Source organism: Electrophorus electricus, chromosome 25 (assembly GCF_013358815.1).
Source record: "Electrophorus electricus isolate fEleEle1 chromosome 25, fEleEle1.pri, whole genome shotgun sequence".
Lineage (NCBI taxonomy): Eukaryota > Metazoa > Chordata > Actinopteri > Gymnotiformes > Gymnotidae > Electrophorus > Electrophorus electricus.
The window spans coordinates 1,941,282-2,011,034 of NC_049559.1; the positions used below are offsets into that span (position 1 = coordinate 1,941,282).

Genomic DNA, 69,753 nt, shown 5'->3' on the forward strand with positions numbered 1-69,753 from the left:
GGAATAGGTGGCTTTGCCTCCAGGGATCAGTAACGTTCATGTTATCGTATGAATGATGCTGTGTGATGTGGAGCACGTGAGTTCATTCAGCGTACCGTAATCAGCTTGAAGCCAAACTCCACACAGCCTCCCAATTCAGACCAGAGTCACTGTGGCCAAATCCAACCAACCAAGCCAAGCGTAATGAGCTCTTTTGCCTGTGGCTGATTGCCTGTTTGAACCAGTTAAAAGCTTTGAAGTGTGTGTATGTGTGTGTGTGTGTGTATGTGTGTGTGTCTGTGTGTGTGTGTCTGTGTCTGTGTGTGTGTCCTTAAGTCATTCTATGGGCGTTCTATTTTCATCCCAAATTCACAAACGGTCTTGAATGTGCTCTGGCAGTCTGCACGCACATGAAGGAACCCATCCAAAGAAGCTGAAGACCATCTGGGGCATGTTTGTCTACCGTAGGGGCTCATGTGGTCTAATATACAGCACAGCTCTGAAGTAGTGTTGCAGGACTCGCTGCTACGTACCTAAGTTTATATAATAACCAGTTATCGACAGGTAGCCCATGTTAATCAACCATTGGTAAGCTTTTTTTGTGATGGCCAGAATATAGAGTTGAATTTAATCTTGCACGTGTGGAAGTTGAGTCAATAACATTAAATAATATAAAGAGCATTTAGGTGTGGACTAGTGACGAATGAGGAGATTAAATGAGTTTTGTACAGATGTGTAGGTTTCTCGGCGGAGCTGAGAGAAGCAGATGTGATCGCACACGGTGAACCCTGTAAACCTGAAGACTCTCCTGCTCGCTTTGACCACTAACATAATGATTGAGCCTCCAAACAGTCCTGTATTAGCAGATTAGCGGAACAGTCTCCGTAGTGCAGAGACAGTCACTACTGATGGCAATTCCCGTTAGAATTTCAGTATCACTCAAAGAATCTTCTCACATTTCACTTTGTAATCTCTGCGTACACTTTTTTTCTTGCCCAGTGATATTTTGATTTCATTACGTGCCTGTCAGGGAATTTGTACCTTGGAGTGCTGTCTTTCCCCTGAGAACGTGACGGGACATGTCTGAAATCGCACATGTCCATACCGCACGTTGTCACTTTAGTACGGTTGAGCAAGTCGTATGACCACACTGCAAAAATGCCATAAACCAGTTTACCCCAAAGGTCTCAGATTACAGAATATAGTCTCAGAAAAATCTGTTGTGCTTTAAAGACATCAATAAAACTAACATGAATTACAACACAAAGATAGTAAATTACAAACAGAAACAAGTCTTCCGATTTCCGTATTCACTACATGTGTCAGTTAAATTCAAACATTGATATTTAAAATATATCTGATACCACTGGCTAGGTCACGCTACAGATCAACTGTCTCATGAACGACTCATACTCTGTGTGTGTGTGTGTGTGTGTGTGTGTGTGTGTGTGTGTGTGTGTGTGTGTGTGTGTGTGTGTGTGTGTGGTGTAGAATTTAACTACATATTGGCGTTCCTAAATTTCATGCGCTTCAGAGATTCATGAGGAGCATGTAGTCTGAAAATTGGGGCATATGGTGGGTAAATTTTAGTTTCTGTTTGATTTTTTCTCACCTGCTGGACAATATTTCAGCGTATGCACACCACAGAATGCGACGCGTCCAGATTTACTTGGCATGAGGGGAACATGTCAACCAAAACTCCAGGCGTCCGACTCGTGCATGGTGTGTTTATTCAGACAGAATGGCACATTTCACTGAGGTCAGCATGTTTACATCGCTCATGGTTTTACCGCCCGTAGAAAAAACCAAAGAGCACTATACGACACTTACTGTTTCGAAGACCCCAGATATGAGTCATTTGCTGAAACCATAGCTGGATGACGTACACTCCTGGTCAAATATTCAAACTTGACTCCTTCAAAACTGTTGACACCAGAGGTTCATATCACAAAGGTGTTGTCACGCCAGTACGAGAGAAAGAGTCCTCGAAGATCTGAAACGAGTCAGAGCAGGATTTGACCAAATCCACACTTCTCAAAACGCTAGATAACTGCACTACACACAACACATACACATCTTCCTAGCACACACAAAGGTCCTGGGGGTTGTGTTCAACAGAAACACAATTTACATTTTCACACACAAACCAAAGACTTTTGGGTTGGGGCGGGGCCTGTATAAAGGGAGGACACGTGGACCTCCGGACGACGCCGTCACTGGGCATGCTCGGAGCAGGGGAGGGCCGAGGCTCAGCGGGCTGCCGCTATTGGATGGACGGGAGGGGGTGTGTTCACCCGTGAGCAGGACAGGAGAGCTGGGGCAGAATATCTGCCCCCTCCGAGGGCGGCGTGGCACAGCCAGGCTCCTGCGGGCAGGCAGAGGGGCGCAGCGCGCCGGGCGAGGCGTCAGCGTCGGGGTGGCGGTCAAGATGGATGAAGGTGCTTTTGGAGGGCGCGGACGAGAGGCTGTTGGCCGCAGAGCTCAGCTCACAGCGGAACAAGATCAGGAAACATTTGTAGAACTGGAGGGGGGGAGAGAGAGAGAGAGAGGTTGACAAGTTCACTGAGGATTAAAGTAGTGCAAATGAAGGTGGGGTTAAGCAGAGAAGTTTGCAGCAAATTTTAAATGTGATCACAACAGTGGGAGACGATACACACGGTGGTTTGCGTTCAGTTCTCACACAAATCCAGCACTTCAGTCATTAGGCATAAATTCACAAGCATTGTTTTTCTATTACGAGAACAAGCATGAGCAGTAAATCAGTGGACTTCTGACTTCATTCTGCTGCATGGCTTCCGCGGGTCAGCGTTTAAATGCAACTTCACTGCGTTTCACCGAGACGTACATTTCAGAAGTGGCGTAGATTACTTTTCAGTATAGACTGCATTCAATTCTGACACATTCATCCTGTCAGTTTTTTTAAATGATAAAGCCCCTTGTGTTTTCCAGGAAGGAGGTTGAATATGGGGAAGGCAGTGAAAGTGAGATTTTGCATCTGATTCTGTCATGTTCCGCGTGCTGTTGGTGACGAGTAATACCGTGAATTGCATTTAATGTGTTCCAGTGTCAGGACCTGCATTTCAGTTTGGCATCAATTTATCTCCATATCTCTTCCGACCAAGGACCAGCTCAAAGCCACCCTGTTTATCGGCAGAGCACTGGGCCGGATATATATGTATAATTCCCCTCTGTTTCTCTGCTTCTGTTACAGACCAGATGCACGACATGTATTACACATGTGTAATCGTTGGTGGTGGTGATTGTATTTAATGAATGTTGGCTTTATGAATGAGCATTCCCACTCCTTTATGAAGCGCTATCGTAATAGCGCACGCTGTCCGTAAGTGTGTCGGGAAGTCCTGCGCGTGTGTGCGACCCCATCGTCACCTGCGCGTGAGACGTCCCGTACACGTGACCGGCTGGCTAAGCATTTGCCTGTGTGTTCCAGGGATCGTGCTGATGATGTCGCTATGCGAGGAAGTCCACGTGTACGAGTACATCCCGTCGCTCCGGCAGACAGAGCTGTGCCACTACCACGAGCGCTACTACGACGCTGCCTGCACCCTCGGTGCCTACCACCCGCTGCTCTACGAGAAGATGCTCATCCAGCGCATCAACTCCGGCTCTGAGGGTGACCTGAAGCACAAGGGTAAGGTCACGCTCCCGGGTTTCGGCACCATCCACTGTGATCCCTGAACTCTAACCCCATCCTCCCCCCCCACCCCTCACCCCGGAGACAAGGGTGCAATAATCGTGACCTGTGGACATCTGGACGCTGGGCTTGTCCTCAGCACCACAGAGGAAACCGAGGACAGTGGACCAGACAGGCAGAAGCTCTTGATGACAGTCTTAAAAGTTGCTTTCTCTGAGCCTTGTGTGATTTTAGAGGTCATTAGGTAGCAATACGGTTGTAACAAGAAACGGCTTTTTTAAAATTTAGGTACCTGTTGATTATGCTGTGGCCAGCCATCACGTGACAACATGGAGGATGTTTGTGGCTTTGTGATGGACTAGTTTTTGGGGTGTTTTTTTATTAAAAAGGGGCATGAGGGCAAAAACAGAGGTTGTTAAACGTTGAACACTCGAAGTCATCTACACTGAATACCACCAGGCTGTTTTGGACATACACGGTATGTAACAATTAAGGTGATTTTTAACATTTTGTTGTATTACGTATTCCTTTTTTTTTATAAATGGTTGTACATTTTATCATCGATCATATTTGTCTTGAATAATTTATCAGCTCTGTGGGGGTGTAGGTTTTTTTCTTTGCTGTATTACAATTTTCATAGCTGTGCACGAACACCTTTGGAAACAGTGTTCTTCCGAGACTGCCGTCTGACCTGTGACTCTTTCTTCAGGACACTCAAGCCCGTACGATTTAAAGTACCAGTGGCCGTGTCAGACTTTTGGCTGTTGAACAACAAGCAGACTGAACAGGCGTGAAGGTCCCCGTGGATACAGCCATGGGGGGTGGTGGGCCACTCACGGCGTTTCAAAATAACATTTTCTCAAACTTTTGCAAGGATGTTTTAATGGTGGCAGTAGCGGTGTTGTGGTGTTTTTTTGCGTTGGTTTTCTAATGTTTAACGCAGCGTGGCCTGGCTGTCCCGCGCGGTCCCAGGAGCCGACGGACCCTCTCGTGCTCCCTATGCTGGCGTACTTAAAAGCGAATGATGACGACACTTTCTCTAGCACTGGATATAAAAGCTTTTTATTTCAACTGACGATGATTTTTACCTTCACCTTGCATTTTATCTAACGTGTAAAAAAAACAAAAAACTTTGTTTTTTTTTTCTTTTTTACTGATGGAAGTATTTTTGTGTATATACCCTATTTCAGTATTTGACATTTTATTCGTAAGTGAAAAGACTTGTATGCTAATATTTGTTTGTGCCGGAGGATGTGATCTAAGATCTGTGAAGACGTTTGATACCAGTTATTACAGTTCACAGCAGTTTTCTACTCAGGTGTACGCTAGTCTCTGAAGTCTCTATTCAGTGAAATACCCACATCTTTTCTCTTAGTCATAGACTTGGACGTATACAAGTCTGTGTATAGACTGTGTTGCTTTGCTGTGTAACTTTCTGCAGTGTTGAAGGTTTGGTCAGATGGACGCTGATGGTATCTCACGGAAGAATACCAGTTTTCACCTGGAGTCTGGTTATATTACGAGGCTTTTAAAAGTATGGGAACTGAGCAACTTGGGCTTTGATGTGCCACTGGTGTTGAATCCTGCTGTTCTGTGTGTGTAGTATAACGGCACGTTCGTGTCTGGTTAGTTGGACTTGGTGGGGCAGGGAACCTCCGATTCTGTGGCGCCAACTTCAACTGTCCCATCACCCCACTGTATGATCTGACGTACCTCCTCAAAAAGATTGAGCTTCTCTCTTTACGTATGTAACCCGTCCTGTTGGCTCGTGAGTACCGGGCTTTCTCAGTGTTTAGAAGAATGTGCTTCTGTTCACTGGGTGGCGCTCTCTCTGGCCACATCCTCACGTCTACAGTAATGTAATGTCTTTCTCCTGTGAGATAATGGTTGGGGGGGCGGTGTTCAGATTTGCCAATCAAGGCTGTGCTCCTCTGGCTCACATGTCTGTCTAAAGAGTCCCAGTGTGCCAGTGAGTGGTTCGTTACTGTTGTTGATACAACCACTTCAGTTTTACTTAAATCCACTGTCTGTAATTATTAGAAACCAAACTGGTCATAGCATGCTAAGTAGTGAGGCTTCTAACAAGCTCTTTGTTTTAAACAAACTTTCTTCAGTCAGGGGTAATAAGTAAGCTAGGGAAAGTTTAACTTTTCAATGTGAAGTTATCGTTTTGGATAACGGGATTAAAGCACTACTGCTTGGATGGCGTATTTGAGCTGATCAGTGCAGTGATTTGAGTACGAACAGTAAAGATGAAATGAATATTCAGTGTTGTGTCTTTGCACAGACAGTAAGGGTGTGTCCTCTCTCCCTCCCTCTCTCTCTCCCTCCCTCTCTCTCTCTCTCTCTCTCTCTCTCTCTCTCTCTCTCTCTCTCTCTCTCCATCAACAGTCCAGTCTAGATGTAGTTATAAAATTGGGAAGCATTGTAGTTTGTTTTTCGCTCTACACTCCAAATATGAAGGATCTGTTCTTTCCCTCTCTCTCTCACACACTCACTCTCGTCACCACATGGCCTTTTTAATAATTGTGGTGAAGATAGTGTTTGGAGCCTAATCTGATGACTGCAGATATCTGCATTTTTAGGCCAGTCCACTTTCAAGAGCCATCGGATGCTATGGACGGCACATTTCTTTCTTCATTGTTAATGCAGATTTCATGACAAAACTTGAATCTGGTTTTAAATTACCTTGCGTATTGTTAATCATTTTATAACATGTAAATAAAAATAATAGTGATGCTTTTACTGGGACACAAATAAAATACCACTGAAAGCCATGCATCCGTGTGTATTTGTATCTTACTCGATTTCCTTAGAAACATAACCTTAAACCCTGAATCTAGGTTGGGTGTGGCCTAGAATTTATAAGGTGTGATTTATCAGCCGATACGCTTACCTGTTTGTTCAAAAGGATGTATATAACCGGATTGATGACTGTGCTGCTTTTAGCAAGGAGAGAAGGTACCACGCTCGCCAGCGGGGATACGGCTCCGCGCCGGCCAAACGTAACGATTAAGGCCACGATGCCGTACGGTGTCCAGCACAGCAGGTAACACGTCACCATGACGATCACCATGGACAACAGGCGGAACTCCCTCTTCCGAGATGCTGACCTCCGCACCTTTCCAACCTGGGTGGGGGAAAAACACGGAAGGGGAAGAAGGTTGAATGGGCGTTCCCGGTACAGCGGCTTAAGAGAGCAGATATTACTTTGATGCAGGAATAATGGTATTCCAAAGTCTCCCGTCTTTCCATCGGTGACAACGGTGAAGTAGCACACTGATACAGCTGAACAAATCGTTTGTAAGATTTTGTCTGGAGTCCAAGTCTACGAGGGAGAGAGAGAGAGAAAATAAATGTAGCTACTTGGACAATCATGGTGGAAACCTTCCACATCTTTCTAGCTGTTCTTCTAGTCCCTGGTATTAAACTGCTCCTATTCATTTCTTCTGTGTAATATAAAATTATATATATACAATTTTGAGTATATATATATATATATATATATATATATATATATAAATCATCTATATAAAAGCAATATAAGATAGCAGAAATGTGTGTGTAAGGGCTTGTGCTATTTTAGGAGGTGGATCGTCATAACGTTCATTCCATGGGGTTTTAAAATCTTGTGTTGTACACTGCATTCTTAATATCTACATCTTTCCTCCATTGCTCTGTGGTCCATTTCTGGGGCTCACATGACCTTTGTTAGGTCAGCACAGACAGCCTGACCAGTCTGGGACTACGCAGCGCACTGCGAAGTGTTGCGCGTGCAGATGCTATTAGCAGTTCTTCCGCAAATTTGAGCAGCTCTTCTGTGGGAACAAACAGGCTAGGCTTCATCTCCCATGCGCATTCATTTGCATTTACATTTACGTCATTTAGCAGACGCTCTTGTCCAGAGCGTCTTACACAAGCGCTTTCTCATCTACTCATAGACCGTATCCTAGCTGGAACGGAAGGTTAGAGTCAAAGATACCGTTGGACTAGAATACTGCTAAACAAAAATTAATGCTGATTCCTAAAAGAGGTTCTATATCAAACTATGATAAGTGCAATACCAATCAATACTAAATAAGTTAGCCAACTTTTGTATATAAATCATCAGTGAGCGAGGGTGGCCTTAACCCGCATCGCTGGCACACCAGCTCTCCTTCTTTTGACCACTTCTGGGAGGTACTAACCACTGCATACAGAGATAACCCCACAGTAATCATCCCCACAAGGCGGTGGTAGCGCAGTCGTTATGGTACTCCACTAGTAATCAGGAGGTTGCCAGTTCAAGCCCCACTGTTGGGCCCCTGAGTAAGACCCTTAACCCTCAAGTTGTATACACTCATAATTGTACGTTTTTTGGGGTTTTTTTTTGATAAAAGCGTCAGCTAAATGTCATAAACGTAAGACCTGGTGTTGTGGAGATGCTCTGATACAGTGGTCTGGCCATCATACTTCGGCCTTTATCAACGTCACCCTGGTCCTTACGCTTGTCCGTTCTTCAACTTCAAGAACTGAGTGTTCCTGGCTGCCTAATATATCGCACCTCCTGATAGGTGCTATTATAATAATCAGTGTTTTTCTCTTCACCTGTCAGTGGTTTTATGTTTTGGCTGATTTGTATTTATAGTACATTACACAAGTTTTTTGTTTGTTTTTTTTTAAACTATGTTTCAGACAGAGGTCCTTCATCTGCTTTTTTAAAAAAACTGAATCCTCTCTTGGTTTATTTCATAATGCTGTAACCTCAACAGTGGTTACCCTTTTCCTTCCCTCACTAAAGAAGAAGATTTTAGGTTTTGATTTGTAAAATATTGTCTTGAACACCGCTCACACGGGCTCTGACCTGCTTGACGGCGTAGAACAGCCTCCCGTAACTGTAGACCATGACTGTCACTGGCAGGCCCAGGCAGAAGATGAACAGGCAGACGATGTAGGCGCTAGACTTGGGTGAGCGCTCCGTCCAGGACACGGAGCAGCTGGTACCAGCCCCCTCTAGACCATAGCTGCTCCAGCCCAGCAAGGGGGGCACCGTCCAGATCAAGGAGTACAACCATGAGCCCCCAACTGCCAGCAAGGGCTTGCGGTATCCCAGGCTCTTCTGGTTGTACACTGTCAAGGTGCGGTAACGCTCATACGACAGTATTACCAGGGATATTAGAGACACAATACCTGGGAATGGAACAGACGGAGAGTGGAGTAAAGGTGGGTTAATAAGCATTAAATGGTAAGGTGTGGTAAGCCAAGTTTGGACAGACATGATGGTTTGGCCTTAATTTGGGCACAAAAAGGCACACATCAACTGGACAGAAAACTTGAAGGAGTGAGAGAGTCACAGTCTGTAAGGAAGAGAGGGAGTGATTAGGTTTGGTTCGGTGCTTCTGTGTTTTTTTGTTCATTTCTGTCTTCACTGCATCGTGACACTGTGCTGCCGATGCCATATGCAGGAAAAAGGCTGTCTCGTGCATGCACAGGGACGGCAGCCTGTCAGAGGCCAGACCCCACCAGAGCTTCTGTGACCTCTTTTATCACATTTCTTTTGCTCTTCGTGGGTGTCTAGAGTGTCACGTTGTCCTTTACATTGTCATGGACTCACAGTGTCTTTAAAAGATCTGCTCTCAGTTTGTCAAGGCTGCACAACATTCCTTTTAAACAGACCTCAATTTCCTGAAACATGATCTCATTTATAATATCCTAATGTCATATTAACTGAGAGAGTTAGAAGACATACTCCTACTATACACACTCCATATATACTGTGTTTTGATGGGGTTTGTGTTATGGTTTTTGAGTGAAGACTTGCGTTCTGAAGTGGTACAACAGAAGAGGCCTTTGCCCAGTCATTGTGGATTGTCCGTTTGAGGCCTGACGACGACACAGCCATCCAGGGCTCCGATTGGGCAAAACAGGCACCTCTATTTGGGTAGGAGGGCCGGTGCCACTCTCCGTCCCCTGTCAATCACTGCAGCACTGGCCAATCGTAGACGTGTGGCTGCACGCGCTCGCTGATGAGCAGGTAGCGCATGGGCGCCAGCTTGTGGTTCATGGCTTCACATGGGAAGCAGGTGCTTGCTGCGCCCTCCATGGCTGATAGTTGCCCTACGGTTTAGCTGAATAGCTGATTTTAACTGATTTTACTGTGAAACCATTATTTGGAGTCTCTTGAATAAGCAAGACAGCACTTTTACGCGTCTCTTTTACGCTGGGTTCCCTGGTGCGTAATGGCCTAACGCACCCGCTGGAAAGCTTTTCTGAGGCATGCGACGCATTGGACAAGTCGATTATCCCTACTGAGGCAAAATAGATGCCATCCGACTGGACCTATCGGCTAAAAAGGCATATACAGTTAAACGAGCTTGCCAATGTAGGTCTATATGAATATTCGGGATGGTGCAGGCTGCACAAAAGTTAAAGATGTTGTGCGCTTAAGTCGCGAAGACAGTGGCCGTTGAATGAGCCACTACGGCACGTTGCGTCTGCCCTGTATTCGTGTAACGGTTGGACGGGAGTTCATCGACTACCCAGCACACTTGCGCAGAACAGGAGCACTTTCAGTAAACGGTCCAGTGCCCCAAAGGGTAAATGTTTTGGACCGACGTCCGTTCGTATTCACGCTGTCAATCAGTTATCACGTAACTGTCGCCTCATCACTCGATCTGCCAACAAAAGTTTTCTATCTGTAGCTAGCTATACTGCTGTAGTTATGTGCTAATGTTTGTCATCATACGTTTCTATAGGTTTTTATGTTGTTATTATTATTATTATACGTAATTAATTATAGGGCACATGACAATGTCGGTGTAAGGGCTACTTATCTGTAAGTGCGATATTCATTATTTACATATTTGAAAGTGCAATAACTTCATTCTAATCTTTGCTCGTCTAATTTTTAATTCTAATTCCTTCCTCTTTTTCAATACATCTTCCATTGTATATATTTTTAAGTTTTCACTTTACTTTTTGTCTTGCTTAACGTTTCTGTATGCTGTACTTTGGACGCTGCTTTGCTGGAACAGTTGAACTGAGATTAATAAAGTTTAAAGCATTGTTTATCTTATCTTGTGCAAAAATGCCGAGCTAAATGACTCACCAAAGCAAGAGTTGACGAAGCCGTGCCACATGCATGCCTGCTTGCCCAGGAACCAGCGCCCGCGCACGCTGCTGGCGAAACTCAGGGTGGTCCCGCACGCGCACACCAGCAAGTCGCTCAGGCTGATATTCACGAGGATCACGTTCACCGGCGTCCGAAGTGTCTTGAATTTGCAGAAGAGTGCCAGGACGACGACATTATTCAAAAAGCCCGAAGTCATTATCAGACCTAGGAAAACGGACAGGGCGACGAGTCCCGCTCGCGAGAGAGTCCCCGTTGGGGAGTCGTTCCATTGCTCGTGCAGAAAACGGACCGGGTCCTTGTCGCTCACGCTGAAGGTGTCGTTTAAGTGACTCGTTTGGAAAGACATCATCAGTAGCGGCTTATCTGTCGAATCCCGCGACTCTCCGGCCTTCTGTCGCTGCAGCTCTCACGAGCGTTTCGGCGTGAGTGCGTTTGCCTTTTTCACGCGCTGGCCGAGCGGTTTCATCTGCTGGAGCGCCAGTACGGGCGGACTCGCGCCGCCACTCCCGCAGCGAAGCGAGCGTTTGCCTCCGGGCTTCTCGGCGCGTGGGCTGCGCTTTCGCGTGGAATATAAAGCCGCTGATGACGCGCGTGCGAGAGCCTGGAAGAGCAAGACGTATAGCTGTATAAAAGCCACGTAGCAATCCATCCCATACCTACAGCTGAAACTTAGAAGAAAATGTAGTAATAAGTTAATAATAAGTCATAAAGATCAAGACTCAAGTTTAATTCCAGCCCAAGTCCTGCACTCAGATGCTAATGCACTGTCCTGAGCAACCTGCAGGACATTAGTATTAAAATAAAGGCATTGCAATAAACCACCAGCTATGAATACAGAATATAATGAGCTATAGCTATATAACACACGTCAGTGATGAGACATTGGTGAAATATTATTCAACAAATGAGCGCTCGTAACTTCAAAAAGGGACTGAACACAATAGCAGACGTTTTTGTTAAAGCAACAGACAAAGGCCGGCAAAACCGCCTTGGGTCAGCCAATCAGCAGACGGTAGTGAGGACAAAACAGTGCGAAAAAAGATAGAAACAGTAGTATAGTTTCAAAACTGCTGCTCTTTGTGGGCCCTTTTTTTTGTTTGTTTTCATAATTACGGAGGATTTTGAGTTGGAGGACCTCCTCTACGAGTCGGAGCCCCAGGCCGTGCACCAGCCGTCATGTGCGTTTAATAACGTCTCTTTGCTTTCGCATTTGCCTCCAGTTTTTATGTCCATCTACTTTCAGCCTGGAGCCGAACGTGACAAAAAAAAGCATCATTACAAATATGGCACACTCTTACAAGCTGTCTGTAGGGTAAATACATTTCAGCACTTTAGGAAGAAAGCACTGTGTGAAAATCATTCTTCATATGATTATCTTCTCCTTTTTAACCAAACATCCAGGAAGAGTATGGACAGAGAATGGCATTGCAAAGTAACTTTAACAGAGGGTAAGCGCGTTTTAAGATATTCAGGGAGGAAAATAGTCCATCTTTCATACCAGTATACACAAACATATATCTACTATATATATCTATACCAGACTGTGATGAAGCTACACTCCACCACTGTGTGTTCATATGGACTGTATTAGAGATGCACGTGTGTGTGTGTGTGTGTGTGTGTGTGTGTGTGTGTGTGTGTGTGTGTGTGTGTGTGTGTGTGCGCGCGTACATGTAAAATAACACACAGCAATTGTTTTTTATGTGATTAATATGCATGGAAAAAGTGTCGTGTAGTGAGGATCTGCAGGGGAAGATAAATTTATTGTAAGTAGGTAATATTAAATACTGTATCTTTTGTGTTTCTAGAGTTTAACTTTAATGTTTATCTGGCCAGAACAGTTTGCATATTTTAACTAAGTAGGTAAAACAAAAGTAGATTATGAGAAAAATGAACTTATCTGTGATTATTTTTTGTGGAGAGGCTTCCATGTTTTTTTGGAGTGAGAACAATTTGTAGCCCATTCTGAAGGGGACTTTGGGCAGGAAAATTCCTCATAAGAGACAGGAAGTGACATGATCTAATTTCCTGTTTTTCCCTATATAAGCTTCTGAGTGAAAGTTCAAGTGGGAATGTTTTGAAACTTATTGAGAAATTCCAAGTGCGGGATTTTTTGGTAAATACTAAATTTTCCTTTCTGAATGTTTTGGTTTGTTTTTTGATTGGATATGATTTTTCTTTTACACTGGCGCACTGGGAGCCAATAAACAGCCTTTACTCATATGTCCTTCCCACCAAGACCATTACCCAGACCTGAATATGTTGTAAAAATGTATTAGTAGAATACATAAAATCATGCTTAAATTTACCAGGAAAAAGCTCTGGATACTTGGGTGCAACTGGACACTTGTCTAGGAAGGTTGATTTGCAGTCTGAATGCGGAAGGATAAGATTAACCTTTAGTCCAAATGGATTTTTCCTGTCTTTGAAAAACACTCCCTTAAAACCAGCAACACAAGAAAGCATTTCAAAAGCATAGATTATTCTCAGGTGATTCTCAGCCAACTTGGAGCATAATTCTCAGAGGGATCACTGGTGATGGATCTTTTAGCAGAGCACATCAGAGAAGACTGGTGCCTTGAAGGCTATAAATAGAATTTCAAAAGTGTGTGCACAAGTGTGTGTGCATGCAAATATCTCTGTGTGTGCATGCATGTTTGCATGTGTATGTGTGTCTACATTTATAGGGTAATGACTGATCAATTGAATTGGTCATGCCTAATTTATAGACCTATCTAGAATGCATCATCTTATGTCCTTTTTCTGTTACTGTAGTGTTTTCTGATCTGGTCCCAGTGGAAATCCCTGAAGGTCCATGTTGTTTTTCTATGCCAGCTCCCAACACACCTTAAGGAGGCAACCAAGAGCAGTGTGCTAGATAGAAGTGTGCTAGAGGTGCAGAAACAGAACCAAGCTTGGTTAGAAACCCTGCATTACTGTAGTCAAGCTGGGTTAGAAGCCCAGTATTACTGTAGTAAAGCTGGGTTAGAAGCCCTGCATTACTATAGTCAAGCTGGGTTAGAAGCCCTGCATTACTGTAGTCAAGCTGGGTTAGAAGCCCTGCATTACTGTAGTCAAACTGGGTTAGAAACCCTGCATTACTGTAGTCAAGCTGGGTTAGAAACCCTGCATTACTGTAGACAAGCTGGGTTAGAAACCCTGCATTACTGTAATCAAACTGGGTTAGAAACCCTGCATTTCTGTAGTCTAGCTGGGTTAGAAACCCTGCATTACTGTAGTCAAGCTTGGTTAGAAACCCTGCATTACTGTAATCAAACTGGGTTAGAAACCCTGCATTACTGTAGTCAAACTGGGTTAGAAACCCTGCATTACTGTAGTCACACATGATATTTAAAAGTAAAACCTATGTGCTGCTCCTCAGGTTTTGATAATTAGTGTGACAAATTTAATCAAACACGTCCTGACAGATGCCACAAAAATCTGTTATTCAGTCAGAGAGGTGTGATGTGTTTCTATAATATTCAGAAGATGTGAAATTGGTGCCCTAATCAATTAATTAATCTAATCTGACACACAAGTAATGAAATTATGCCTTATTAGACTCCTACTTCTAACTTTAGAATGCTTAGGGCTGTCAAATCAGGTCTAATCACATCTGTACTTGCCGACTTATCACAGAAACACTGGCGGCTAATTACTTCTTTATATTAGTGACTCAATAACTCAACTGCAAAATGTATCATTGTATGACAAAATGAAAGTGGTCCAGTGCACACAAATTTTGTCATGCCGTTATCTTTGCAAACTTGGTGTTGACAGTATTGACAGACCTGTGCAAGCTGTGTGCTGTATTTATAGGTGCAGTTGTGTCACCGTCCGGGATTCCAGGCTGGAATGCTGAACGTTGTCCCATTCTGTTTACAGCTCTAATTCTCTTATGTCATCTTAGATTTCGTACTTTGGGCTGTTGTCTGGGTCTGCATTTAGTCCTTATATAACAAACTAAAACTCATCAAGAGTTAACTTCAAACTATCCATAAGGTTCTGTTCATTTTATCATCTTCTTTCACGACACCTATGAAGAAAGCCTTGTTTTTTATGACGTTTGGTTGTATGTTTCTGCATGCATGTTGCAGCGTATGCAATGGGGATATGAACGACTCATTGTAACATTGTGGAGTTACAGCAGAATGCAGGGACGAGTTTCATAAAATATAGATATACGTTTAATAAAACACACAACTCAAAAGACGTATCACACAGGCTATCAGAGACAACAATAACACATAAACGATATACTTTTATACACGCATACTAATGACACAACAAGGATCAGGTGTGGAACACAGCGAGGGCGTGGCCTCAGAGCGGCATGCCCTGGGCGGAGTCTTGGGTGGAACCTTGGGTACCAGAGGTTCGTTGCTCTGGTAGTCCGCAGACGCGGTGTCGCTGACCGAGCAAGCATCCCCATAGCGGACCTCCCCCACCTCCATGGAAGGATCCTCCCCACGTTCGAACTCGGAGTCCGACCACAGACTAACATCGCTGTTTTTCCACATTCCTTTCAGAATCCATGTAGCCCTCGTGGTAGTCCATGGAAGGGTAATAGAACCCCGCGGAGGCCGACTCCGAGTACTGCACTTTAAACCAGTCCCGGTTGTCCAGTATGGGTCCGTTGGACTTTGCAGAGTCCAGCCCGGGACCACATTCAGGCCCCCCCCCCCAAGATCTCCCAGTAGCACTCTCCTCTGCTACAAGGCGATGGAGCATACCCAAGATTATGGAGCATCTCTCCATGGGGACTGTGGAAGAGTGTTTGCCGTTGTTGGTCGGTGTGTCTGTAACGTTGTGGAGTCAGAGCAGGATGTGGGGACGAGTTTCATTAAATATAGGCATACGTTTATTAACACACAAAACACCGAAGACATCGCACGCAAGCTATCGTGGTTCAACACCGACAACAGCAACATGTAAACAACAAACTTTTATACACGAATACTAATGACACACAACAACGCCATCCTCTTCAATGTTGAATGACACACACTTTCTTTTTGGAGGCAAGACATCCACCAAAATGTCACTGCCCATGTCTTGCGTGTTATTTTTCTTTCTTTTGAGGCAACAGTAGAATATGAGCCCTGCTAGCAGAATCAAGGCCAAGGATCCTCCAACAGCACGTGGTAACACGATGTTTGAAATGTTGTGGGCTTGGGTAACTTGTAGTTTAAGAGTGCAGATATGCTTGCCTGCTGAGTTCTTCACTGTGCATGCATGTTCCCCCATTGGTTGGTTTTGCTGAGATGAAGTGCAAGGTGCCACCTCCATGGTGGGTGCTTTTTAGCAGCCTAATTTAGTTCTAGAGTCAGTTCTCATTTTGTTCTTTTCCAGGTCTCACTGCACCTGAATAAAAACAGCAATTTTCTTAAGTTCTATTAGGTAAGTGTGGATCTGGTATCATACCTGTGGGAAGGTAAGTACTTATATTGGTGGTTTCAAGGAGTTTGCATATGTGTCTATGTGTTATTTATTGTTGTCATGAAGGTGAGTTAATCGTACCTTTTTGGGCCCGGAGTGGTTTTTGATAGGGGTGAATACAGCTGTGAATTTAAAAAAGAGGTTATGGATGAATGAAATGTAAATGTGTTTAGTGTGGTTTAGTGTTGTAGGCATCCCAGTTGCATCAATTCTTGGATATTTTCAGGAGGTTCATCGATGGGCTCTGATTCTTTGGACTCTGAACTCTCGCCTACTTCGGTAATGTCTTCACCTTTCACCTCTCTGCTGGTTCTCCTGGAGACCTCTGTAACTCAGGTAAAGACCAGACTTGTGTTACTTTACAGAATCTTTCTATAGAGTTGTAGAGACTTTACCTCCCTTTACATTGAGAACTTTTATAGAATCTTTCTATGTCCTTACAGAGAATATACATAGTTTTCCTATACACTTCCATAACATTTACAGACTCTTTCTATGGTGTTTTAGGGAATGTTAAAGAAAATGCTCACCCAAAAGTTGGAAATACTTCCCTTTGGAATTTTTGTCTTAACTCTTCCAAGCTGAGCAGCTGTTGTGAAATAAAACACACATTCCTGCATTTTCAGTTTTCACAGAGCTAAATTAGCATGTGGGGCATTCCCTATTTCTCCTCGCGCACGGTCTGCTGGTGAACTCCGATTTCTTTGCCCAGTGATTTGAGCTCCATGGACAGCATGGAAAAGACTTGGTTGAGGTGGACATATCTGCATGGTGAAGGACCTGGCCACTGGGAAGTCCAAAGGATATGGTCCCATCGCCTTCATGGAACGGAATTTTGGAATTTGAGGTGATCTGTCCCCCACCTGCTTTTTTTAAGTAGTCTTGTCCCCTAAGAGGACTGTTATCTTGTTTGACTTTTTGTTGTTTGTTTTACTCCCTTTATCATTCTAAAAACATCACTTCTGTACAGCTGGGTTTGTTTTTTATTTGGAGAGGGGGGGGGCTGTTCCTTTGATGCTATTTGCTTTGTTCCAGTGATGTTTTCAGGAATGTATTCCTCTGGTATTCATTTCTTTGGCATTCGCTCATTAGACCCCGTGACACAGGCGAGAAAATGTGTATCATGTCTTTTGGAAGGTTTCTTTTAGAACAGTGCAGCCATGGCAGCAGGATAAGTGTGATGTCACAGGAATATTCTAGAAGATTTCAACTGAACAGTCTGTCATTTGTGTTGATGATGGCAACAGCAAAGCTCTGTGCCATTCAGGATCAGAGCAGTAGGGGGCAGCGCTAAGAAGCCTCAGTGATGTTAGTGGAACGTGCAGCCAGCCCTGCCTACCCCAGGGCTGCCTGCACCGGGGGGCAGCACCTCGGCTGGCTCTTCTTCTGGGCCCCTATCTCGGTCTTCAAAGGAGGATTAATGATGCTGGTCACGTGCAGGTCTGGGCACGAAGCTGCGCGCCTCCTGCCCTGATACTATTACTGCTCTGACTGTTCTTGGAGTTTGTGGTTAATAACCTCATGAAGGGCTTGAGCAGTAGTTGCCTGGACTAGCACAGGAAACACTCCATTTCATTGAAGAGTTTTGGCTTTGTATTACTGCTGTATGAAGATCGGTGGATGCAACATGCTACCCACGTCTGCTGCAGGCTCTTATAGATGATATATTGTACATACTTCATGAAACTGGTGTGTTTTAGGGCTTTCCCACCCATTCTGTGTTCAGTCCCAGGAGCTCACTGAGAATGTGGGCCATCTCTGTTATTTTTGCTCAACACCTGCCTGGAACGATCCTGGTTTGTAAACTCCCCTGCCCCCTGCATCATTTGCAACCACACATAGGTGTAGTTTTGTTTGGGTGGGGGGGTACATGCCCCCAATAATTCCTGCTCACTTTACTCATATGTTGGGTGGTGTGAGCCATGTAAAATAGTATGTTATAATGGTTTGGGTGGACGTGTTTTGCCTCTGTATGAACCTTTAAAATTCAGAACTCAGCACTTCTTCATATGCCTGACTGCATTATTACTGAACTATTGCATTAGTACTGAAATTCTGACTAAATGTGACGTGTATCTCAGTTTGACCCTTACAGTTCCACACAAGATGCTGAACTGCTGGCCGCAGAAGATGCTGAACTGCTGGCCCATGATGTGGCATTGCATCACATGACATGAGATGACTGGACAGGACATGACTGGACAGGACAGGACATGACAAGACATGACTGGACATGACTGGACTAGACTGAACTGAACATTACTGTACATGACATGACAGGACAGGACAGGACATGTCATGACATGTCATGTCCAGGTCAGTCCAGTCCAGTCCAGTCTTGTTCAGTCTTGTCCAGCCCAGTCCAGTCTAGTCCAGTTCGGTTATGTTCTGTCCAGTCAATGTCCAGTCATGTCCTGTCATGTCCAATTCATTCCGGTCATGTCCAGTCCTGTCATGTCCTGTCCAGTCCAGTCATGTCCTTTTATGTTCTGTCCTGTCCTGTCCTCTCATGTCCTCTCCAGTCATCTCATGTCATGTCACGTCATGTCAGCATGACAGCATCCGGGTCTAAGCAGGGTCTCGCAAAGTCTGCCATGAACCAATCCGGGTCTAAGCAGGGTCTCACAACGTCTGCCATGAACCAATCTGGGTCTATGCAGGGTCTTGCAAAGTCTGCCATGAACCAATCCGGGTCTAAGCAGGGTCTCGCAAAGTCTGCCATGAACCAATCCGGGTCTAAGCAGGGTCTCTGGCATGTTGGGTCTAATGTGAAATGTTGGTGAATTTCTGAGTTTAGTTTTTGGTGATGGTATAACAACATAAGAACTGTAATGTGCTGCTGTAACAGCCTCTATTGATTATATGATATGACTGCAAGTCCACTTGGGTGACCCTGTTTGCTCTGATGTTCTATATAGTATTTCATTACATTTCAGCTGTTACACTCTATCATATATATTCATACAATCCAGACTTACTAGAGGGTTTCAGGAAGTTTTTGTGAACAAATATCTGAAGTCTCTTGTAGGTTTTGTCAAAATATATTGAATTTGTACATAATTCAGCTTATCATTTAGCAACACTCTGAAGAGTTAACAAGAGTGACATAAAGGTGACATAGCTATTGTACCGAGGGGTCGCCTTACATACAGTTGGCTAGATGTTTAAATATCCACCAGCTTGTCATTTTGCCACAAAGCAGCTTTGTTCTTTTCAATTAGTGCTAAGATATTGCATTCCAGTAACTGTTAATAATAATAATACTGACACGTCAAGCACACTTCAAAGTTGTGAGTGAATTAAGTGAGTGAAAGCATATATATATATGTAAGGACTGACTATAGTTAAAGTTATGTTATAGTCTCTGTTACCACACACACTGGCAAGATGATAAATAAGTAAGAAGCCAAATGTCAGATTGATTGTGTGTTTGACAGAGAGAGATAGATAGATAACTAGACTGAGAGAGAGAGAGAGAGAGAGAGAGAGAGAGAGAGAGAGAGAGAGAGAGAGAGTGTGTGTGTTTGTGTGTGTTTATGACAGCCATAGAGGTGTGTGTGTGGGAGTGTATGTGAGAGAGAGATTTAAACACACCTTACAATAAAAAAGAAAATTTAAATGAAAGAACATCACCAAAAACCACTCCCTCATCTTTTACAGAGCACAAAACATCATAGTAACCCCAAATATTTTCAAAAGTGGTCAAATCATTCATAACAGAATAAAACTTAAAATCTAACACTATATGCCATCATGGATTGGCCTAAAATGAAATGTTGACATTGTGCTTTCTTCTTCTGTGTGTAATTATATCTACAAATAAAGAGGACTAGTGTAAAAACAACAATTAAAACAATTTAAAAATCATTACTAAGAGGCCACCAAGGGTGTCAACCTGAGACATTCCATAAAACGGTGGAAAACTGTTTCCCTTATTCCACAATACAGACACTCAGGACTCGTAGCTGGATGTGAAATTGAAACAAAAGCATTAACCACTACTACACCATGTAAAATTCTCCACTGTAAATCACCGTAAGGCCTCGTCAAAGGTGGTTTATAGAGCGCTCTCTAGGCTGGATTAAACCCTTCTCCCAGAGCCTGTTTTTTGCACCAAGGGTTATCAATCCTGCCATCTAATTTATCTTCATTTAACACTTTAACGCAGGCCCTATAAAGGGTCTTCCCTGACACCTCCTCTAGAGCCATGTTCTGAACACCAGATAGCTGCAGAAAGAGGCTCTCACAATCCCCAAGTCCAGGTAATTTTAGTCATTAGTCAGGTAATTTATTAGTCATTAATATTATTTCTGTTCCAAAACATGCATAAGGTTGATTAAATGTTAAGGTTTATTATGTTGAGCAAATAATGTGCTACTATAAGACATAAAAAAGAAAATGTTTAATCTGCAGGGCAGTAGGCCTTCAGGACTGGTGTAGGAATCCATCATTTTCAAGATGATTGGGTTAGGGCAAAGTAAACACTGCCATGTTGTGGAATCCTACAAGCGGAGTTGACGCTTGTCACGGACTGCTCCCATTCCCACTGGATCGTGGTTAGGCTCTCCGCATGTCAGTGGGAAGTTGTAATTGTTCTTGTCTGTAACCACACCTCTGTTGTCTGCTGTCTAGTGTGTAATGTGTGTGTGTATTTAAACCGATGTTGGTTAGCGCTGCTTTGTCAGTCGTTAGCTACGTAGATTTGTAGATGCCTGTGCGTTTGTCGTTTCCCATGTTAGTATTAGTGTTCACGATGCTTCGTGTTTTTTGTGTTCACCATTTATGTGAGTGCCGCTGTCTTCCGTGCACGTCAATAAACGTCGTGGTCACCGTCGAGGGAATCTGTACGTCCTGCTCCGAGCCCTGCGGCACTCGGGCCGTTGGAACCTTGGCTCTCGCTCCTCTGGCTGTGCCTGTCCTTGCCCTGAGCGTCTCCTCAGCTTCTTCAACTTCAGGCTTCATTTCCTCTCCGTTTCCTTCCCGGCTCTCCTGCAACAGGCGTTCAGTCACGGCAAAAGCTCGGTTCACGTTCAGGTGTGCGGGGAGCTGGGAGACTGGTGTGAGGTCTGGGCTCTGTTGAGCATGCACTGTGACAGGACTCTGACTGCATTAGCGCAGCGCCGTCGGGTGTGTTCACACTTATTTAACACACATTTGTTTAGTACACAGTAAATTTGGTCTAGAATTGGAGTGCCAGACAGGAGATGTAGTTTCAGAGGCCTGACTTTGTGTCTACAAGCACATCAGCCACTAGATTCGCTTTCCTGGATAAAGGCTATTTATTTGTGAGGTACAAAGAGAAGGTTAAGACAAATTTAGGACAGGTGTGCTGAAAGTAGCTTGCTACACAACAGGTGAGACTTAACTAATGTGTTTGTGATGTGGTTAAAGATTGATCTGAAATGTTTTGTCCAAAGATTACTTGCGTTGGTTAGATCCAGTGTAAGCTGTGATTTTTTTTATTTTTTTTTTAACGTTTAAACAACCAGGAATGTGTGAGACTTGCTGTAGCCTGAGATTGACGGTAAAATAAATGCAGGAGTCTGTGACATCAGTGCTGTAAAGACCACAGCTGTGATCCACAAACAGCAGAAAAGCTCTGCTGCTGGGTCACACCCTTAAGAAGCGCCACACTTGGCTGTGGTTTTGACAAACCATTTAAAATCAGACTAACTGCAATTTCTTGATAACAACCAAAACCTTAAGTGAAGGGAATTGTCTGGCACGTAGCAGCTGGTCTGAGCTCGTCTTCCTCCTCCGGCAGGTTCGAGTCCCATGAGCCACCGGCTCACGCCATCGTGTCAGTGAACGGCACGAGTATCGAGGGCCACGCAGTGAAGTGCTACTGGGGCGAAGAACTGACAACATGAGGCCACGCCTCAGGTACTAGCCCCGCCCTCCTAAAGGCACAACCTCAGCAGGACAAAACACACATGCAAGCGCAAGCTCCCATGAGTTTCTGAGCAAAACGCTCTGAAATAAACGTTAACTACATGTCCTTCCTTTCAGATGTTGAGGAAGAAATCTTCAGAGGAACCAAGACTCAGGGGGGGATCCATCCTCCTCTGTCAGACCACAGTAATAACAATATAGACAATAAGGAGCAGAGTAAATAGTGAGATAGAAAAATGAGAAAAAAGTTCTGATCTGAGTGCTGAAGTTCCAGGGTACCCTCATGCCTGTGGTTCCTTCTGGCGCTTTCCTTTTAGCTTTACACACCCTCGTACCTGGACATGCCTAATAATCTATTCTCTCTTTCTGGTGAGGTTCACCTACCCCCGATGTCATGACGTTACTGAGCCTCGAGCCGTCTCAGCTGCCCTGGCTCCTCCCACCACACCTCCACCCCACCCAACTACTCTTCGTTGCCCTTGATGGACGTTCTCGTGCTTGATGGGTTTTGGACACGCACACACCATCGGAACCAGACTTGGACTTCTAGAAAACCAGAGTAGACATTAATTGCTTTTTTTTTCATTTTATTATTTTTCTTTCACAATTTGTATTGCTCCTTATATCTATATTGTTATTATTGTTATTATTGTGGTGACCGTTGCCAGAGGAGGACGGCCCCCCCGTTTGAGTCTTGGTTCTTCTCGAGGTTTCTTCCTCATGCTCTAGGGAGTTTTTCCTCGCCACTGTTGCCCCTGGCTTGCTCACTGGGGGCTTGGACTTGGACATTTGTAAAGCTGCTTTGTGATATCTGTTGTAAAAAGCACTATATAAATAAATTTGACTTGTCGACTTAAACAGCACATAGATAAACTCTAAGCAAGCAGCACGCAGATACACTTTGTGTGTAAATTGGACATTTATAGTTTACAGTACCTTCACACTGTAAAATACATTTGCATTGTGTTATCATCTCAGTGCAATACATTACACTGAACATTCAAAAATAGGTTTCTCATATTTAATATATGTGATTGGGTTTAGTATATTCAATTAAAGTGTATTCTCTTTTGTCTGTGATATATTACAAAACTCCAAAAACTGGTTTCTTTAAGAAATTAGAAACAAAAAAAAAATATTTAAGAACTGCGAACCAGAGAAAGTAGGCTTTAAAAGAAAACCCAGAAGATTTTATTGCTTTAACTGTTCTATATACATGACCTTGGCTACAAGACAGTTACATTTGACGGGAGTTGGGTTTGAATTCAACCATTAGATCATTACTACTCTACAGTGGCCTATAGCTTCCAAACACACAAGTGATTCAAAAATAACCTCATGATTAATCTCTGGTACACTACCCATGGTTCTCCTTGGAAGGACATTCTCAATGGAAATCTCACATTAATGTCTCCTTTCATTAAGGTGCCCCTTAACTTTCTTTTTCTGAGGTAACTTTTTCATATCTTCACTTTTAACAGTAACAAAGAGTCCATTTTGAATTTCATAAAGCACAACAACAACAGGAAACCACATCAAAAGCAGGACAGATACACTTATCACATGAGCAGCCTTATGTCAAGGTCTGAAGGACCAAAAGGGCCCTATTTACATATAATAACAAAATCCTGCTGTCTGATGACCAGACCGTCACCCACACGTAAATGTTTTTACGAGATTTTTATGCAGTATTAATTTTTCATGATACATGGTCAACATGGCAACATGCTGTAGATCATAGGGTGGGTTTGTTCTGTTCAAATGAATAAACATGATTTTTAATGGTGGAAATAAGGCACTCCTGTACAATTAGCCACTTTATTTAAAAAAACAACAACAACAACAAAAAAAACTCTCTGGCCACTTTATTAAGTAGAAATAGAAACTGTACAAATACAGACTGTACCCCATTTCCTGTCACACAAATCATATAACTAGGAATATAACAAATAAATAACTAGGAGGCCTAATTCATACGCTCTTGACCAATGGTCAGTTGACAGTCACCCATTAGGTAAGAGCTGCCTGCCAACATAGGACTTTGAACTTCTAGGATTAAAAGGAGTTGGATTACTGTTATACGATAGTCATTGCAGTCCTCCAATGATACAGGGAATCCCTGAAAAAAACCCTAATTGTTCAAACAAGCGAATATCCCATAAACTAGACTAGTTGATGATCCATCACTGGAGAGGCAATATTAGTAGTGTTTGGCAGTATATCCCAACAAAATGCCACAGGTTCAGTTAGAACTTTCTTCTCACCGATGGCAAAACGAACTATAGCTACCTGTCTGTGATGTTTACACTGGTGGTGCTCAGCAAATTGACAGGGGTCTGTAGGTATTGGGCATTATGAATGAAAGGACCTTTCATTAGGTTACAGACACAGTTTTAACAGCTCGTCGGCAATCTGTAACAGAATACATCTTTAAAGAAATCCTCCAAACCTTGAATAATGACTTAATAATGACGTTCAAAAACAGACCGGAGATTTAACTATTGTGATGAAATATACCGTCCGTAATTCAAATTAGTCTATACATTAAAACAAAATACAGATACTTGATGGAAAAATTATCACGTGAAGATGATGCACATGCTGAAAAAAAATAATACTTGAGCATTCTTATATTTTTTCCAATTTTTTTTTTTTTTGATGTCTCCAAGAAAAATTCTCATTACATGATGCAAATTGTTAGGATGAAACAACACTGCCCCTCATTCGTCTCCTTATCCTTACTTTTGTCATATACCAATTCACGCCACTAGAGGTCACTCTCACGAGTGCCAGCTGATTATCTTTTTAATAACTGGGTGAAGTCTTATTTTTGTTTTTTCAGCATTTCTTATTTGTTTTCTTTTAGTTTGGCCAAAGGTGCTCGATTACCAATCGTAACAGCTTACTCTGAGATCAAAACATCTCTATGGAAAGGTATCTAATTTTAATCTAAATTCCGTGTAAAGTCCATAGAGTAACACTTTATCATGGGGTAGCATACCTTCAACCAGGATAACATGGACCGTTTTTCTGTTCCAGAGATTCATGGGCATAATCCCTCTGTGCACGAGGAGATGTCTGTTGATCCAGGGATGTGTATGGCAGGCAGAGTTAGAGATGATTTTGTGATAGTAATAATGTTATTTATTAAAACACAAACCTTAAATCTTTATGCAATCTATGCAGTCAAACAATGGATACAAGCCAGTTTACTATCAGTTTCAATGCTGTAGCCAACACCATTTTTCAAACTGTGTGTATACACACACACACACACACTTCTCCCAGTTTGCGGGTCACAGCCCCTAGTGCTCCGGTTACCATGGGCACCACAGTTGCCTTCACCTGCCACGTCTTTTCCTGCTCTCAGTCCTTTTGATCTTTCTCAAGCTTTTCATGTTCCTTCTTCCCCATGTTGCTGCCACTCGGGATTGTTACGGCCCTGTTGTTTATCCACTACCACTATGTCTGGTTGGTTAGTCATTAACATCTTGTGTCTTAAGGTCCACGGGACCTTTGCACGGTCATTCTCCAACACCTTTGGGGTTGTATCCCACTTAGACCTTGGAACTTCCAGCCCATACAAGGCACAGATGTTTCTGTACACTATGCCAGTAAACTATGGCATTCCATGTACAGGCTACCTGCCGGCATCTTCATCCCACTGTTGTGAGCTGGATTGGCTCAGGGCATCTTTGCACAGCCTGCATCTTGGGTCCTGCCTGGCGTGGTACATCCCAGCTGCTATTGTTCTCATGTCTAGCACTTGTTCTGTTGCTGCTATGATTGGTGCCTCTGTGCTGTCTTTCAATCCAGCCTTTTCCAGCCTCTGGTAGGATTTCTCCAGGTATAGTATGTGTGTGCGTGTGTGTGTGTTTGTGTGAAGAAGATTCCAATACAGTGTACTCTAGTTAAGATTAAAGTTAAAGTGTAATATTTTACATCAGTGAATATTTAAATTGGATTCTGCATTAGATAAGCAGTATCTGATCTTATCCTTGCACATGCTGATGAATTATTATAAGGACAAGCTTGAATGACTTTCTAATTGGATAGTAATATCAGTGTCCGGCGAGCAGGAAATGTGTCCTAAATTAAAGATGCAGAAGGTATCCTCTGCCCTCATAACTAAACCAGGTTTACTGCGAATTCACCTATCTACAGTACATGCTCTCTCATCTGCAGCCTAAGTAATAAACATCCTTTTGGGAGAATTGTGTAATTTGCCTATGTTAAATATGCTGAACTGCATATAATGGGAAAATGAGTGAACTCTCCTGTTATTTTGAAGGTTATGTGATGTTTGAGGAGCAATGTATCCATATTAAATTAGCATTACTTAGTAGTGAAAAATGGATTGAGATTTACAACCACGTCATGTATAAGACATAAGATTCATCTGAAACACCCTTAATCCCACTATACTGTTTCTAATTTTGTATGTCCTACTGGATGTGTTCAGTTGATTCTACACCACACATATACACCCACAATGAAACACAGAGTTGAATGTTATGGGAGACAGCTCCAAATAGCCAACATTAAGACTTATTAATACATTATTTTCCTTTACCAATACTTCTAGATTTTATTTTCCATATAGCATATTGTGTGAACTAGCAAATTTTAAATACGTTTTCTTTTTAGAAAAGCGATGAGGAATATGCCCCATATCCTTGTCCTGTTTAGAGTCTGTCATTAAACCCTTATGCATGTCAGTCATTGCGGCGCAAAAACTGGCTTTTTCTTCGTATGGTTGCTCTGGATCTTAAATCTGTCACAAGAAGTGATACTTTTACACCCTCCCCCTGAACACGTCTGAGTTTGTTTATAAAAATGATGGCCAGTGTGTTTGGCAGGATGTGTGGTTGCTGTTTAACAGTCTCTGTTGTATCCTAGTGCTAAAAATAACCCTTTGACCTACACTGATCCCACATTGTGGCTAAAGGAATTAGTTACAAGATGGAGAGATGTGGTAATAGCCTTGTGGATAGGCTAAAAACACTTGTGCTTTTTAATCTCCATCGCTACCTATGTTTTTGTATGAGAGTTCCCCAACTGCCTACACAGACATATGTGGCTGTACTGGCAAAGTAGAGATGAAGATTTTTACACGTTTCAGAATGTGTAAAATATGTGATTTTTCATAACTACCATCTACAGGCAAAACAGCAGCTCACGTGAAAACCGCTGCATTTTCTTCGTTTTTCTCTTCTCTCGAGGCAGTTAAGCCTTTATTGATTCATAAGTGACCTAGGCTCGCTTGTGCAAAATTAAATGTACTAATCTAGTAGCCTAACTTAATATGCCAGCTGTCTATAAGTGTAAAAGGAGTACAGACACTGAGGCACTGGCTGCTTTAACCACATAGTGAGAAACAAGAGGAAATCGCGTCTGATGGAAAACTACTGGAAGAATGAAGCCTATGTGGTGCCCTGCCGTGCAGTCTGAGCTCTGGAGGAACGAAGCCTAGGTGGTGCACTGCCGTGCAGTCTGAGCTCTGGAGGAACTAAGCCTAGGTGGTGCCCTGCCGTGCAGTCTGAGCTCTGGAGGAACGAAGCCTAGGTGGTGCCCTGCCGTGCAGTCTGAGCTCTGGAGGAACGAAGCCTAGGTGGTGCCCTGCTGTGCAGTCTGAGCTCTATGAATAAAGCTCTGTTATCATGGTGGATACATCTGCACTCGATTAATGTCCCCTTAGTAAATTCAGTTATGTATGTAAACAGAAATAACTGAGGCGAGTAGTGGCGTGGGGGGAACACATCGTATGTGCCTGATCTTGATTTAAGACTTTAGAGGTTCTGGTTTCAGAGGTTTATTATCACGAGTTCTGGCCGCCGGTGTAGTCGCGACGCTGTCATTTCTGCTATCGCGGCAGGGTACTTAATCGATAGCCGAACTCGCTGGTGTTGTGTACGGCCCGCCTCGCGAGCTAAAGCTGTTGCTCTTATTTCAGTTATTAACAGACGCCGTTGCGCTCTTATTTCAGTTATTAATAGCCGGTAAACCGGGCCTTCCGTAGCAGAGCGAGGGACCGAGCTGATCTCCGCATCGAGAAGGAAAAAGAAAACGGAACTGTTGTAACGCCAGTAACGTCTTCACTGAGGCGAGCTAACCTGGCTAACCTGACTAACCCTAGCACTACGCAGGACTTCTTCTTGGCTCCGGGGAGGGCGCCTCTTTTACTGACCTGTAATGTTTCAAGTTAATTTTCCACAAAGCTGAGCTAAGTGCTGCGTTGCGAGGACATTAACTAGGCTAGCTGGCTGGCTAACTGGTTAGCTTCGCCTGCCTCGCCTCAGAAGCCTGCGTTGGCGCGCTTCACCTGGGATTCAAAAATTAAAACTCAGTCGCGCAGATGAAAGTGTGTCTGCAGGACAGCTAACCGACTGGCTGTAGGTCTGCAGGACAGCTAACCGACTGGCTGTAGGTCTGCAGGACAGCTAACCGACTGGCTGTAGGTCTGCAGGACAGCTAACCGACTGGCTGTAGGTCTGCAGGACAGCTAACCGACTGGCTGTAGGTCTGCAGGACAGCTAACCGACTGGCTGTAGGTCTGCAGGACAGCTAACCGACTGGCTGTAGGTCTGCAGGACAGCTAACCGACTGGCTGTAGGTCTGCAGGACAGCTAACCGACTGGCTGTAGGTCTGCAGGACAGCTAACTAGTTAATCGACTCGGTTCACGTATCATGTCCTAGCCGGTTGTGGAGATCGGGGTGTCAAACTCCCGTTCTGTTTTTCGAGAGGAGGTTAAAGATTTACGTGGAGTTTGAGCAACGCCGCCTTACTGGAGCGTCTTCACTCCCCGATTAAATGATGAACTGGTGATAAAGGAGCGGGATGCGGATACCCGTGCTGATCAGCGCCGTTAACCGAAGAATTATGAAGCTGCTCGTGGCGCTCGCGCTAATCGCATACATTGTCTGTGAGTAGACCCCACTTAAATAATTATTCTCACCTTTGGAATGAACTTTATTAAGGTCCTGATCCACATTTCTGATTCTCTCTCTCTCTCTCTCTCTCTCTCTCTCTCTCTCTCTGTATGTATGTGTGTGTGTGTGTATATATATATATATATATATATATATATATATATATATATATATATATATATATATATATATATATATATATATATAATGTATATGTAGCGCCTATGTATAGAGGGTACAGACAGGGACATCTTTCATATCCTTTACCCATTGTATCCATCTGTTACTTTTAAGTAATATTTGAAGTATAGGTGGTCCAAGAGTACCTGTGTACCTGTTAGGTGATGTACTGCAGTGCTTCTGTGTGAGCAGGGCACACGAGGCAAAGGCAGTATATCGCTAAACTTTGGTCATGTGTAACCTAGCACACTGAATGTTTGGTGAGACAATACTATATTAAGTTTTCCAGCTGTTCCATCCATACTTCATTAAGGTCTAGCCTGTATACAGTCTGAAAAAAATGAGTCTGAACCTGTTAGACTTGCTTTTACTGGGACAAGTATTCCTGTCCAGTCTAGATAAAGCCATGTATAAATACATGTTTGAAATCTCAATAATCCTCATCGAACATGTAATTAGTTTGTGATCAGGCATTTTGTGCCTACATTATTGGAAGAACTGTGTGTTTTTGTTTTTTGGGGGGGGGGGGGTGTTTTTTTCTCTTCTCTTTGTTTAATATGTACTTTGGTAAACCACAGTATTTGTTCAGGGAGTTCAGCGTATACCTTTTCTGTTTTCGGTGAGGCCTGCCAACAAGCAGAGAGTGTGCAGTAATGGGACATGAGCAATAAACTAAGACTGCGGTGGTGTAAAACACACAAGTCTTGATCAGTAGTCACTTATATAAGAGGAGGCAGTAATGAGTATAGAGTAGGCCTCCACAGTCTCTTCCAGAGTTATGAAACCATAATAAACCCCCTAGTCAAATCTTCAGATTCTTTCTAGCTTGGCTAATATCTCTCCTTGTGTTCATTTCAATTTAAGCAGTAAGCCTGCTTTACTGAGATGTATAGATTGCTTTTTTTTCCTTTTTTCTTGTTAACCCTGCTTGTGAAACTGTGTTGTTTGAGATCCCTTCTGCTGTTTTTGTAGGTTGTGGTCTCCATTCTGAGTGAAGCAGCACTGGGCTACTCAGCGAGTGTAACCAGGTCGACCGGGGTGCAGAATATCCAGAGCAGCTTAGTCATTTTAGGCCACTGCCACCTACCAGACAAGTTTAACTGACTGGCAATTTGTATTTCCATTATGTTGTGCTTTTGCTTGGCTAATTTAACATGGGGCTTGGCCTACGGTTTAGGGTTGGGCACACTAGTGCCCAGATATGTATGTTAAGGATTTAGCTGGTGTGTTGCTAATGTGCAAGGAGTTTGCCTTGTAATTGGTTTACATTTAATATGAAGATAGTTCTCTCAGTCTCCACGATAATTAGACCTTTTTCAGCTAACCCTGAGGTTAAATATGGTTTCATGTAATATGGTCAACTGTAACCATATTAAATAAGTTAATTGAGTATATTAATTGAATATTTGGCATATCAGCTTTGGGAGAGCATTACATTATGTAGCAAGCTTGCATTCCTGATTCCTATTGGCACACCAGATCAGTTATCTGTTTGTTTAATAAAAAACAAATCATGAAAAAATAATGTCTTCATGTGTTGCTGTAGGCTGCTATCTTTCTGCCACGACCGCTTGTCTTTAGACATGGAAGGGCATAGATGTGAGTACAGGGAGCGGTTCTGCTTCCCGCACAGTCAGGTTTTGAGAATTTGGTGTTTGGTGTTCCTCAGGTGGCCTTCGTTAGTGTCCAAGCATCTGTGTACAGTAGTAGACGAGTTGAGGCTGACAGCAGCCTTCCGGAGTGTTGACGCCCTGGAGCTCGTCTGGCTTCACGCGTGCTCAGTGTTGATCAGCAGCCAAGCTGTTTGTCTCCCGTCAGGCCGTCGATCTGCCCCAGGTGCTGTTGCCGCTGGATTGGTGTTTGTTCTCTCATCTGGCCTGGTTCCAGGCACCATTGCCGCAGTATTTCATATGCAGTAGTTGCCTGTTTCACAGGAGGTGGCACATCTGCTGTTGTCCCCTTTGTTTGATACCAAGGCCCTGCTGGTCACATGGATAATGCTGTTGAGTGCAGTTAAAACAGCAGGACAGGACTTTTACTTCATCTGGTTGTCGATGTTACTGGTGGGCACAGATGCAAACTAAATGGTTTACTTTCAGTAGTGATGCAAATAATGTCTTCATATAGGGAGCCTGCACTGCTGAAAGTGTTGTGTATATTCCAAAGCCTCAAGGCTATATTTGTGTGGAAGGTGATAAGTGATTGGAGTGCACTCAGATGTAAAAAGCCAAATTCGCAAAGTAAAAGTCCTGCCATGATTCTGTTTCACACAGCAGGCTTTGCTGGTCAGGGCTCAGGGTCCAGCACAGTTTGGTGTTTTTCCCGGCTCACTTTCAATTAATCCATTAATTAACAGGTTTAGTAGGTATAAATGTAAATGTAGGTGTGATGGAGCAATAAAATCCCCAGACTTTAGCTAATCAGTTGTTGAAGCCAAACCCTGGTGAGGGTATTTACATTCTAAACCAGAACTATCTATCCCCGGATGCACTGTGCAAACATTGGAACTGAAGCAAATTCTTTCACAGCTTCTTCTTTTGACTGTTTGTTTTCCCTTGTTGAAGTAATCCAACCCTGCTTGAGTTGTGTTGAGGATGGGACTGCTCCACTCCTCCTGTAAGAGGACAGATGTAGCTTTGCATTGCAAGTCATTACCGTGTTGAAAGAGTTTTGTGAATCAAAAGGGCCCAGTTGGAGGCGCACCGACTTCCTAACATCTGCATATGCTTTCCGTTGAAAAACACACCAAAAATCTTGTATTTTATTTTGTTGATGTTTATTTCTAATATTTCATTGTGGCAGTGTTAATTGTTTTATATTATAGATCCCCCACTCGCCCAGATAAAGTTTTGGACACCTAATACACATAATTCAATACTCCAAGGAAAGGGGTTACCATGAATATAACTAGCATAGATAACCTCTCTGCTGGAAAAGAGTTCATTTGTCTTGCTTTAAGATGGTTTTAACATATGCTGGTTGTATTCATGGGAAGATCACAAGAAAATAAGCCATGAAATATGCACACAGTTCATGTCTGTTGGGTAGTCATACTTATTTCTGATGTCTGCTTTGATGGTCCATATTTATAAGAAGTGATTGCACTCTATTCCGTATTCAAATGTGTATTCGAGCACGTGGGCATTGCTTTAGGGTTAGGGCGGTTCATCCTCAGATCTAGAATGTCCTAGAACCTTAAATATACCTTCATTCCTTGCTTGATGTGATGAGATTAAAGATCGGCCCGCACTTGTTTTACCAAAATAATTTTTCTTTGTTGGATCATATAGTCTTGTGTAATGATTTGTGAGAGAAACGCACATATCTGGCCACAGGACAAACAGCTAGGGCTGAAACGATCACTAAAAATCATCAGTGCAAATCATTTGCACCAAAGCTTCATTTAATCCATATCCACGATATTCCCCATCATGCACTGCACGAAATATGTGCAAAACATCTATCAAGCCAAAAGTATATTAAGTAGATAAATACTAGGTTCTTTAGTGCGTGACTCGGGAGCTCAGGCAGTCCTGACGCCGGTATTATACGGAAGGTTAGCTGACAGTGGCTAGATCGATAACTACGGGAGATTGTTGAATTGTACCGGAGCGATTAATCGTGTTTATTGACAGACACGTCAGATTTTACATTTTGGCTATGCAGCAGCCAGGCATTATAACTAGAAAACGGACGGAAGTAAGTTACGTTACATACAATTGCATTTCGATCGAATGAATGAATGAACAAATATACTATATGAATGAATGAATGAATGAATTAAAAAATATATACTTTTGTACACTGAGCAAGTAATAAACCACTCTGTGCTCTGCGAAATACAGGTTAGTTAACGGTATGTTACTGCTTTCACACAGATGTTGAGGCCCACTGAGTGCACCGGAAAGGTTAGAGAAAGTAGCAAGTGGCAAATTGTGTTTTGGTGTGTTCTTTTTTTTGTTGTTGTGTGTGGGTTTTTTGTTTGTTTGTTTGTTTTTGTTTGTTTGTTTGTTTTACCTGGTTTATATTTCTCAATTTTTTATGTTTGCTATTCATATCAACAGCCACTTAGCATCGCTACACCAGTTATTCAAAATAATATTTAATGTCTCCATTTACTAACGGATGAGTGAAAAAAAAGATCATGCAAAAAAACATAATTTAAAAATAATTCTTAAATGTACTTATTTGTTTTTGAATTTCAGGAAATCTTTTATTTAAAACCCAAAATGTAATATGGCACTTAAATACATTAAATTAGGGTTAGTTTTGATAGACGCTGTATGAATCACAGACGCTTTCAAAAAAGCTCATGAACCAATTGTCAGATGGCACGGTTAAAGATTAATTTGCCATTTTACTTCCTAAATAACACCAAAATGTGTTTGAGAGAGAAAGACGGACCCAGGCAGAGGGGATGCTGGGAATTGTTAGAAATCGTCTCTCTGTTCCCCATGCGTTCGTTTTCTGCTCCACTTCTCCTCTCTCGGCCGGATCGATGGGCGAGTTGCCATACAGTGTGAAACGCTGGAGGTCAGTTTGCCTGTTTGTGCTGCATCCTTAACTTCTTACTGACATTGTCTTGTTTTCTCCCATCCTCTCGTTTCAGCTGTCTGGGGAACCTACACTAATATGAGGTAAAAAAATTTCAATTTTTTTCGGCTTGCAGCTAATTTCACGGTTTTAATCCACTTGACGCAGGTTTGCAGATCTGTCTGAGTTCATGTATATGTTTATCTTGAAGTGGAGTTTTTGTTTGTTTTCCAGTGGAAGTAATGACCATACGCTGGGGTTAGCAAGCAACTCTTGTGGTAGCTTCATTGCAGTTTATTTGCACATTGCTAATGAACAACTCTGTTAGGCTTGTTTTCATAGAAATAGTTCTGTAGTTCTATATAGCACAGCACGCTGCACATATCAGACATAAAACAGTGACCAGGTAATAATAAATACAATAGTGTATAAGATGAATGCAAAAAAGACATGATGTATGTGATGTAGTAATTCACTGTGTTTATTTAATGATGAATACTGACTAGAATTATATACAGGGACAATGTGTACATAGTATGCTACAGAGATGTGTAAATACTATTCACAGTATGTCAGTGTGTGTAAGTGAGGCAGCCGGGTACAACAGTGCGCCTGTGACTCTAGCCTCTGAAACACACGCATGACTCCACCAAATGCCTGTTGGAGCTCTGTGCGGGTGAACTTGCATGTGCGTTTCATTCCCAGACCCTCCTTTGCCCGTTCACTTGCCCACAGGTCCATCCAGGAGCATGGAGAGATGAAAATCGAGCAGAGGATAGAGGAGGTTGGTGAGAGTGCACTGCCCCTGCGCGGCTCGGCCCGTTCTGGACCCACGATGCACCAGTTGTTCTGTTTTGCTTTGACCCGGACACGTTTGTCTGAACCTGAGAGCACAATTCAATGACTACTGCATATGAAATAGAATTTATAACCATATCTGTGTTCACAAGTCTAATAGGTCGTTTCCTCATAATTAGTTCTTAGCCACAGTGGTGTTCTCCATAAATGACTCCAACTACTTCTGACCTTTTCAGTAACTGCTGAAATAAGCTTGCCATGAAAGTCCTGCAGCCAACCCTCTTGTTGCCTGACCTATTTTTGCAACATCCTATTTTAAGGAGAAATAAGTGCTTTTAGATAAGGAAAGACAGAAGAAGGGACACCTGCCTCGGTGTTTAATGATAGTCTTCCAAATCTGACGTGTTTACTGCATACTGACTGCGTTTTGATGCAGGCTTCCAGTCATCTAGTGTAGCCGCGGGTGACGCACTAATGTATTAATCGGTCTCGCCCACACGTTAAAGCCTCCGACGAGATTCATATCGTTTACGTCTTTCCCTCATATCTCTCTGACCTTGAGGTTGAAAGCGTTTTGTATGCGTATCGTGGGCAAGGCCAAACTAGCTTTAGACAAGATGACATTTGTGACCGTGTCTGTTTGTTTGGTATTAAAGCAAGACTACGGTAGGAAATGTCAGGGAAGCACCCCGACCCTGAAACTATCGCTCCTGGATAATTATAACATTTAGTCTTGTTTGTTTGTTTGTTTTTGTTTTGTTCTCCTGCCCCAGCCTCTGTCCTGTCCGTCAGCTAGTTTGCGGACTTGTGGGGGGGGGTTGACTTGGTGTTCTTTCTCCTTTTCCCTGGTCGCAGGCTGTGGCGCCGCTGAGGGTGAAGATTCGGGATCTGGAGCTGAGGTATGGTTCCCAGTGTTCCCGCAGCTCTCTGTTGTCATCTGTCTCTCCTTTCAGAACCTTTACGCTCCCGTGCATCAGCTGAGACGCTGCGTTCTCTCGCGTGTCCGCTCTGTGTTTTGGAAAAACTGCTGTTGAGCGGTAGCCTGCTGCCGGAGTGTGAAATGTGCTCCGATGGGTGGGAGCTCATCTAGTTCAAACTGAATGGAAATATCCCTAACCCATTTTCGAGTGCAAGATCCCTACTGCTAGCCGGATAAAATCGCCTCCACTGGATTTCCACGCTCGTGTTCCAAAGCGAGTGTGGCCTTTCCGAGTTCACTCAGATTACGTCAGGCATGTAAACGGATGGTGCCACAGGTGAACGGGGGACCTAGGGAGGGAGCTCTCACACGCACACAGACAGACAGGTTCAGCATCCCACCGCTTCCTGTCCTCGCCGGTTATTTCTAAAACCTCATTCGGCGTAAACCCATCCCCCTCACCATCTCACAGACTCCCCTTCGGAGAGGTGAAGCCTCTCGGTGAGGATGAAGGCCTCCAGATGGAACACACAATAAAATATTGATTTTGGGGGGGGACCTGAACCTTTTTGAGCTGGTCCCAGTCTGCTCCAAGGGACATCTGCCAGACCACATGTGGAGTAATGAGTCCGAGCTGATTACTTGTATGGGCACACTTCAGGCCATTTGACCCCCTAATAAATTAAAAGCACCAGACCTCCAGGCCCAAGAGGTCACACGGTCGTGCCCAGCAAAGAAGCTTTATGCCTGGGCACACGTCACGCAGTTTGTCCCTTTAAACCGCCAGGAGGGATGGCTAAAGGTCGGAGCAAATGCCAGTTCCCTGCATCCCAGAAGCATCTGGCATCAGGTTTATGCGTCCGGCACACTGTACCGTCTCCAAGCAGGAGAGGGAAAAGGGACAGCCGTTTCTGACCTCCGATCCCCGCACGTACACCTCGACCCATGCGTGTCTGCAACTGCTCCCTTGTTTCCCAGAGCTGCAGTCCAGCAGATATAGAGATGTGCTCTGTGTTTACAAGCTTGAGTGAGGAAAGCTGGCACTAGAATCCTTAAGACACCAGCATGGACCAGCACCTCATCCCCTGATGATCATGTAATTATCATTTCTAAAGCCTCGACTTATTTAATTATTCATTTGTCTGTGAGGCCAGTGTTAACCGAGTACAGCAGCTTGCCGGCTGTTCTATTCTGAGCCTGCAGTTGTTCATTAAACACAATTAGGGTTGTTCACAGTGAAAGCTTTCTCTCAAAGCATTGCTGTGGGGGAAAGGTTTCCATCCTGGTTCGTTAAGGTCCCGGCAGCCATGGACACGTCGGCTTCGTGTACTTTCACAAGCTGTCTGCTGATTGGGTTAGAAACACACCTAAACTCTTCAGGCTAATTACGTCTTGTGCATGAAGAGGTTTAAGGGACCAAGTGGTTAGAAGAGATTGCTGTTACGTTGCACTCCACGATGAATGAATTTAATTCCAGTTTTCTTTTATTTCCAGTCTGACTCAAAAGTACCCGCCTGTGAAGTTCCTGTCTGAGAAAGATCGGAAGAGAATCTTGGTGAGACTACAGCGCTCTCTCCTATAGCCATTGTACCATTTGCGTTATCAGAGCAATGGTCAGAGATTCAAGAAGCATCAGTCATCGCTTGCATGTTTAGGATGTGCCTGTAGCCAGTCTCTCTTTCACGGCAGACGTGGTGTTGACAGATTTAACTCTAGACACTCAGCTGACGACGCATGACACCCTTTCGTTAGCAGCTATTTAACGGCTAGCCGTTCACTTTTGCTGCTTCTCCGTATAATCGTCTTATCTCCTCGAACTACATGACTGACTTATTTGAAAAGGGCAGCGCTGTGAGGGAGGGTGAACCGGTGATCAGACGGCATTCTAAATCTTTCTGGAAGCCGTAACCGAGTCCCAGGATCCAGTGGTTATTTTCTGCACACTGGTTTGACATGGGTAACTTGGCGTGCACCATGTGGGTGGGCGAGTGTTTAAAGTCAGGTGGGTGGCGTAGTTTGAAGACGGGTCTGTTGTACCCACAGCCCGATGTTGGCAGGATCTCACCACTTCCCTGTAGAGCCCCAGTCCTTTCACTAAAACCACACACGTCTTCGACTGAGAAACCAGCCTTAATTAGTGAAAACAGCCACTTCTCAGCAGGGTTGGCTCGAAAACCTTGGGTCTGGGTCTGTGGGCAGTTGCTTAACAAGGCTTATGTGGGAAGTTGCTAAATCTTTAAAGGTTAGGGTCGTGATTAGGTGTGCAGCAGAGTAACGTAGCTTTTTAAAGTGTTTGTTTTTTCTTTTAAAGTGGGCTTATAATGGCTGTCCCCTGTTTGGCTCCAGATCACCGGAGGTGCTGGCTTCGTGGGCTCCCACCTGACCGATAAACTGATGATGGACGGCCACGAGGTCACTGTGGTTGACAACTTCTTCACTGGCCGCAAACGCAACGTGGAGCACTGGATTGGCCACGAGAACTTTGAGCTCATCAACCACGATGTGGTGGAACCGCTCTACATAGAAGGTGAGCGGGTTGCCAGGTCTCCGTCCCTTTAAGGGATTAGTGTTCTCCAGGTCCACGCTCGTCAAAGTCAGTCCTCAATTTGCTCCTTTTTCTCTGAATACTATATTTATGCTGTCTGATTGGATACTTCACACTTTCTTTGGTATTTGTTTTTTATTTGGGACGTTTGCATTTTGCACTCTCATTTTAAGATGAAAAATGGTCAACTAACAAACAAAATAACTTGTTTGCGAGTGTACAGTGTGCAACTTTGTCCTTCCTGAAAATCAATGGTGCTGAAACTCTAGATTGTACTTTCAGTAGTTCTCAAACTGATTATTGTATTGGTTATTAATTATTGCCTTCTACATTTGCCTTCCTAATGAAATGCAGCCAACTTTAGTGTGTTCAGAAGCCAGTTGCTACATTACTAACACACAGTAATATCTCACGATTCATTACCCCCATGGTTCATCAGGTACACTGGAAACCTGTCTTTTCTGGTGTATTATTCACATTTAATATAATTTCTGGTTTTACCCCTGACTATCCTTTTAAATAAACCAAAAGAAATGCATATAGTTTAAAAACCAAATGGAGGATAATGTACCCAAGACTAAAGAACAAATGGTTTGCTTTTTTTGTTGGTTTTTTTTTTTGTTTTTTTTGGTGGTGTTACTTGGAGCAACCTCGATGTCCTTGCATCTCTGCAAAACCTCTGGAAGCAGAACGGCGTTCTCTTTCACCTCCTTAAATCTGCTGCTTGTATCCGGTTGCATCAGGCAGAATGTTGCTTCAGTGTTGTCGATTGCGCAACATGTCCTCCTGGCATCCTGCACCAGACAAAAAAGAGCCAGATAGACACTGAGTGCTTGATGAGAGACGGGTGTGTTCCTTCACTTTTGTAATGGTGTGCACCCCAAGGCAGTCTAGGGTCTAGTTACTTTCTTTGGGTGCATACGTTAGTGGGATCAACTTTGGCATAACAAATGACAGTTGGTCTGTTTTTATTTGGGGTTTGTTGACTATTTTAAACAAGTTCCTCTTATTTCAGTTTTAATTATTATTGTATATGTGTGCTGTTATACGTGTAAATGTGAGTTTGTGTTCCAACATGTAAAGAGAAGATCTGTTATAAGTCTTATACAGTGCTACACTCGGTGTAGTTTATTTTATGTAAAAACTTCTCTCTCTCCCCTTCAGTGGACCAGATCTATCACTTGGCCTCTCCTGCATCTCCACCTAATTACATGTACAATCCCATCAAAACCCTGAAGACCAACACTATTGGCACCCTGAACATGCTGGGTAAGTCGTGCTTCGGGACAGGGGCCGCGTGCGGTTCCTCTTTCCCTGTTGGGCAGTGTGTTGGTTGCTCACTCCGAGAGGTCGTGGTGGTGTTCATTTCTCAGTATTAAAGTGGCGACGTCTCTGTAACCCTTTAACACTTAGTGAGATTGTCACGTAAATGTGTTTCTCTTTAAAGACCCACTATGGATTCATTTCATCTGTCTACTAACATGGACTGTTTTTTGTATGTACTTTCCATGTTGGCTATAAAGCAGCAATTTTCAGTGATATGAAATGTCTTTGAAAATGTCCACAGATGTTTGTGAGAACCTTAAATCAGTCACATACTACTATAACCATCCTAGCCAGTGAGTTTTCTGAAAAGCTGAATTTCCTGATTTTATGCATGACTGTCCAGGACTTTGTGTTATCGTTGTATTGGAAGGTTGGGTTTCCTTACAGTACAGTCGCACGCCTGGAGTGTATGTGCCATCTAGAACAATGTGTCATATAGCAATGTGAATGCAGTGTGCATATAGCAGTCTGGTCATTTCTATCACAGTGTTCTTGGGCTTTCCAAGAGAGTCCACAGGCCACTGGAAACTCATCAGGATTTGACTAAAATGAACTGAACGCCGATCGTCATTGTCTGTCTGGTGTTCGGTCGCTTCCTGGACTGGCACTTCTGATCTCCCACCTGCCCAACTGCGATGTCGAGCTGAACTGGGTGGGCTTTTCTGTGGAGCTGCCACAGCCGAGCTGACTTTCTCTTCCTCTCCACCCGCAGGTCTGGCCAAGCGAGTGGGTGCACGGCTGCTTCTGGCATCTACGTCGGAGGTGTATGGAGGTAAGGGGCGTGCCCCCCACCCTGTGCTCTGTGAGGATAGCAACAAAGTGTGTTGCAATAAGCACTGTCTGTTACCCGGCAACCAAACTCCAGTGAGACTGGTTTTCTCCGTGTCCAGTAGGGTGGACGGTAAATTAGTGATGATTGTAAACTACAGTTAAGCCAAGCTGGTAGTAAGCTGCTGTGGACAGTCACCCTTCCTGGCTGAAACGCTCAGTGTACTGGGTGTCAGCCATTCTGGAGAGATGCAGGAACATGGGAGTTGTACACTCTAGGACCAGCGCAGTCCGTTTCCTGCCGTCTGCCCTCAGTGCTCTGGAAGCCATCCAGAATTTTCCCAGATTGGCTGAGGAAACCTGGACTGAGCAATTTAATGTTTTTATTTTCACTAACTGCCGTTGCTAGGTGCCTGTACGAGGCTCCGATTATACCTACCCAAGCATGCTGGCCGACTTGTTTCTCTTATTGGCTCAAACCCAGATCTGCTGGACTCTTTCAAGAGTTACCTCATCCACGTTACCTCAGACTTCTACATGTTTCAGCATTGTTATTTGATCATTTTTCCTTTTTCTCTCATTTGTTGTGAATCTACTGCTAATGAATGCAAAGAAGTTTTGGTATGAAAGCATTAAGAGCCAAGCAGTATGGTGGTAGTTGTAGTTCAGCTGTACATTGGGCGTTGTAGTTCTGCAGCACGGTGGGTGGGTATTTGTAGTTTAGTTGTAATGGTTGGTTCTGTCCAGTGACTGTTCAGAGAAATTGAGTTTGATCAAAGCTTGGTTATAAGTAGTCATAGAATGTTAATTAGTTGTGAATTAATTTGTACATATTGAAATGAATGTTTTAACCTTGTTGCTTGCAAACTGAGTTTTTGGCAAAAAAGTAATACCACAATTATTTGAAGGTTGATTAGAAGAGCGGAGTTGTTCTTAGACCCATTTCATCTACATCAGCTCACAAATCTGTGAAAAAGAATTTGGATAAAGGTTGACAAAGTTGGCCATTGGTAAAGATCGACAGAGTACATGGTACAGAGTACATCTTTTAATAATTACTGAAATGTTGTTTCTTCTGTTGAACTATTATGGTGTGTGTGTGTGATTTAATCATATCTTTTGTGCATTCATCTTGTATTTATTGTGCATTGTATTTATTCTATATAAAAATCTAAACTGGAAAACGAAGCTGGCAGGATGAAGGGATGATCTGAGTGGCTGTTAAACATCTCCCTTAATCCCAGCTGCAGTTATTACATTCACTAAGATTCCATAATTAGTCTCTTGTCACCAGAGATTACACGAAGCACCAGACCAATCTGTAGCAATTATTCGATACGCCTCTTAAAAGATGGAATGGGTTTCTCGAGTTGTCAATCACTGTCAGATTTGACTGCTGGCTGAGCGTTCTGTATTTTTGCAAGTTGCACACTTTTTTTTTAAAGAGGGTTTACAAAGTAAACATTGCAGTTCCTCCTTGACAGATGAAATCCATAAACAGACTATTAAACTATTCCAGCAGTTCCAACAGTGTGAGGTGTGCTGACAACATGTAGCAGTTACCGCTGCTTGCTAAAAACATCGGAACGCCTGGTAAACCTGGTCGCACCAGACAGAGCGACCGGCAGGGCTGACGTGAAACCCACAGCTTTGCGTAAGCTGTACACGCTGCAGCTACACGTGTGTTCATGCGTGCGTGCGTGCATGTGTGTCTTCAGACCCGGAGGTGCATCCTCAGAATGAAGACTACTGGGGCCACGTGAACCCCATCGGCCCGAGGGCTTGCTATGACGAAGGCAAGCGCGTGGCCGAGACCATGTGTTACGCCTACATGAAACAGGTAAGCTGAAAGTCCCACAGCCCCAAGCGCCATTTCTTGAGGCCGCCTGTGACTACCCAGCTGCGACACTCTCTCTTTTTTACTGCGTTGTTTCTTTCGTCTTTATTAATCATCGTTTTTCAGTAATCCATAATTTCTAAGAAGGATGTAAGGGAAGGGCAAATTGCACTGTGAGTCAGTTTACAACCAAAAAAAAGAATCAAACACCGATTACTGAAGGTCAGTAGCTCATCTGTCTTTGTGCAGCAGTGAGCTGTTTGATTGATTGGTGTTTGAGGGTATATAAGGTCCACGCCTCAACTTGGCAGCAGATTTGGGTGCTAACGAACACGGCCCCTCGAGCAGAGGTTATGTTCAGTGCCCCCAACCCCATTTATGAATCAGGGCTCTGGCCAGTAGAGTAAAGTAACTGAAGCAGGAGAAGGCAGCTTCTCCTGATGATTTTGAAAGGTTTTGTGCTACTAGGGGATAAATGGGACAAAACAACACAATACGTCTGAAAGGTTTTGGGGTTTTTTTGTTTGGCTTTCATTTAACCCTGATCTGTTGTTTTAGACAAAAGTGTGTTGATCTTTCAGCTAGAGCTATAAAGTTGAGAAGAGCCTAGAACTCTGTAGAGGCTGCCTGATCCTGCAGGCTGACTGCAACTGATCATCATCTTGCATTTCAAAACTTTAAACTGGCAGAGATCTCGGACACCATCAGGTGCGGAACAGTTGCAGGACACTCCCTCATTTTCTGATTTCTCTCCGCTCACTGGTTTATTAACATCAATAGCTGAAGTTATGCTCATGATGAAAACGAAAATAGAAGTGACATGTAGCGAGCAGGATGGCAGTGCCACAGCTCTCTAAGGGGAAACGCTACTCTGAGCTCTCCGCCCGTGGGTGACTGCACTGTCAGGGACGTTGGCAGCGCATCAGTGCTAACGTGGTGCCTCCCCGGTGTGACAGTCTGTGAGCTAAACAAGACGTTTCCTCACACTCCCTCTCACCACCAAACACGCGGTCACGTTATATATGGGAAAGACTGACATGCCGTTCATTAGTGGACATCTTCCAGACAGAGTTGTGAGTTTGTTCCCCCTCCTCAATCTCAGCTTGCAGCTCGGTCAGACCTGTAGGATTCAAAAGGACTGGATTACAATGACAATTTCAATCTGTTCTGGAGTCACGGATGCTTTTTTTAGCCCCCATGTTGTCAGTCTTAACAGAGCTATAGTGAAAATTCTTGAGGACGACTTTTTTTTTTTATCACCCATTGTTCACAAGAGCCTCCATCAGAATCTCCACCAGGGTCACTGCAAACACCACCAGGTTCCTCAACATGCACCCCCATCTCCTCCACATTGTAGGAGACTTTTAGGAGAATATGGAGAAACTGGCATATGTGGGGGGCTACGTTGTCTCTGCCCATCACAGCTAACCCAAAGGTTTTACTTTTAAAAAAATGTTTAAAATAAATAAATAAATAATAAAAAATACAAAATTTGCAGGACCCCCCCCCCGTCCTCTTCATCCTCCTTAGACTGAAAAACCTGCCCAGCCACTCCTGTATCATCAGATGCAGCCTTGTCCTTCATCTCCCAGACAACACAGAGCTCAGTATGTTCAGTCAGCACTACTGATAACCGCTCCAGATCCCTGCTTTAGTACAGATTATACTAACAGCTCTTTTGACAACAATCCAAGACCCAGCAGGCCAATAAGATCCACTCATTCCTGTTTTGATCAGTAGTGGATGCAATCAGCCTTTTTCAGCATGCACAATGAACAAGTCTAAACTGATATCTGTAGCACATTGGGTCCCAGACCACACAGGGGGTTCTGCTACCAGCATAAAGGATCTCGGGCTAACGCCAGGTCTCTGGCTAACCAGTGTCTTCTCGCAAATGACCTAATACGCTCATGCAAATGAGATTTAGTGTCTTACTGAAGCATGGCAAGCAGAAGGCAGTAGTGCAGCTGTTCTCAATGAGACAGCCTCTCCGAGCTTCAGCTGGATGAAGGGCAGCGCGGTAGCTGCTTTATTCACAGACATTCCTCTGCAGTTCGTTCTTTTGAATACCTGTTTTATACTGGAATGTGCTTCTGGAATCCTATTTGAATAATTCACAGACCTTCAAATTGCAGTGAAAAGTTCACTGATGTCTTTACATTTATGTCCACTGATTATGACTGTCATCAGAAGAGGTGATTTTAACATCCATATAGATGATTACAGGGAAAATGATACCAAAGAACTTTCTGCTCCATTTGATACTTTTGGTCTTTACACCATATCAGAGAAGCCACACACTCCCAAGGTCAGCTGCTCTCTGAGTCTAGTTGTTGCTAAAGGTCTCAGTTTTTAGCATTTTTGTTAAGGGTTAGGTCCCCTCTGATTATTTTTAGATTTTCTTCTACATAATGAGCTCTCTAGATTCTAAAAGCAGCATGTAAATAACCATCTCAACAAATTTTCAGTCAGGTTTGTGACTCCACTGTAGTACTGAGAATACCCTCATCACAGATCTACTAAATGATGTTCATCTGAATACTGACTGTATTTGACGCTGTAAATAGTGTAGTATTTCTAGACAGGTTGAAAACATGTGTAGGACTATCAGGAATGGTCTTTACGTGGTTTTGAATTTTATTTAGATAGCAGGAGTTAATTTGTCAGGATCGGTATTTATGAATCGGATGAAATGTAACATGCCGATTCCTTCAGGGCTCAGTCCTGGGTTCTTTTTTTTAATTTATTCACCATACAGTTTTATTAGGACAAATTCTACAACGCAACTAAATTTCTTATTGCAGCTGTGCAGGTAATTCCATCGTAGTGTGCGTTTTTCTAGTTTTCTTTATCACTACATCTATTCATCTCTCTCTCCTCCCCCTGTCTCTGACCTCCTGTCTGTGTCCATCACATTAGTGAATGTTCTGGAGCCATAAGCCAATATGGAAAGTGCAGCTGTGTCACCTTCCAGGCCCCGAGTTCCCTCCTGCTGGCACCTAATTAGTGGAATGTGGTACACATCTCGGGCCTCCCTGTCATAAGCCTGTCATCTCTGTTTAACCACACACACACACACTTATAAAAACTTGTTGTGTATAATCTGAGGTTATGTCTTAACATCTTCATCTGTTAAGTACTTCATGCTTGCCCAGTTGTCCCTCCCTTCGGCTTGTGTCTACGGTCAGACAGAAGCAGTAGACCCAGTCCTGTAGTCAACACTACAGCCTGCCTGAATTCAGCCTAGGCTGGACTGTCACTGCCCCTGTACATGTCAGGACTATAAATTCCATCTCCCTTCAACAGTAAATCCTAAGCAGTCATCAGGTCTGCAGCCTGAATGGATTGGCCATAAGATTCCTCACAGCTGAATAATGACAACAACACAGGCTTGTTTAAGCAAACCAAGGCCTCCCTTTTATACAAACACAAGCCTTATTTAGATGGTCAGTCTGAAGAGATGTCGGGCATGACCCAATAGTGAACATTACTAAAATTATTGCACTAGCTGATGAGACGGTGCACTTAACGTCATCTCTCTGAAGGAAGCAGGCTGAATTGTCACTACTGTCACTGCCCCAGTACATGTCAGGACTGTAAATACATTTCATATCTGACACACGACCATGACACTGGATGGATGGTCAATGCCCAGGTGAACCTTCCTGGATGGTCTGAATGCCAACGCTGACTGAGGACCGTAGCTGTATGGCTCACAGTTGTCATAAAGGCTGAGAAGAATTCTTGGTTTTTACTAGAAGAGCCTAATGCGGGTGTGAGGGACTCTAGCCTCCACAGGTCTGGACGCCTCCATGTCTAAAGCCCTCTCTGTTTGAACAGGTGTGTAAGCAAGCAAACAAACAAACAGATGCTGAAATGACGTGTTTGTCTTGATACCACACGGTCTGTTGGGTTGGAATTTTACATTGCCCTCTGTGGCATGTAATGACATTCACAATAGTCACTGCAGTCATCACTCTGTTAAAAACCACAGTCCTGACTCACTGTCCAGTGGTAACGTTCTCCAGTATAGTGAATCTAAAGGAAGTGGCCTGCCATTGTGAGTCCCTTTAAAATCTCTATCTCTGAGTGTGAAGATGACGCCAGTATGTCTCTCTGAAATATATTTGTGGTGACGGTGTGCTGACGTGGCTTTTTTTTTTTTTTTTTTTTTTTTTTTTTTTTTTTTAAATCTTGGAATCTGACATTGTCATGGGAATTTTGCCTGCTTCATTTATCCAGTTACCAACTTGTGGAGTGATGGACGCTATTTCTAGGATTAGAATGTTTTAGGAATGTGACGGTCCGGTCTGTCTTCCAGGAGGGGGTGGAGGTGCGAGTGGCGCGGATCTTCAACACGTTCGGGTCCCGCATGCACATGAATGACGGCCGCGTGGTCAGCAACTTCATCCTGCAGGCGCTCCAGGGCGAGCCGCTCACGGTGAGGACTTCGCGCCGGCGTCCCGGTTCACTAACGGACCACTGCACACGGCGGAAGTAAACGTTTCTCAGAGACAAAAAAGAATAATATATCGCAGCGTTTGCGTTGCGGCTGGAGCACGTGCGTGGTGAAGCAGTTTTGATGTTCTCTGCTTTAGGTGTATGGCACAGGATCTCAGACCAGAGCGTTCCAGTATGTGAGGTAGGCCTGTGTGTGTGTTTGTGTGTGCGCTCATCCCTTTATCCACTGTACACACAAGGCAAAATTCATTCTGACACAACGCTAATAGATTTTCTTTACGCAAGTTTGTAGTGCCTGCACAGACAGGAGCCAGACACTCGCGCATGCTTGTGCAATTTGTCCATCTTCCTCCTTCTTAATCCCTCTCTCTTCTGGTAATGCTGCAGTCTACTTGAGTTTTTAGTTACAGCTGTAACTGCTGGTCTCTGCAGTAACAGAAACCCACCTGCACAAAATCTGTCAAACATTTAGTTTGAAAATGAGCATACTTAAGACTATGCTTAAGATGTCTGCACTCTGGGAAGGCAATTTTACTGTGTGTGTGTGTGTGTGTGTGTGTGTGTGTGTGTGTGTGTGTGTGTGTGTGTGTGTGTGTGTGTGTGTGTGTGTGTGTGTGTGTGTGTGTGTTGCATGCAAACGATACGACAGTTTCACCTTCTGAATGCATATTTAATAGATTTGCATATCTAACAGAATAAAAGAAACCTTTTTGTTGCATCTGAGCTGCACAAGGCTGTTGTGCACATGGGGCGTGTTTTGACAATCAGCTGAAGTTATGTTGATTTAGTCCTGTGTTTACCCAAAATGCTCCGTGTTTGCTCTGATCCTCCGAGGGCTGTTGCCAGGCCCAGTCGTTCCACAGCTTTGATGGGATTAATCATCTTTGATGGAATTAATCATGCTCTCAAGTAATTGTAGAAAAAAGCTTTTCAGAGGCAGAATGGCTCTTTTTATATAGAAGATGACTGTATTTGCACCATAACCTGACAATACCTTGCTTTGGTTGAGGGGAAGTTATTAGTTTATTACTGGACTGTGGACCCATCTCGATGTGCTAGCTGGAGCCTGTTAGCCTGATGATGGTAAAAATTAATGTCATGAGACCTTCTCTAGTTGTACTTTATGCTGACTCTTCTCTCTCTTTCTCTGTCTCACCAACTCACCCAGTTCCACAGCCATGCTAGCCAACGTCCATGAAACCAAGCACAGGGACAGGTTTTCCAGACAAGTTTAGTTGTGAGCATCGTGTGCAGACGACCTTATAACTTTTTTTTAATCAAGCCTTCCGTCCACAGAGGTGTTTGTGCTGAGGGTCTGAAAAGATCAGAGCAATCATTGGCTGCCGGAAGCTCCGTACTCTCAGCCATGCAGACGTTCATCTGCAGCTCCAGGGGGCGGGGCCTCCAGACAGGAATGGGGACCTCTGTAACCTTGAATGCAGGATGCGGCACCTGCTAAACACAGCCCCTGTTTTTTTTGACTAAAGCACCTTTTTTTCCCCCTATATGAGAGACTCTGGCTGCAGTGCAGTATCTGTGCTCACATGCCATGATGGTGTAGATGTCGGCACAGAGAAGGTGATCCGTGAGCCATACTGTGGGAATGTAAGTGCTGGTCCCCTGTCATACAGGAGCAGTGGGAATGAGCTGGCCCAGGACGTCACAGACGGCAGCCGTGTACGTGTTTGGGCGATGTTTTCCTGGCACGATCTTGGACAACTAATACCACCGCATGAGTCTCTGAATGCCAACGGCTACTTGGCAATCCTAGGTCATGTGTACCCATTTGTGTTCTTCCCCGAAGACAGAATCATGATGCTTCAGATTTTTGAATTTTTGTTGAGGTTTTGGGGGTACAAATTATTCTAGTGCAAAATTTTACTCTTAAGTCTGTAAATAATGTTGTTTTGTAGCAGGTTATGCCCTAAACACTGGCAGGATCGCTGGGCTGTATTCTCTGAACACTTCTTTTGTCAAACTGTACGCCGTGACTGCACTGCAGCTTCCGATGGCACAGGTTTTCTGTTTACTTGCCGTTTGCTGCAGGAGAGTTGAGCTTGACGTTGAGAACTTTCTAGCTTGGAGATAAAGGTGCCCCCTCCGAGCAGCTGCTGCTTCCCTGTTCCCTGCTTCCCAAGGTTACCGGTGCACTACGGTTTATTAGACCCATGTTTGTGAATAACAACGCGTGGTTTCGTTTTGTTTTTTTCTGCATTAATTTTCGAGTCTGGATGAGTGGACTGCTGTAGAAGAGCTTACACACTTGCGCAGCCAAATTAGCAAATTACCAACGACTCTGGCTTTATAACGCGTGTGTGTGTGTGTGTGTGTGTGTGTGTGTGTGTGTGTGTGTGTGTGTGAGATGCACAATAACCCACTGGATCGTTTTCTCTTCTTCTACCCCTGCAGTGATCTGGTGAACGGCCTCGTGGCCCTGATGAACAGTAATATCAGCAGTCCTGTCAACCTGGTGAGTGTGTGTGTTTGGTTAGTTATTATTACACTGCAGTTCTCTTCTAGTTCAAAGTCCCTGGTTGATCTTTTGTTCCTCAACCGTTTTAAGTCTGTTTGTCCATGCAATATTGTTGCCCCTTTGACTGCACATTAAGCGTGAGGTCCTGAGGGTAAATTTCTTTGCTGCCGTCTGTTATTGATCATGTTATTGATCAAATCTCTCCAATCCTCCCCTCTACTTTCAGGGAAACCCTGAGGAACACACCATATTGGAATTTGCTCAAATGATTAAAAGTCTTGTTGGTAAGCAGCAAGTCAGGCCATATAAACAGCCCCTCCACCCCTCGTATTTCTCTCCTCGTGCCATGTCTGTGTTTGAGAGTAAAGGGCTCATTTCAAACTGCCCCCCCAGTGAGCCGCAGCCACATCCAGTTTCTGCCAGAGGCCCAGGATGACCCCCAGAGACGCAGGCCAGACATCCGAAAGGCCAAGATGCTTCTGGGCTGGGAGCCTGTGGTGAGCACTTCCCGCCACACAAACTCAAACTCCCAAACTCTCACAGCCGAGTCAGTGAAACAGGACTCTGGGAGAGAAGACAAATCCTTGGGGGGGGGGGGGTAGGAGCTTGACTCTCTCTCCTCTGACCCATTCATGACTAACTGTTTCACTTATGAGTTAGATTAGCTAATTAATACTGTAGAAAAGTATCACCTGCCCCACATAAAGGTCTTGCAGAACTCCTTTGTTACGTGTGCGTGTACCTGGAGGATGTGTAATGTAACACCTGTTACGTGTGTGTGTGTGTGTGTGTGTGTGTGTGTGTGTGTGTGTGTGTGTGTGTGTGTGTGTGTGTGTGTAACTGTAGGTGCCGTTGGAGGAGGGGCTGAACAAAACCATCCAGTACTTCAGTAAGGAACTGGAGCACCAGGCCAATAATCAGTATATTCCCAAACCCAAAGCCGCCCGCATGAAGAAGAGCCGACCGAGGCACAACTAAAGAACGGGGCTTCTCAGGGATGCTGGGATACTGGAGGTCTCTAGGCCTCCGTCAGCCATTGTACACAAGGGGTCATTTTCCCTTAAAAAAATTGAACATTTTCTTGAGTGGGTTTTTTTTTGTTTGTTTGTTTTTTGTCTGGTTTTTTGTTTTTTGTTTTTTGTTTTTTTTTAAAGCAGCTGTAGTTGAGAACTGTCACGCTTGCTTTTCAGACGTTCCTCAGAAACGACAGGACTGAGCCTCTCCCAGAAACCTCGCCACGCACTTTGGTTTCCTCACACATTTGTTATTTCAGAGAAAGCTGAAACCTTCGCATTGTTTTTTGTATTTCCAGGCCGCGCAGTTTTGAGTGCGATAACTCACTGACACTATGCTGACTGATGTATGTTTTTGAACAGGCACCTCTTTGCAGTGATTTATTACGGACGCTAGTTATTTCTTGTTTTATCATGATCGTGCTGCACAGTAGAGACCACCTCATTAGCTCATGGTCTGGAACATACCGAGAAAAGAGGATGGAACTATGGGAAATGCTTACTTGCTTTGTTGTAGTGTGATACTGGGCAAAAGGTAGTGATAGCATTATACATCACATACATCTCAGAATCTTTTACAGATTTTGTGGGGGAAAGCTATTTTAATAAAAATATTTACATTGATTTGTTTTTTGTGAGTGGGGGGTATTATTACTTAGTCTTCATCACCACCCGTCACTCTGAGTGAGAGTGGGTGTGAAAGAGAAAAAATGAGTAAACAAAGCTTATTGGGATATTGACAATCAAAGCTATCTGCACTAGATGTAGGCGGCCTTCTCCTGACCTAAAATAGAACAAAGTGCAGTGGTTCGTTAGCAGTAATACAGGAAACCGTCTGACCAGCCACCAGGTTTATTGGTTCTTTCGCCGTACATAACCTGTTAGGTTGACAGGACGAACATCTGTGCACATTCGCGCTACGGCTGGAGCAGTCAGCCTGTTTAGACAGGACAGGCTGACGAGTTACATAGGGAGAGAGGTTACAAACCCACTGTGAGGTCCCTTCTAAAACAATTTAGCATTAGTAGATTTATTGTCTTGTCCTTTTTCAGGGTCCCCCCCCCCCCTTTTCCAAGTCATACTAATTACCCAGGAACAGGAGGCAAGTTAACTCCATTAAAAACATACTAAACCTGCATGTCTGCTAAACAAAATGGGGAAAGAAAAGGGCTCGAAGGTGACGGGGATATTATTTTTACGTAAGGGACTGCTCACCCACACAACTGCATTCACTTTATGGCACCAGTGGGGTAATTACAGGGGGGCAGTTAATAGTAGTCATAGTTGACATCCGCTCCATGCCTGTAGGAACCGGGGTACCGCGGTCCAATGGGAGAATTCTCGTCATAATGGTGCTGACGCGCTTGGTCGCTGGAGCGGGCGTGATCCATCCAGTACGACAGGTCGGCCTCCAGCCTCTGAAAGGAAATTATAGTCATGTTTTCTTACTTTTCAAGAGGGACAGACAGGAGATGACTGGATTTTGTTAATCTAGTAACACCTGCATGGTTACTGTGTGTTGTTGACGACGCTGGTGTTTTCAAGCTTGCGCTGGTTATTTGCAATTCATAGGATGTTACCAGATGAGAGAAACAAGAACATTAACTACCCTGCACAGTCTTCACAGTGGCGCAAGAGGCAATGCAGACACCTGAGCCTTTACTTCAGAAGGACAAATACGTGGTTAAAATGCCTATGAATGGCATTAAAGGTTGAGTGCCAGTCCCCGAGTGAAAAGGACCAAGCGTAGACGTGGAGGGATACAGAACATGACAGAAAAGCTGCAAGGAATGTGCTTGTGTGAAGTACTCTGTAGAATGTTCCCCCATCGCACCCATCAAAATGAAAGTACATGAAAGAGGAGGACCGAGGAAACGTCTGGAAGGTAAATGATCAGGCCGCCCTAGCACTACCCGGTGTTCTGTGAGGAAAGTTTGAAGGACAAAATGAGTAAACTGGGTGCTGAAAAGCGACACGCAGTCGGCCAACGATGCTGTCAGAGCTACATTCTGCAATTAATTCATTCAACTGCTGGTAGTGGAAAGGATTCTGTTCTACTTTCATAAACCTCAGAGAAAATGGCTGAAGATCTGTGTTAAAAGCCCACAACGACCTCTGGTTGCTCTAGTAACCCGTAAAGGGCCTGACAGCTGGATTTGTTTCTATATTATGCGCACTCATTCTTTATTTTGTATTATTCTTCTGCACTCTTCTGTTTTGTCCCTGAGTGAACGTAACGTAGACGTCAGCCACGGTATCCCGGGCTGTCCTAACCTCCTCCACTCACCGCCTCGTCGTAACCCATGTACATGAACTGTTGGATCCACTGCTGCACGTCGGGGCGGCTGCGGTCCCAGATGTTCCTCTTGGGCCTCCGTGGAGGAGCCAGGAACTGCTTGGCCTTGGAGGGTGGCACCGCTACTGCTGCTACTGGCTTCACCTCATCCACCACTAGGGGGCGATAAAGCGCAGGGTGGGGAGGAGAAGGACGTTTATGGAAACAGGCTTGTGCCACTGACTGAAGAACTTTCAAGAACTCTCGACAGTCAGAAACGTTGTACTCATGGTCAGAACCCGGTGACCAAATTAGTAAAGCAGTACATTGTCACCTTCTCTCTTCTTCAGAATTTTATGCAGAGCGCTCCCACTGGATACAGCTGGAAAACAGGACACGCAGGAATTAGTTTTACATGTGCAGCAAGATCTTCGAAAGGAACCACGACGCCACCCTGGAGGCTTACACGGATTCCCATGAATCGTGCAGAGTGCGCGCGGCGCCAGGGATTTAGCAGATAGACAGATGAGCGATAAACATCCCCCAAATGAAGTGCAAGCAAAATAGATTTGGTTTGAGGTTAATATAAGGTATATTGTAGTTGGGATCTATGCTGCTATAGTTTGAGTATTGGGGGGGTTGTGCCACATTTCCCTCTTTGCACAAAGTCTAACTCACTGTATCTGGCACAGTCATTAAAAACCGAAGGAGCCCTCAGGAGGAAGGCAGCGCCAAGCTCCAGGAAAAGTACTACCTTAATGGGCAGCTGCTCTGAGCTTCCATATCAGCGCTTCATAATTACACGACAATTACAAATCTTCTGTCTTTGGTATATTTGCCTGCCTGCTTCACACAACCGCATTTTTCCAGACTTCAGCAGCTCCCAGGGTCAAATTTAAACCAATTTACAGACAAAATGGGATAATGCATATTCGCAGATAGGAATTTATAATAACAATAACCCGCAGTTTACTATAACGAGGTTTTCTACCATCTGCTGCAAACAGCAATGCCTGGGGGCGCGAGAACTGGCGCTCGGAGCTCGTGAGCAGAAGGGAAAACTAGCAGCTGCCCGCGAGAAGAGATCGCAGAAGAAAGACGGGGAAAACATCAAGGGAGGGTTTACCTGAGAGAGCCACCAGGGTCATCACAGCCAGAAAAGTGGAGAGTCGTAGATAAAGAGTCGAGGACGTCATGACTTTTCCTTCTCTCCTTGCGTCCGCGTGCGCTCGTTAACTGCGCGTGCTACGGATCTGGAGCGTATAGAGGGTCGCAGAAAACCCCCGCAAACACCCCCAGTGGAAACTATTCGGGCCGCCAGTGGCGAAGCACGAGTCAACAGAAAGGGCCTGTGTGTGGGTGCGCGCGCATCCGCGCGCTTCGGGCAGCTTTTCAGACACCGTTGTGGTAGCAGATGCTCCAGCTGGACGCTGGCTACATCGAAACATGTGGCGTGATCTGGGCTTCAGCGTAGTGAGGCATCAGCCGATGTGTCTGTAAAAACGTGAGCAAAAGGTGCACACACAAACTGCTGACTTGTAGGCCTGTTCTTCCTCATGAAGAATATGGTCAGATGGCGAAAAAGAACGCATATCCCTGAATTCTGATACTGTTCCTGGGTAATTTTCTGTGCATCTGAAACATTGCACATGACCACAGGGGGAGGCATCCTGGTCTTTTCACCACACTTGAAGAAACTGTTTCCACAGTAAAGCTTCACTCTGCACACAGGCCAGTGGAAAAAGAGGAGGGATAGTTTTGGTTTTCATCTCTCCAGCGGCGTAGCCATCAGCCGTCAGCCATCAGTTAGTCGTCTCCGCCCGCAGAGCTGGATACACTCAAGAGATGCAACAAATAACTTGGCTGTTAGGAATTTTACAGTGACTGGGGCATAATTTACTCCCAAGAGAAACAACATTTGTTTTCAATATCCTAGTCTAAATCTCAAATCTTCTTTCATTTCACAGTGCATCTGTGTGTGCCGTTAAATGGGGAAAAATATTTAGCAATTCATACTGTATTAAACATGTATAGTGTATAAAAATCCTACAAATCTTACAGTTTAGTCACAACAATTTGACAAGGGACTCTTCAAAGCAGGGACCTTTGAAAAGCTTCTTTAGAAACTAGACTTTATGATTCTAGCAAGTCACATTTAGAATCACTTGAATCTTAATATCCGAGGAACCACTGAACACTACAGTGTTTGTTTAGCCACTTTAACCACTGAACACTACAGTGTCCATTTAACCACTTGAACCACTGAACACTACAGTGTCCATTTAACCACTTTAACCACTGAACACTACAGTGTCCATTTAACCACTTTAACCACTGAACACTACAGTGTCCATTTAACCACTTTAACCACTGAACACTATAATGTTTATTTAACCACTTTAACCACTGAACACTATAGTGTCCATTTCTCCCGATGTGAGTTCATGTTCATATATTTATTTTCAGTTATGATGCACCAAAAACATTTCCATCAGGATGCCCTAAAACCATTATTTTGTCTGCCTAGTTAAGTAAGGCATTAAAAAAAAACTACAGTTGTGAAGATTGTAGCTATTACTCGTTTCTGATTTCTTTTTCACAATCGCAGGGGCAAGTCTGTAGATTTGTAGGAATTTCTCAGCAGTATCTGTTTTTTTAGTGGGTTCCGAGATGTGCAGAGGCATGTGGGTAGGTGTCTCAGTCTCAGTAGCGTGTGCCTGTGAAGGATCACGATGTCTGCACTGTGCCGTGAACAGTGGTCGTCTGTGCAGTCCCAGACTGGCACAGACAATAGTTCCCTCTGACCTGGACCGGCTACGGTGCTCCAACGGCCAACATGCAATGGAGAAAAGTGTCAGGTAAAGAGGGATGTAGATTTTGGGGAGAACAGAAATGCAACAGAATGAGCCTGTCCCAAAAGGCACCAAACCAGGTCAGGATGGAAGTGGGAAGAAGATAATACGGAGGCCGTCTCCGAAACCTCATTGTTTTGATTCGCAAAGCACTAACTCTTCCCCCTTTAAATCATCGTTAGCAACATTAGCATTACTTTCCTACAAGCAGTTCCTTTAAAACAGTGGGTGTCAGGTTCCAGGACTGGAGAAGCCACACACTGCACTTTTTATTCCCAATCCATGCTCCCATTTCAGTGGGAAGCAATATTCATACCTGCACAAGGCTGCGTACAGTAGCGAGGGAGTGATGGAACTCGTCTGTCCTGAGACAGCTGGCACAGGATCGTCCATCACACCCACACACGTATCAGTCAATACAGTTCAAATCGATTTTTGTGGCGCATTTTACAATACGTTTTGTCACAAAGCAGGTGGAGTTCCCTCACGAAGAAGCCAAGGTGACGGTGGCAAGGACCAACTTCCCGAGAGCAGGGCAAAGGGACGGCTCGGAATGGGATCTTCCTCGTCTGGTCCACACCGACATCACATAATGAAGTTGGTTTTTCTTTTACTGTAATTTGCTATAAAACTTTAAAGATGATCTACTCCTTCCTCTGCTGCAACTGTCATACCTACAGGTGCCAGTAGATAACCAGTGATGATGGTTCACAGTACAAAATTTGACAGGCAGCCAATGCAGTTTCCGTAATATCAGGCTAAACTTTCCAGTTCTTGGCAGTCGGGACTAACTGAAACTTGTTTAAACCTTTACATTAATATCCAGTTAGCAGGACATTACTGCAGTTCAATCCTGAGGCAATAAACGCATGAACTCATTTTTCACTGTCGTTTTTTTTTCTTCAGTTTTGAGGTATTTTGGAGATATGCACGTTAAAAGAACAGCTCAAGATTACAGTGGCTCCCAGTGCAATAGAAAGACTACCAAAATTTAGCATTAAAAAAAAGGGTTTTTTTGCTTTTTATTTTGTTCTAGATGCTTTAGGATTAAAAAGAAGGAACTCTGTTTTGTCTGAGTTTAGTAAGGAAGTTGACAACCAGACTTTTATGTCTTTGTTTTTCCCCTGTGTGTGTGCGTGCGCGCACGCCATCAATATAATGAAAATGAATGCCGAGTATTCACAAATAGGATTTATGAGAGGTACCATGTATAGTGTATAAAAGCAAAAGGTCTGAGCACAGAACCTCCAGGAACACGTGTACAAATTCGAAGCGGTCAGTTAGGGAGGATCTGAATCAGGAAGAAGCTCTTGGTTTCGCCTAAAAATAATAAAATAAAATAATAATAAAATATTAATAATTACCGTCTTCCTCTCACCAAACTTTGCACCAACTTACCAATATTTGAATGAAATAACTGCTGATAGTAGATACAGTACACAAACTACACTAGCATGAGTTATGTAGTTAGAACGTGGGAAACAACACGGAAGTCATGTGTTAGTTGTGCTGCAGTCCTGAGGCAGCTGTGACTCGAATGTGATGCACAATTATGCCTCCAATGCATTTGCTAACTTGCTTTATGTCCTCAGTACGTCTTCGTAAATTAAGGTCGAAAAATCACGTTCAGGACGAGTCGTAAGGCTGTCTGCAGCTAATGGAAAAGACGATGACTGAAGAGGTGTGATGTCCTCTAATGACAGACCTCCTAGACTGAGAGTGTAACGCAGGAGCGTGTAGAAGATCTATTTGATTTGTTTGACAGAAGCATTCAGTTGTATAGATCAGTCACTTGTGAGAAACACTTGGCCGTGTCCTTTGATATTATATAACGTCAAGTAGATTTCCTTGGAAAGAAAGGAATATCCACATCTGAACAATGCAGAAATGTATTTGCCTTGATGACCTGCTGATGTTGCTGAAATAAGTCACTGATCGTTACACAGTCCTTTAACACCTAAATGGTTGAGTTATCAAATGTCAACAGCTCATGAGTGTGAGCAAAAAATCACGATGAGAACACCGCAGTAATGCATCAAACGTACATAGAGACTAATCGGCAAATCCTTGCAGATCTTTGGATTTTGGACTTTCATATGCTTTGGAATCTAGATATGGTTTATTGAGGTGGTCAGCAGGCCACAATCTTCGATCTCTAAACAAAAATGAGAAAAAAACAAGAGGAGGCAAAACCAAAGACGACTCCGTTAACGGAGGTTACTGCACTCTGTTTGGTATGTCCATCTCTGGCAGGGACGGTGGAATGTCAGAAGTTTGCACCACCAGAGGGTCATTAGGGAATAATCTATCCCATAATACTCCATCAAATAGGAATGTCAAGCCTATGCTCTTTTTCTTTGGTTAACATAGACTTACAACTGATTTGCTAGAAAAGCAAATTCTTCACATTCTGGGAAGAACGTGAATTCCGGGGAAAGGCAGCATTTGATATGTGCCAGCAACATAATGATGAGACTTTAATCATTGTTGGAGATAGAGAATTCCAATCTCCTAAATAAACATTTCAGAGAAAAGTGAGGTCAGGGTTCAGTTGGCTGGGCCTCAGAAAATGCTCCCTGAGCAACACAGAGGATATGATGGAACTGACCCACTTAGGAATGAGTAAAAAACCCACCAAGACAATGTGATAAAAAATATAGAAATGACAACATGCTTCAGCATATATGGCAAGTATCCAGCACTGCTGATGGATAAGTTTATAATACTACAGAAATCGATACGGAAATATGTATGCACGTTAATATAAACTTACTGGTCCAACTGAAATATCAATCACATGTCGCATGATCGCAAACAAATCCTATTTTTGCACACCATTGATAATTATGTTATCATAATTTAGTTTAAGAAGCTTGATAAAGTCAATCCGACAGAAATGACTGATGGATAAAGCACCATAAGAAGCACATGGATTAAAACGTGAGAGGACAGTACACATGCCGGAAGAGCTTGTTTTGGGACAGCGCACCCAGAAAGGGCGAAGGGGAAAGCTCAGGGTCCTCAGTTGTCTGTCTTCTCCTCTTTCTCGTCTTCATCAGGGATGGAGTCGTAACCTAAGTAGCTGCCGAGAGGAGAGTGAGCCCAGTAGGCTTTCGCCAAGTCCAGTAACATGTCATACGCTGCCTGGGCTCGCAATTCCTCCACCCAGCCGTAGAAATCCGAAGCCCAGAGGTTCCAGTACGGCAGGGCGCTCCTCCTCTCTGCGGCACTTGTGGGATCTAGAGCAAAACAATCCGTGCTTTATGGCGTGGCCTGCTGACACATCTCCTACACAGCACGTGAAGAGCTCTGAGGAACATCTCCATTCAAAATGGACCAAATTCAAAATTACCATCACCGGAAAAGATTTTAATCGTAGGTCTCTTCGCATCTAAACATAAATCAGGATATTTGACTGATCCTTAAACAGAGACCCACAAATCTATGAATCATGTTTGTGGAAGATAGTGTGTACCATCATCTGAACCAGTAGACCTCTCCTCACGCTCAACTCCTGATGGGGAGAGAGAGAGACACAGAGACAATGGAGCAATATTACAGAGTGACAGACGCAGACATTCACACTTTTCAACTTCAAATTCTGGAAGGACTTTACACTGAGACACCAATCTGTTTCAGTTCCCCAGAACCTAGCTAGCCAAAAACCTTTAGCTATTGTTTGGTTTGGTTTCTCTGAGGTTTCCGGTCTGGCTACAGTAGAAGCTGACAAGCATGCAGCCCAAGTGCTCAGGAATAACCCAGAAATACGAATTGCATGCTCAGATGAGCTTTTCAGGCAGCAAACCTACCTGACACAGATAGGAGACAAAGAAACAAGGTGAAGAGCAACACGGAGATGCACAGACGGAACATTTTCCAACCGTGTCTGCACAAAAACGGGAAACATTTCTGGCATTAAATCCAAGTAACAAAGTCGATACTTGGAACTGGAAAATGACTCACTGCCTGGTTGTTTGTGAGCAGACTGTAGCTGAACGCCCCATACGACGGGCTGCACATTTTTAACAAAGCAAGTTTGATCACAAGCATTTGGGCAAACAGTATTATGTAGTTGTAACTGCAAATATAACCTATTCAAGATGCTTGACAAGCATCTATGCCCCCTGGAAACCACATTTTCAGTGAAGACATGCAGAAAAGCCAGCAAAACCAACTCATTTTGCAGCAGGGAACCCAGTTCCAGGGACCTACCTGAAGGTGTTAGCAGTGACTTATACACCACCAGACAGATCTTGCGAAAGTACAGTAGTAAAGCTCTTTAGCAGTCGTGCCCGTCTCCTGAGGTGTCTCTCCCATGACGCTGGATGGCACCTAACGGATAAAGTGCCCTGTTTGTACTTCACGGGTCCATGCGTACCCATATTCTGGCCCAACAACAAGCTCCGCATCTCTCTGCCTCCCCCTCACTGGACGGTAGCCACTGAGGACACAGACAGAGGGACGCGAAGAACCACAGCACCAGACATCAGCTTTCGAACCCGAGTCCTGCTGCTTACGTTTAATGGAGTATGCTGACCCTGAATATGCTGACCCTGTGCTCCTTATTAAAACACTAAGAAAACAGAATTAAAACAAAAGGTGCAATGTTTAAGAGGTTCTTGTAAAGCGTGGTCCTATATCAGAATGCCGATATAGAATTCCTACAAGCCATGCCAATTCTTTTTTTGTTGTTGTTGTACTTCAAAAACCATGGAAGTCGGAATATGCTGTTATTTTTCGATGGTTTTTTCTTCTTCTTCTACTGGGATACATTACGAAGTGGTTCTTCAACTGTTTATGATGCACAGAGACAACAGAGCGAATCCTACAGAGAAAACAGCACATGCACATGATCATATGAAGCCTTCTGCACTATGCCAATAAGAAACATTAAGACTTTCTTCTGGCTAATATGGACAGAGGCACCTTAGAGGGGGGACTTCTGTGACTGACCAGAGCCCTAAAACATTACTAGAACGTAAAGGTTTTTTGTTTTTGTTTGGGTTTTTTTTCCATTGGCGCACAATGTCATGTCTTTTGCTGGTCCGCTAATCCCCTGGTTGTGGCCCTGAATATGGATATAACATGCAAGGCAAGAAAACAAACTTTTTTCCCTCACCAGAACTACTAATTGATCTGCTGTATAACGTATTCGGGTCATGGCTTTTGTGGGTAAGCATAATGTTTAAAAAAAAAAAAGCAACATATTGGCGGCTCTGAGCCGACTGCGCTCAAACGGGTGCGTTTACACAGCGGCGCGGATTCCGGTGTCGCATCCTTTTTTCCTCACTTCTCGTGAGATGAGCAGTCGAACGGTGCAGGAATCAGAAGTCTCGGGAACGAACCGGAGAGGGAGAAAACCGTGAACCGACTTGGAGCACCAAAAGCTGTATGAAGCAAGCTTGCTTCACACCACGAGTTACAGGACCTGTGTATAGGAACCTCACCTTCCCTCGCATTATTGGAATAAAGAATTGTGACACTCATTTACATATCTCCGACATCCTGTCAGTTTAGCCCCGCCCACTCACTCCGGCACACTCTTGCTGAGCGCTTTTTGAATGAGGCGCAACACACAGGCCAGCCAATCAGAACGGAGCTCATTAAATCACTTATGAGTAACTGCAGTGTACCAAACTGTAGTAAAGTACAGTCTCCAGAGAAACAGTATATTATATTCAGTTAATATAATATAGTTAATATTTCACTATAATGTACATGCAGCAGTTTGTTTGCTGCACCCAGAACCCGACATGAACTGGTGGGAAAGTTCTGCAGTTTGAGAAAGGGGCTGCACTCCTTTTGTGCTTTTTCTGTGTTACCGTTGTGACTTTTATTTTTGCGTTGACATTATTCTCCTCTGAAACACTTTTGATCGAGTCCCTCGGTCATTTTCCCCTCATTCCCAGTCCACACAATGTGATCTTCCCCATCTTTCGCGTTTACTTTACTATTTAATATGTCATCTGGTGCACGTTGAGCCTGGGACGCGAAAATACCAAGCGCCCCACGCGCTCTTCGCCCGTGCGCGCGCGCGCTCATTTGCAGCCTACAGTGTGTCCCCACCCGCGTGCATGTAGATCAGTAATACTCTCTTCATTCTGTACTGTATGTCTAGAATGCAGTACATTTACAAACCAGAACTGCACAGTCAGAAAGGGTGAACAAAAACAGTTGATAAAGAGTTAAGTAACAATTTCAACAAAGCCATTCACTGTTATTCTGAAAAACTTTTATTGAACAAAAGTATTTTAATTCTCACCACACTGTCCCTAGTACAGTACCATAATGCTGGATCTAAATGATTCATATATGATTAATCTTTATCTTCATATATCTACATATCTACACACACACACACACACACACACACACACACACGTGTGTGTGTAGATATATATAGAGATATATATACAGTGGAATTAAATAACAATGCTCAATAACATTCAAACAAAGCTGAGAGTCCCTTGATCAACACTAATTGGTAAACAGCTATGGCAAAAATTAAGAGGAAAAACAATGTTTTGTGTTTTTGTGTGTATTATTACTCTTACATTAGTGTTCACAATCAGCTAGGCATGAGTGTTACTTGGGGAAGATTTGCATGTGTCCATGTGCACACTGCAAGACACTGAGCATAGCAGTGGGGAAACAGGTGCCACATGTGACTGAAGAGATGCTCGTTCAGACTCTCTGGTTGGGCAGCGCGCACGCACACACACACACACACACACACACACACACACACACACACACAGGTATCACTCGACCTCCTGCAGAGCGCCGGCAGTCGATGGGTGGGACCTCTTTCGTAATGCACCCTGAACCTGAAGATACCCTGAAGAGTCCCGCTGAGCTGGGCACAGTAAGACCCGGAACAGCGAGTAGGCCGGGCCCACAGCTTCAGTGGTGGACCTCGGCAGTTGGGGTCAGCTTCAGGGCTGAAGCAGTCCCAGCAGGGGTGGAGGGGGAGAGAGGGAAAGAGAGAGAGGAAATGGCAAGCGCAAGAGAGAAAGTGCACAGTTTAGTTACAGTGTTAGAAGTGACGGGGCCGCGTCCGGTTAGCTTTCAGCGGCTGGATTCTGAAGGCCACAGTGGAGGCTGTATGAGAGGTAGCCAGTACACTGGCCCGTTGGCTGGGGGGGTGGACACAGTCCGCCTGCACACTGGCCCTTGGGGGGGGGGGGGGGGGGGGGGGGGAACACTGGCTCTCTGAGGGGGACGCACAGTCCGAGTTGCAGTGAGAGGGGACGCAGCCTCGGACTAACGCTACCTGATCAGAGTCCGAGTCCGATTGGCAGAGGGGCTGCCAATCAGAGACAAAGAGCACAGTAATGGTGTTCACTTAGTGAAGGTGGCAGCAGACCGTGTGTGTTACTGGGACCTCCACGGAGGCTGGAATTCACTTGTTTTTATATATATAAAAAGATAGCCAACAGCCATATGGACATTTCAGCTTAAAAGAACATCAGGTTGCTACCTGACAGCCTGGCTAGGATGGTGGTGGTGGGTGGGTGGGGCGTGACAGACATAAAAAAAAACTACAGAAAATCCTCTTTGCTCAGTAGGGGATCCCGTCTGAAGCCCCGAGGCTTGGGAGACGTCCAAGAAGGTGATAGCGTGGGAGCAGAGGGCGGACACAGAGATCAGGAAAGGACAGAGAGCGCAGCAGGAAGAGGCAGAGAGTCCAGCAGGGGGAGCCAGGGAGCTCAAGCCAGGGGCTTGACCAGGTAGAGTTTGTCGCCCTGCTCGCTGGTGAAGATGGGAGCCTTCTTGTAGTGCTCCACCAGCTCCTCCATGCTGCCAAAGCGCCGCTGGCCGATACAGTAGACGCCGTCCTGCAGTTGGACCTTGAAATGCTTGTTCTTCCCCACGGCCTTCAGAGACACGGAGAAGTCACTGGGCTTGTGGGGGCGAGACAGACGCGGAGAGAGGAAGCCAAGTAGTGAGAGACAGCATTTATAAAGTCTCACCACAAGGGGGCGAGAGTAACCAAAGTTTTACATGCCGGCTTTTCTAAGGTCACACATCGAGCTGCACGTGGGCACTTTTTAAAAATATATACAACTTTATTTTTCAATTAACTCAGATAAACAAATACTAAACAAATAAATACGCACTTATTTGAGAAATAAGAAGCCCTAGTGGCATGAGACTTGGTCTCCGTGTCGTGGATTAAACAGGAAGTCTCTCGCCTTACCGATGACTCACTGTCTCGTATCAGGAAGTCGCCCTCTGTCCCTTGCTCATTAAGTGCGCACTCCGCTTGGTGCCGTGTCACACCGCCGTAGTACCAATCCTTCCCGGCAAACTTGCCGGTCCGCGAGGGCTCGAGGTGGCCGGTGCGTGGCGTCCCGGGGCCGGAGGTGGGGCCTCTGCCGACTGACCCGTCGCTAAGCACCGCCACGTAGTTCTTGGGCACCAGGCCCACGACGCCCCGGCTGTTCCGACACCTCCACCACTCGGGGTCGTTCTCGGGCTTCTCCAGCACCTCCATGGTCTCGCCCTTCTCGAAGTTCAGCTCCTCGTCGGTGACGGAGCTGAAGGGATACAGAGTCTGGACCGTGTGGATCACCCCGCCCGCCGCCCGCCCGTTCGCCGCCGGCCCCGCCCCAAGTGGGCGGAGTCCGCCCGGCGGCTCGCCGTAGCCCCCGTCCTCGTAGCCGGTCTCCTCGCGCACGTAATTGGAGGGGAACCAGCCGACGCGCCCAGCGTGACTGCCCCTCCACCAGCCGTCGCTGCATTTCTCCATGACGACCACGCGGTCGCCCTTGGCGAGGCTGAGCTCATCCTCCCGCTCGGCCGCGTAAGAGAATTTCACCAGCGCAGGGACGTTCAGGTCGTAGATCCGCTCGGCTCCGCCCACGCCACTCATTCCCGCGCTCCCGTTGGATGGATACTCGGCTTCCATGCTCGGCGTGGGGGAGGCGTCGCGCACGCTCGGCTTCCTTTTCGTTCTCCCGAGTCCTGAGAGAAACACAGATGGGACACACACAGTTAAGTACAACTCTGGGAGAGACTACACCCGGGACACAGAAGCGTCCAGTTTCTTTAATCCAGCAGTGGACCAAATCCCTCTACTTCATTAGACACCTTTCCTCAACAGTCCCAGAGCACGATTAAAACTAATAAGGGGAAGAACAAGAACTCTAACAAAGCAGGTAAAGGGTTAAACCCACACCGGAGGAGAGCGGAAATGATCAGAGACACGGGGCTCTATAAACAAGCAGCACACACACACACCATGCGCAACACACAACGTAAATCACTGGAAAGAAACACGTCTGTTGTTGAAGAGGCGCCCGTGTCTATTTAAATCCTAGTAAATGGGACAGATAAATTGATTCATGCTAAGTAGGACACAACAGCCTCCACAGGTGGCAGTAATAAAGTCTCGGGATGGTGCGGTGCGATGGGCCTCCCAGCCAGCAGGGGGCAGAATGGCGGAGCTGGCCATCTCACGGCAGCCAGGAAAGAGGCAGGAGGTGGATGCCGGCGCGTCAGAGGGTGTGGTCCGACGAGATCCTGTGTGGTGGCCAGTGACCCCGTGGTACAGAAGATACGAAGATGCCAGAACTCAGAACTCTTGCAGAGCTAGCAGGAGTATCCTGGAGTGTCGTTAAACGCCAGTACATTTTAAAAATCAGAGGCATCAGCCAGAGAATGAGAGAAGCTATGTACAAAGCAAATCAAGTCATTTTACACGAGACAGAGATGGAACGCATATGGCTGTGCACGAGACGCAGCAACACCAACACACACACACACACACACGCACAATCATCCCCTTACCAGCACATTCACACACACACACACACACACACACACACACACACAATCATCCCCTTACCAGCACATTCACACACACACACACACACACACACACACACACACACAATCATCCCCTTACCAGCACATTCACACACACACACACACACACAATCATCCCCTTACCAGCACATTCACACACACACACACACACACACACACACACACACACACACACACGGCCCTGGCTCAGGTGATCGGCTCTCAGTCTTAAAGCAACACTGCTACTGTAGCGCGGCCAAAGACGCAGCACAAGCCGGGCAACTGAAAGGAACTGATGCTGATGAACGGAAGGTGCGAATAGTGGGCGCCCAGCGCAGAACTGGAGAATGGGTGGAAGTGGTGTGGGGGTGATGTAGCGTAGCGCCTGCTCATCTAACACTTAAGTGTAGAAGTTACGCTAACGCACACGTTCCCAAAAAAAAAAAAAACAACCCCAACAACAACCTCAAAACGAAAACAGACATGGGGAGGTGGGGTGAGGGGTCGCCGAGCGGCAACGAAGGTTGCAGGTGCTGCGGGAGCCGCGTGCATGGCTGCTCTCTTACCCACATACGCTGCGTACACAGCCGTACAGTCAGGGGCAATACTAAGGGCGGCACACAGCGCTCAGCCATGGCTGTGCAGAACCTGAGGCTGTCACTCAAAGCTGTGTCCTTGAGACACATCAGGACAATCGGAATGCCAGAGGTTTTAAGATGTGAAAACAACTCCAAGAATGTGAGTGACAGTAAATGATTTAAACAAACGAACAAAAAAATTATTCAGACAAGTGTGTCTATGAATTTAAAACAAAGAGAAAATGTGTAAAATGTCATACTGATATTCTATCATAAGTGTCCTGATTTAAGCAATTTTTTACATCACATTATTAGATAAAATTACGCATGCGCACCCCACTCACACACACACACACACACACACACACACACACACACACACACACACACACACACACACACATCTACAGGAAGAGTTTTGTAGAGTTAACTGGAAAACAGGACAACTTGTAAGACAAAACCAGAGCACCACCGTACCGACTGACCGCTGGACAGCATTGAACTCTGACTATTACAGACTTTTCTCATGCTGACCCACGACTGGCCACACTGTACAACAGAAACTGCGAACTGATTATTAAGTTACTGAAGACCACCAACAAATTTCGGCCACATTAAGCAAAAACTTAACACCGGGTTACGTTGCTTTTCAAATCAGTCGAATCAAAATGTATTTCCATAGTGCTTTTTACAACAGATGTTGTCACAAAGCAGCTTTACAAATGTCCAAGTCCAAGCTCCCAGTGAGCAAGCCAGGGGCGACAGTGGCGAGGAAGAACTCCCTAGAGCACGAGGAAGAAACCTCGAGAAGAAGCAAGACTCAAACTGGGGGGCCGTCCTCCTCTGGCAACGGTCACCACAATAACAACAATAATAACAATATAGATATAAGGAGCAATACAAATTGTGAAAGAAAAATAATAAAATGAAAAAAAAAAAGCAATTAATGTCTACTCTGGTTTTCTAGAAGTCCTAGTCTGGTTCCGATGGTGTGTGCGTGTCCAAAACCCATCAAGCACGAGAACGTCCATCAAGGGCAACGGAGAGTAGTTGGGTGGGGTGGAGGTGTGGTGGGAGGAGCCAGGGCAGCTGAGACGGCTCGAGGCTACAGCAGGGGACGTCGGGGGGAGCCGCGGCAACGTATCGGCTCAACGGGATTTGCAGGCATTTAACCTCCAGCATTAACAGGTTGTGTTTTTAATCTGCCCCCGTTAGTGACGATCAACGAGATGAACATTCTAGCACAGAACGGCGATAAATGCGCATCAGAAAGTTCGGTGAACCGGCGCCTATCGATCTGGTGGGTAATTTGAGCCTTGAACTTGGTTAATTGCTCTCAGGGAGGCTCTCGGTGTGAGTGAGCGAGATGGCGTGCCGTCTCGGCGAGCTGCGTAACGAGCTCTTTCCACTCAGCCCCGTCTGAAAGCATCAGCGCCGTTTCCGCCGGGCGGTTGGCCCTCCCGCGTGCCCTCCTCTCTTCTACAGAACTATTGATCGCCACCGCGGCCCGCGCTTCAGGACTCATTAGTGAAGCCGATTAATGATCATCTGGAAGGAGAATTTAAAAAAAAACAAAACAGAAGACAACGGGGTAACGCAGGGCGGCCTCGCAGGGGCGCGAGAAGATGAAAAACATCGCTTTGTAAACCTTTAGTCCGCTGCGATTCTATACTCCATTATCCATAATCTGGAAATCTCTTTGGTCCAACACTCTCTCTATATTCACAATCTTTTTCCCCTCATCTATGAAACTTCTCAAACAATCACCGCTTTCATCAGCTCCTGCCCATGTCCTGGAAGTGCTGTTTGTAAATGTCCTGTGTACTGGACATGTTGTCTTATATGTCCAGCTATATCTTTTACTTTTAATCCTAGCACATTTGGGAAAATAACTAACAAATCCTAATCCACAGTTTTCTGGAAAGGGGAGAAACCAGAGTATGTTTTCTGTTTTCTGGCCAGACTCACAAGGAACTCGTTCTGTGGTCTGCAGGTAGCTCAGTGGTACTCCACTATTAATCAGAAGGTTGTTGGTTCATGTCCCACCACTGCCAAGTTCACACTGTTGGGCCCCTGAGCAAGACCCTTAACCCTCAATTACTGAAGCTGTACTTGTAAGTAGCTTTGGATAAAAGCATCAGATAAATGCCATAAAGGTACATGTACATGAATGGACAGCACACATTGGTTTAGCTGGCCTGGACCCTGGCAGGGGTGTGTGGGTCAGGAACCAGCACCTGGGCCTATAAACGCAGTAATGACAACATGGGGTCATACGAGGACATTCTTCGAACTCATCGTCACTGGGCCTTGGACCTCGGGTGTTATTAATGCCAACAGGTAAATACTATTCCTCAGTGTTTTAAAAGGAAATCTGCTTAATCATTAAAAGGGCAAAAGAAAGTGTTCTTTTCTGCAGAGCCAGAAATGACCTCTGACGTCAACCATCCTCCTCTGCTACAGCCAATCCCGTTCCGCTGGCGTTTATGCTAATGGCCTACACCTGAATCTTTTCGAAAGGTGCACACTGGTTTCAGCTTCCAGGAAACAGGAATGAGTCGGAACAGTGAGAGGGTGAACACGTTTAGTGCATCAAAAGCAGGACTCGGGCAAACTGGGAGAAACCACATGGATACACAACACGCACTACTCACGTAGTTCAATATTTACATGCTGTAAACCTGAGCCTAGCAATCACATAATCCTGAACTAGCGCAGAATGAAAACTAAAGCATGACGTATGCGTAAGGGCCAGTATGTAGGCATTGTCCCAGTACAGCCTGTGGGACCTGGGAGACGCCAGACTGGGCCGAGCCCCGGACATCCCCTGCAAGTGGCTGAGCTAATGTGGGGTATGATGGCAGATTAGCATGGAATTAGGACCCACGCGGGTATGGGCGACACCCACAGAGGGACACTAGCTCACCTAATGTATCCTTCAGGTTCTTCACCAGTGAGGCTTTCTTCAGGCTGTTCTTGCGCTCGACGTAGTTGGAGGGGACGTAGCCCGTGCGGTTGGAGGCATTGCGCACCCTCCACCAGGTCTTGGAGTCGTCCAGGAGCCACAGGCGCTCGTTCTTCCGGATGTCCAGTTCCTGGTCCTGCTGAGCGTCGTAGTCCCACTTGGCTATAACAATCACCTCCTCCGTCATCTTTCATTGAGTCTCTCTCTCTCCCTCTCTCTCTCTCTCCTGTGCACTAGAGAGAGAGAGAGAGAGAGAGAGAGAGAGAGAGAGAGAGAGAGAGAGAGTTAAAGACGGTGTGAGTTATATCTTCAGCAACGCTACTCTTAAAGAGAAAACGCGTTGAACTCTGGCGGAGTTGAAGGGAGATGTTGATTTGTTCTGTGATGAGTTTGTAAACGAGGCACAGTGCAGAGGACGCAGACGGCGTCGGACTTCAACCTCCTGAACGCTCTCCTCCACCTCCCGCCCGTCTCTCCAGATTCCTGCCAGAATCCCGAGATCTTTCCAGGCCTCCTAGGCTGCGCTAAGCGTTTACGGTCTGGTTTTGCCGCCGTTTAATTACATGGTTTCCTGGCGTGTTTACGTTTCAGCGTGTGTGTCCTGTGTTACTGTAAACAAACACGAGCTAAGATGACAGGCAGGTGAGCTACCTGGTCTCCTCTGTCTATGGCCACAGGGCAGAGAGACAGCAGAAAAGCCACGGAAACAAACATCAAGGCTCTGTTAATAGAAAGCAGGTTTAAATCGCTTCCAAATTAAAAAAATAAAATACATTAAAAAAAAAAAAAAAAAAGACAGAACGATAAGAAAACATGTAAGCGGGAGCGGAGGAAAAGAGGACGTGTTCGCGAGCGAGACGCAAAGACGGTGAGGCAGACTGGTCTTGTGCACGTTCTTAAAGGATTAGTAATGCAATCCCTTGTTGTGTCATGAAACAGAGACCTTCACACAGGGCAGGAGAGAAATCATTAAAAAGTCTCCAGTGAGAAGTTTTCAAAATGTGCTTCTGTAGGCTAAACTGGGGGCTACAGCAGAGAACGGCAGAATCCAGCAGTTAACTGGCACGCCAGTCTCTTCAAACACAGCGTCTAGCGGGCGAGACGAGTCACCTGTGTGGGGAATACGCACAGAATCGTAATGGGGTGATTAAGTATTGATGGTGGTGCAGGCAGGCACACCCACAACCCTGCTGAGAGTCTATGGGCATCACTGCTGGCTCAGATACAAACACTGGACACGGAATGCACATGTGTGTGAGAGACAGGGTGTGTGTGTGTGTGTGTGTGTGTGTGAGAGAGAGACAGGGTGTGAGTGTGAGAGAGTGCGCGTACGTGTGTGTGTGCGCGCGCGCGCGCGTGTACAGGAGTGTGATCTCGGGTCGGCGTCTATGTAAAAACTTGTCCGTTGGCCTTCCG

The 69,753-nt window shown here is 44.7% G+C and overlaps 6 protein-coding genes across 27 annotated transcripts in view; 2 read left to right on the plus strand and 4 right to left on the minus strand.

Moving 5' to 3' along the window:
- st6gal2a (ST6 beta-galactosamide alpha-2,6-sialyltranferase 2a) overlaps positions 1–6,408 on the plus strand; it is a 35,204-nt gene extending 28,796 nt beyond the window's left edge. For 8 of the 10 annotated variants that reach the window (XM_035523035.1, XM_035523037.1, XM_035523033.1 and 5 more), the window contains one exon: positions 3,428–6,408. In XM_035523035.1, coding sequence (XP_035378928.1) covers positions 3,428–3,675 — 248 coding nt within the window. In that variant the 3' untranslated portion in view covers positions 3,676–6,408. The remainder of the gene's footprint in view (positions 1–3,427) is intronic. The other 2 variants (XR_004775645.1, XM_035523032.1) reach the window with 2 other exon arrangements.
- Positions 1,722–11,320, minus strand: tmtops2b (teleost multiple tissue opsin 2b). Of its 3 annotated transcripts, XM_035523038.1 has the most exons (5): positions 10,719–11,319; positions 8,475–8,800; positions 6,842–6,959; positions 6,528–6,761; positions 2,417–2,500 (listed from the first exon to the last, which is right to left on the minus strand). In XM_035523038.1, exons 1-4 carry the CDS (start codon positions 11,089–11,091, stop codon positions 6,577–6,579), a joined length of 1,002 nt encoding a protein of 333 aa, XP_035378931.1. In that variant the 5' UTR covers positions 11,092–11,319; the 3' UTR covers positions 2,417–2,500; positions 6,528–6,576. The 3 variants fall into 3 exon arrangements, with proteins under 3 accessions (XP_026877896.2, XP_026877897.1, XP_035378931.1); XM_027022095.2 differs by having other exon boundaries at positions 1,722–2,500; positions 6,528–6,959; positions 10,719–11,320; XM_027022096.2 differs by lacking the exon at positions 6,842–6,959 and having other exon boundaries at positions 1,722–2,500; positions 10,719–11,317.
- Positions 11,321–25,656: 14,336 nt separating this feature from the next.
- On the plus strand, positions 25,657–50,481 carry uxs1 (UDP-glucuronate decarboxylase 1). Of its 4 annotated transcripts, none has more exons than XM_035522799.1 (16): positions 27,813–28,686; positions 28,718–28,997; positions 33,794–33,821; positions 34,453–34,501; positions 35,371–35,414; positions 36,929–36,989; positions 37,781–37,961; positions 39,144–39,248; positions 40,018–40,077; positions 41,792–41,913; positions 46,232–46,351; positions 46,509–46,552; positions 48,781–48,841; positions 49,071–49,128; positions 49,238–49,341; positions 49,691–50,481. In XM_035522799.1, the coding sequence occupies exons 2-16, from the start codon at positions 28,913–28,915 to the stop codon at positions 49,820–49,822; spliced, it is 1,254 nt and encodes a 417-aa protein (XP_035378692.1). In that variant the 5' UTR covers positions 27,813–28,686; positions 28,718–28,912; the 3' UTR covers positions 49,823–50,481. The 4 variants fall into 4 exon arrangements, with proteins under 4 accessions (XP_026877890.1, XP_035378692.1, XP_035378691.1 ...); XM_035522798.1 differs by having other exon boundaries at positions 27,813–28,438; positions 28,470–28,997; XM_027022089.2 differs by lacking the exons at positions 27,813–28,686; positions 28,718–28,997 and adding an exon at positions 25,657–25,920.
- Positions 50,482–50,693: 212 nt separating this feature from the next.
- Positions 50,694–53,496, minus strand: ecrg4a (ECRG4 augurin precursor a). The gene is made up of 4 exons (XM_027022090.2): positions 53,259–53,496; positions 52,467–52,514; positions 52,145–52,308; positions 50,694–51,275 (listed from the first exon to the last, which is right to left on the minus strand). Exons 1-4 carry the CDS (start codon positions 53,326–53,328, stop codon positions 51,126–51,128), a joined length of 432 nt encoding a protein of 143 aa, XP_026877891.1. The 5' UTR covers positions 53,329–53,496; the 3' UTR covers positions 50,694–51,125.
- Positions 53,497–57,792: 4,296 nt separating this feature from the next.
- Positions 57,793–58,879, minus strand: LOC118240803 (otospiralin-like). Its single transcript, XM_035523028.1, has 3 exons — positions 58,794–58,879; positions 58,460–58,498; positions 57,793–58,223 (listed from the first exon to the last, which is right to left on the minus strand). The coding sequence occupies exons 1-3, from the start codon at positions 58,855–58,857 to the stop codon at positions 58,006–58,008; spliced, it is 321 nt and encodes a 106-aa protein (XP_035378921.1). The 5' UTR covers positions 58,858–58,879; the 3' UTR covers positions 57,793–58,005.
- Positions 58,880–62,184: 3,305 nt separating this feature from the next.
- nck2a (NCK adaptor protein 2a) overlaps positions 62,185–69,753 on the minus strand; it is a 26,069-nt gene continuing 18,500 nt past the window's right edge. For 7 of the 8 annotated variants that reach the window (XM_035522970.1, XM_035522966.1, XM_035522965.1 and 4 more), the window contains 3 exons: positions 68,299–68,570; positions 63,185–63,951; positions 62,185–62,888 (listed from right to left, as the gene is read on the minus strand). In XM_035522970.1, the coding sequence (XP_035378863.1) occupies positions 62,694–62,888; positions 63,185–63,951; positions 68,299–68,524 (1,188 nt within the window). In that variant the 5' untranslated portion in view covers positions 68,525–68,570 and the 3' untranslated portion in view covers positions 62,185–62,693. The remainder of the gene's footprint in view (positions 62,889–63,184; positions 63,952–68,298; positions 68,571–69,753) is intronic. The other variant, XM_035522973.1, reaches the window with a different exon arrangement.

Bases quoted from the DNA above. Each gene is read 5' to 3' on its own strand.
- LOC118240803 (XM_035523028.1), bottom strand. From the start codon at position 58,857: ATGTTCCGTCTGTGCATCTCCGTGTTGCTCTTCACCTTGTTTCTTTGT. The intron at 58,499-58,793 runs GTAGGTTTGCTG...TCTCCCCATCAG, and splicing joins TTGTCTCCTATCTGTGTCAG to GAGTTGAGCGTGAGGAGAGG. The intron at 58,224-58,459 runs GTACACACTATC...GTTTTGCTCTAG, and splicing joins GTCTACTGGTTCAGATGATG to ATCCCACAAGTGCCGCAGAG.
- uxs1 (XM_027022088.2), top strand. From the start codon at position 28,913: ATGCGGATACCCGTGCTGATCAGCGCCGTTAACCGAAGAATTATGAAG. The intron at 39,249-40,017 runs GTAAGTCGTGCT...CTCCACCCGCAG, and splicing joins TGGCACCCTGAACATGCTGG to GTCTGGCCAAGCGAGTGGGT. The intron at 41,914-46,231 runs GTAAGCTGAAAG...TCTGTCTTCCAG, and splicing joins GTTACGCCTACATGAAACAG to GAGGGGGTGGAGGTGCGAGT.
- ecrg4a (XM_027022090.2), bottom strand. From the start codon at position 53,328: ATGACGTCCTCGACTCTTTATCTACGACTCTCCACTTTTCTGGCTGTG. The intron at 52,309-52,466 runs GTGACAATGTAC...ATCGCCCCCTAG, and splicing joins AATTCTGAAGAAGAGAGAAG to TGGTGGATGAGGTGAAGCCA. The intron at 51,276-52,144 runs GTGAGTGGAGGA...ATTTCCTTTCAG, and splicing joins ACATGGGTTACGACGAGGCG to AGGCTGGAGGCCGACCTGTC.
- tmtops2b (XM_027022095.2), bottom strand. From the start codon at position 11,091: ATGATGTCTTTCCAAACGAGTCACTTAAACGACACCTTCAGCGTGAGC. The intron at 8,801-10,718 runs GTGAGTCATTTA...TTCCATTCCCAG, and splicing joins CTTCGTCAACTCTTGCTTTG to GTATTGTGTCTCTAATATCC. The intron at 2,501-6,527 runs GTAAGCGTATCG...CCCCCCCTCCAG, and splicing joins ACATCCTTTTGAACAAACAG to TTCTACAAATGTTTCCTGAT.